General features: G+C 43.7%; 1 protein-coding gene, 2 long non-coding RNA genes and 1 pseudogene across 5 annotated transcripts in view; 2 read left to right on the top strand and 2 right to left on the bottom strand.

Moving 5' to 3' along the window:
• Nucleotides 1-3,284, bottom strand: part of ZNF23 (zinc finger protein 23) — a gene marked incomplete at its 5' end in the record, with an annotated part of 6,734 nt that extends 3,450 nt beyond the window's left edge. Inside the window, 3 exons of the mRNA XM_082677827.1 lie at nt 1,781-1,894; nt 2,531-2,681; nt 3,264-3,284. Coding sequence (XP_082533953.1) covers nt 1,781-1,894; nt 2,531-2,681; nt 3,264-3,284 — 286 coding nt within the window. The remainder of the gene's footprint in view (nt 1-1,780; nt 1,895-2,530; nt 2,682-3,263) is intronic.
• Nucleotides 3,285-19,802: 16,518 nt separating this feature from the next.
• LOC309837196 lies at nt 19,803-69,342 on the top strand. The gene is made up of 3 exons (XR_014298220.1): nt 19,803-19,892; nt 43,619-43,746; nt 68,947-69,342. It is a non-coding gene; the product is annotated as an uncharacterized lncRNA (long non-coding RNA).
• On the bottom strand, nt 35,137-70,968 carry LOC309837197. 2 transcript variants are annotated; one of them, XR_014298221.1, is made up of 6 exons: nt 69,435-70,968; nt 65,922-66,041; nt 60,682-60,824; nt 57,077-57,147; nt 56,168-56,301; nt 35,137-37,455 (listed from the first exon to the last, which is right to left on the bottom strand). It is a non-coding gene; the product is annotated as an uncharacterized lncRNA (long non-coding RNA). The 2 variants fall into 2 exon arrangements; XR_014298222.1 differs by lacking the exon at nt 35,137-37,455 and adding an exon at nt 54,685-55,792.
• On the top strand, nt 47,471-49,725 carry LOC309836610 (protein enabled homolog; annotated as a pseudogene). The gene is made up of 2 exons: nt 47,471-47,542; nt 48,220-49,725. The product of its transcript is annotated as a protein enabled homolog (transcript).
• Nucleotides 70,969-72,089: the final 1,121 nt, after the last annotated feature.

Raw genomic sequence — 72,089 nt, 5'->3', positions numbered from 1 at the left:
TCTTTTCCTGATTATAGAAATAATATTCATCTGTAGTATCAGAAACTTACAAAGAAAAAAATTCAAATTACCTGGAAAATTTTTTTAAAAAATCAACTCTGCTGACATGGGTCTTGTGCCCTGTGATTTCCCCTTCTTCCTGCCTAGAACCCATTTGATTCCTGACCCCAATTAACCTACATACACTGACTAGATGAATGTTTCTATCCTCACCTGACATCACGATGGGTTGTTCAAAGACTTCAGGACTGTCTGTTGCCTACAGAATGAAATCCAGACTTCTTTGACTAAGAAGCTCCACAATATCACTTTCAGCCCCCTCTATATGTCAAGCACTTTAAGCTCTCCATTTCCAAAACATGTCTTCCTTGGTCAGTGAACATCTGGTTGAATGATTACAAGGAACAAAAAGCCACTGAAACCATCTTTTAAAAAAAGAGGATTCATCAAAAGGATGCAAGAGTATCTTATGGACCCCAAAGGCAGGAAGTAAAGCTGGGCCTCATGGGAGATGGGAAATCACCTGGCAGCTACTCTGCATGAGCCAATGAGAACCTCACTATTTCAAGAGTGGTCTGGGAACAAGAATCACTGGCATTACCTGGGAACTTAACAGAAATTCAGAATCTTGGCCCTGCCCCAAACTAACTGAATGACAATCTGCACATCTGCAAGATGCCCAGGTGATGCATTTGTTCATATTTTGAGAAGCACCAAATTGATAGCATTACTTCCTCCCACCTTATTTCCTAGAGCTTATTATATATAGCTTTCTCCCCCCCCAAATAATAATAATAATAGTAATAATAATAATAAAAACAGAATTTAACTGAGCACACACTATAAGCTAGGCACTTGGTACATGTTATCTCATTTTATCATCAAACCTAGCACCATTACCTCATTTTGTAATTATTATTCCATTTTCAAGGGTGAGAACACTAACTCTTAGAGAATGCAGATAACTGACCTGCTCAAAGTCACACAACTAGGAAGTAGCACAGTTGGGATTGGAACTCAGAAAGTCTACTCCAAAGTCTAAGTAAAAAGACTTTTAATTCCGTACCCTTCACATTAAGTGGACAGTGCTTAGAAAGTAGCAAGGACCCAAAAAAAGTACTGAATCCATTCATTTTGTCTGAGAAAGGTAGAATTCCAAAATTAGGATTGAAAATAATTACAATAAAGCATTTGAAAAAAGATCTCTTCTTGGAATTAGAAAGAAATAGCAAACTATGAAAATAGTCAGAAAGGTCTCAACTGTTGCTATCTCTAGAAATCATCAAAAATTATTTAAATGGGGCTTCCCTGGTGGCGCAGTGGTTAAGAATCCACCTGCCAATGTAGGGGATACAGGTTCGAGCCCTGGTCCGGGAGGATCCCACATGCCGAGGAGCAACTAGGCCCGTGTGCCACAGCTACTGAGCCTGAGCTCTGGAGCCTGCAAGCCACAACTACTGAGCCCATGTGCCAAAATTACTGAAGCCCGTGTGCCTAGAGCCTGTGCTCCACAACAAGAGAAGCCACCTTAGTGAGAGGCCTGTGCACCGCAGCCAAGAGTGGACTCCACTCTCTGCGACTAAAAAAAAGAAAGCCTGCGTGCAGCAACGAGGGCCCAATGCAGCCAAAAATTAATTAATTAATTAATTAATTTTAAAAAATTTAAATGTTACTCTGTACGGTTAGCCAATAAATGTGGCACGCTTATATGTTGCTAAAGCTGACTTTCTTCCTAAAGGATTACTTTTTCCAGCATAATGGGCAATGTGTGCCTCCTTACCAGTCCAGAGGCCCTGGGGGCCTGTGCCTGTTCCAGAGGCCAGTGGAGATGGGCCCTCCAGCTCACCTCCTCCCTCCAGCTGTGAGATCACAGTAGGTTTGAGAAGGGGAAATCCTGTTTTGGGGAAAGGAAATAGGAAAGATAGGTGAATGATCTCCCACAGCTGATTTCCTAAACCTCTTCTCAGATTGTGTCAGCAATGGGGAGGGAAGGAAAGAGCCCCAGAGGGTCCCGTGCCTAAGAACTATGGGAAAGTGGCGGCGGGTGGGAGGAAGAGGCTTGAGAAGATGCGGGAGGAGTTGGGGAGGGCCCAGACTGTGAGACCTCATGCAGGGCAAACAGGGAGATTCTGCCTAAAGGGATAGGTACCAGTTTTTGACCAGGGCCTAAAATATTACAAGTACACCGAGATCCTTGGAAACACTCAAGATATCCAGGTAGGGTGAGGGGGAACCTGAAGGTAATGCTGTAGAACAGGAAGTTACTTTTTTTCCATGCTGTGTCCAAAACACAGCCTCTATCGGGTGGATCAAGAGTGCACAACAGTCCCAGTAAAGTCCTATATTGGCCCAAAAAGGGCTTGGGGTTCACCCTTCCCAGCAACCCCGGGTCTAGGGGATTAGGAATCAGCCCCTGAGGTTCCCACTCAGTGAAGGATTACCAGAGGCCCCACCTGCAACCAGTAAGGGGAAAGGAAGCCAGGAAACCCTAATCAGCAGAGTCTGAGTCCCCGGGGGAGAAAGGCCTTACCCAGGGAGGCCACATTCCCATAATTCTCCAGCATCACATCCCTGTACAGAGCCCTCTGTGCAGGGGACAGGCCATCCCACTCCGTCTGGGTGAAGTACACAGCCACGTCCTCAAAGGTCACCGACTTCTGAAACAACAGGTTCCTGCTGCCCTAGGGGCCAATTCCATGGCTCATGCCCTAGGTGAGGGGCAGAGGGCAGTATGAGGGCTTGAGGAGGGGCTTGTGAAGAGCACAACATTAATAACAGGGGGAAAGATTTGAGAAAAACACTTGGAAGGTAAAGCATGGAATATCTGACCTGGCTCCCAGCAGAGAAACCTCATGCCATATTTCACACTTACAAAGGATGACATAAGTTGAGATGAAAGAAAAACACCTCCCATGACCAAGTTCCCCTAACACAACTGCTTTCTTTCAGTCAGGCCGTGCCCTCACTGGCGGAAGTAGCTCTGGGCCCACCCACAGGTTTTCCCACTTCCTCGCCCTCGCCCTCACCCTCAAACCTCAAGCCGCGCCCAAAGAACGGCCATGGCTTCCATCTCACCCAGCCCCACCTGATTTCTATCATGGACCCCCTACAAAAGGCTGCATAGCCTCTGCTCCAGCGCCTTCAGCAGAGGAAGCTCAGTGCTGCCCAGATCGGCTGGGCACCGTGGAGGTGGAGGGAGGGGTGAGAGCAGGCAGCCCATCCTGCTTGCAAATGGCTCTCGCCAAAAACCCATTTTCTGTTACCCTCTCCCAGTCAAGCCTCATCCTGTCCAACTTCACCCAAGACTTCACTGTCTCTCCAAGGAGGTTTGGGAAAGAAGGGAGGTCAGCCATCTTTTCAGCCGCTCCTCTGCATCACTCGGCGCTCGGCACTCAGCAGAGGCTCCACCATCAGGGCTGATGGCCGAGCCGCTCCCAGGCCCACCTCCTCCCCTCCGGGCAGCTGCCACTTCTGGCTGCCCTTGCTCTACCCACCTCGGCCTTCTGTAACAACCTTGGGGACACACTGGCAGCGATTTGCCTCTCAACTGCTCTCTGCCAGGACCTGTCTTGCTTGATTCTACGGGCCTCCACCCATCAACAATTCTAGTCCAACTTGTGGGCACTTCTGTGAGTCATTCATCGTGTGACTTGGATAAGACAAGAAATTCTTGGTACAAAATTAAATGCCTTCGCTCTCGCCCACCATCCCCTTTTAGCCCACGACTGGTGCCTCCTCCTTAATTCAAACCTCAGCTGGTGTCACCCACCACCATCCGCGAAGGAAAGAAACCTGGGGATTCGTTCCTGACTCCTCCCTCCCCCTTACCCCACCCCAATCTTTTGACTCTTCCTCCTAGAGATTTTTATGTTAAGCATTACTTGAATTGGGTCTCCCTCTTTAGCAACTACTTGCCTTAATGAAGCCTATGTCACCTAGACCAATAGGACTCTTTCTGAAGTGGTCACCTTGCTTTTAAACCTCCCCTCAAAATTATTCCCCACACAGGCATCAGAAACCTGACATCGTTAACTTCACTGGCTCCATAGGTGTCATAGGGCTGAACAGTTAAGTCACACAATGACAAGTCACTTCACTCCCCTTTGCCTTTGTTTCTTTTGTGGTAGAATGAACGCAACACAGCGCCTATCTCCCAGGGCATCTGTCAGGACTGAGTGATCCATGTAAAGTGCTTAGTATGGTGCCTGCGGCGTAGTAAGCCTCAAATGGTGTAACTTGAGTTACTGTGACTATGATTATTCCCAAACTGTAGCCCATGGAGGTCCCTGGATGAGCATCAGTGGGGTCCATGAAATCCCTGAAATCGTATGGAAATTTTCGTTTGCATGTTATTCTGGGAAGAGGATCCAGAGCTCTTATCAGAGACCTAAAGCTTGGCCACTGCACCCCAAGCCCTGAAAGCCTCCCCAGGACACAATGAGACACAGGACTTCCTGTCTTTTTTCCCTCCCTTGATCCCACTCTCCTTATGTCCCCTTCCCCTGGAATTAGAGGCACAGCCATTCTTTATGTGGATCTGGTCCTGCTAGTCCTCTTTATCTACACCCCCCTCCCTGGAATCCTAGTCCCCTGCTATCTTCTTCCATTCATGGGCAGCTTCCATGTCTCTCATTCACCAAAGCCCTCTGCTGGGGGAGCAAAGCAAACTGGTGTGCAGAAGACTATATTTCTGCCTTCCAGACACTTCTGTCTTGCCTGTCCTGGTCTCTGGCCCCTATCCCTCCATATCATCGCTCTTCCCAGAAGCTCCAGTCTGGCAGGCCCCTCCAGCTTTCATAGAAAGGCTCACCAGATTCCCTTCTCAGTTTTCTTCAATGTGAAACTGCTCAGAGGAAGAGCTGAAGGACCCACAGCTCACCTGGGGCCAGGCTGTCAGAAGCATGGCTGCCATCACCTGGTCTCCCTCTCAGAGAAGGACTGGAGCTGAGGGAAAACAGGGGGACAGATGTGAGACAAGCCACCCCCACCACGAACAATACAGCCCCTCACAGAAGATCTGAGATGCAGGCAGCCAGCATCCAGACAGAAGTGCAAGCAGGAGCTGCCATGGGAAGAAAGGAGCGATCTGTTCACTGGATCTGTGCCCAGGGCTCCTCCTGGCCATGACACTGACACTGACTGCCACGGACCCTAGGATTTTTACAATTCTGGACACATATCATACACACACACGAGTGTGCATAAAATGCAGGTAGAGTCTAAAGAATAATAAAACAAAGACTCGTGTAGCAACACGATGCTCTAAACGAGCATCCCTCTCTATTATACTGCAAGAGAAGCCAGCTGGACGGGCTGCAGCCCCAGCACATAGGCCTGAGTCAGGCCCCAGGGAGGCACCTCCTGGAGAAAGGGACAGCTGCTCCCTCCCACATGCCCGTTCCCTCACACAGCTGACTGCCCTCAAGAGTCCTGATACCTCTGTAGAGATCTTGGGAGGTTAGGCTCCTGCCCGGCCCAGGTTTACTGTGAGGAAGCTAGGCCACAAGTGAGGTACCGGATGGCTCCTCATACCTTCCAGCCTTTTGATGGCAAAGAAGCCAAGGCTTCAGCTGCCTGAGAGAGGGGGTCACTATAGCATCCCGTCCCTGGTCCCATGACCCAGCACTCCTTGTTCATTGTATTCAAGACCACATGGACTGGTTATTTTCTAATTTTTAGTGCTCCCAAAGTCAGTCTTGAAATTTTATATTTTCCTAAAATATTGTCTATATCTTCCAGAATTTAAACTTGAGTGTAGAATTATGGGAAACAGTGGCTCATGATTTTTTTCATTTCCTCCATACCTTGAGGTATACCTTGCTTTTCCTACTTCTTCTTTGAATATATATGCTCTCTAGACCTTTTAGCCTTAGTTAATGTTATGGACTGAATGTGTCCCCCCAAAATTCGTATGTTGGAGCCCTAATTTCCAATGTGACTGTATTTGGAGACAGGACCCATGAGGAGGTAATAAGGTTAAACAAGGTAATAATCTGATAGGGCGGGTACCCTAGTAAGAAGAGGAAGAGTCTTCCAGAGCTGTCTCTGCTGTGAGGACACAGTGAAGGCAGCCACCTGCAGCCTCACCAAGAACCACATCATCTGGTACCTTGATCTTAGACTTCCAGCCTCCAGAACTGTGAGAAATAAATTTCTGTTGTTTAAGCCAGACAGTGTATGATATTTTGTTATGGCAGCCCAAGCAGACTAATAACATTAGGCTGAACCATGGTTTATCTAGTTTAATGTTGTTTTATTTTCAAAGAACTAGCGTTTCTATTTAGAACACCACTCCCTTTTCTACCTGTTTGTTTGGTTTTATAAAATTAATTAACTTATTTATTTAGTTTTGGCTGCGCTGGGTCTTCGTTGTTGCACTCAAGCTTTCTCTAGTTGCGGTAAGCAGGGGCTACTCTTCGTTGCGGTGCGTGGGCTTCTCCTTGTGGTGGCTTCTCTTGTTGTGAAGCACGGGCCCTAGGCACACGGGTTTCAGTAGTTGTGGCACACAGGCTCAGTAGTTGTGGCTCACAGGCTCTAGAGCACAGGCTCAGTAGTTGTGGCGCACAGGCTTAGTTGCTCCGCGGCATGTGGGATCTTCTCAGACCAGGGCTCGAACCCGTGTCCCCTGCATTGGCAGGCGGATTCTTAACCACTGTGCCACCAGGGAAGCCCCCTCTACTTGTTTTAAATTAAGCTCTGCATTTTAAAATTTGTTTTTTAGCTCTGTAAGAGACACCTTATGTACCTCACCAAATCCTCTTGTCCACTCTTAGTCCAGTTCCAGAGGCTTTGACCAGCTCTGCACAAGTACAACCTACAAATGCCTCCTCAAGGGTCTACACCACACATGCCTGGCTCCTGCCCTAGGGCTTCTCTGTCCTGTGTGGGACATCTGCGGACACCTGCTGGGTCCTGAAGGATAGGGGAGTTAATGCCTGTGATGCTACCACTGACCAACAGGAGACAGAGGTCAGTGGATAAACGTTTCCCCCTTTAGTCCCCCATGTGGGCAGCCATGAGATTCCAAGGCTCCTCAAAGATCCTGCAAGTCAGAGCACCAGTCACCTGTGGAGGGGCCAGCCTGACAGCACATCCTTGTATTGTCTGTCCCTCCTTCTCCATTGCACTCTCCTTGTCTTTCACTCTGCCCCTGGGACTACATTCCCAAATAAACTGCCCGCACACAAATCTCTGTCCTATGTTCTGCTTTCGGGGAAAGCTAGACTACAAAAAGCTTTTTTCTACCTTCTTGAGGCTACATGATTCATTCATTTTCATTCTTGCTGTGTAGCAATCTAAACCTATAAATGTTCCTCTGAATACATTATTCCCTACATTCCAGAGGCTTTTCATATTTCATGTTTTAATTACTATTTTATAACTCGTCAGCAACTGTGTTTTGTCTCTGGACAAAGAACTGTTCAGGATAATTTGTTGTTGTTAATTTATTCTCTGGCTTTACTGCATGGTGTTTAAGTAACCTGATCTATTTACTTCTGCTTTACAGATTTTTAAAGGTTTTCTTTTGTGGCTACAGTGTCCATTTTAAAAATATTCCATGGATGCTTAAAAAGAAAACTTATTCCAACATGGATGGACCTAGAGATTATCACACTAAGTGACGTAAGTCAGAAAGAGAAAGACAAATACCATATTATATCACTTATATGTGGAATCTAAAATATGACACAAATGAATTTATCTGTGAAAGAGAAACACAGACATAGAAAACAGATTTGTGGTTGCCAAGGGGGAGGGCGGTGGGGGAGGGATGGACTGGGAGTTTGGGACTAGGAGATGCAAACTATTATACGTAGAATGGATAAACAACAAGGTCCTACTTTATAGCACAGGGACCTATATTCAATATCCTGTGATAAACCATAATGGAAAAGAATATGAAAAAGAATGTGTGTATATATATGTGCATATACCTATATAAATGAATTACTTTTGTGTACAGTAGAAATTAACACAACATTGTAAATCAACTATACTCCAATAAAATAAATTTAAAAAAAGGAAACTTATCCTGTGATGGAAGAACATAATCTATCTGAATCTAATAAATCAACTCTACCAATTTTATTATATAGATTTTTCTCCATAACCCATGATTACTTTTACCTAATTGTTTAGAGAGGCAGTAAAGAGTGAACTCTCACAAAACACTGAGCCCTTATGTATCATGGGAAAAGCCTTTCAAATCTTTAAGAAATGAATAATTCTAACACTATTTAAACTGTAGCAGAGAACAGCAAAATAAGTTTCCCAGACCTTTTTATGATGCCAGCAAAATATGGATACAAAAACCATAAACTAGTATCATTTATGAATACTGATGCAAAAATCCTAAATATTGAGGACTAGACTCCAGTAGTTCCTTAATGTGACATATCATGACTAAGAGGGATCATCCTATGAATGCAAGTAAAGTTCAATATTAGCACAGATTGTACTTTCCACATTAATAAATCAAAGAAAAACATACTCTCCATCTCAGTGGATGTCAAAGGTGTTGGATAAATTCAATATTCATGCCTAAATTTTAAAACTTATACCCTAGGGAAACTCTCATATGATATACATGATATATGATATACATACAAAATTATATATACCCTATACCCTAGGGAAACTCTCATATGATATACATGATATATGATATACATACAAAATTTTGTATATATACAAAATTATTATCAGCAGTATTTTAATAGCAAAAAATTGGAAACAACTCACATGTCCACTGAGAATACACAAATAAGCTGTCGTGCCATTTTTACAATGGAACATTACCCAGTAGCAAAAACGAATGACTCACAGCTACACACAAAATATGGATGAATTTAGGAACATTAATATTGAGTTATGCCAGTCCCAGAAGACTACAGACACCATGATGCCATCTTCATAAAGCTCAAAAACAAAATTAATCACATTATTTACATACACATGTATATATGATAAAATTATTTTTAAAAATATGATTAACACAAATATGATATGTTATCAAAAATCAAAAATATGATTAACACAAAATTCAAGAGAGCTGTTACCTCTAGGGGTGAGAATGTGGGAACTGGGTTGGGGAGGAGCACACAGATGCAGCCGTATGGGCAGTGCTCTTCTTAATGGTGTGGTGTGTTTAATGCGTGCTCACATTACCACTATGCTCCATAAATGCCATGCTAGATGCATAACATTTAAAATATACATACTTATCTCTATGATATGAAATGATTTTCAGTGTGCAAAAGGTAGTGTGCTATCTTCTGTGTAAGAAAAAAAGGGAGTATAAGAAAATACATGTGTATCTGGTGATTTGTGCAAAAAGAAACAGAAGGAAAAACAAGAAACTAAGGAAAATAGGGGCCTCAGGTGTGGATGGGAAGTAGATGAAAGGAACCTGGGAACTGAAACAGGATGGAAGGAAACAGTGCAGAAGGGATGAGGAGAAAATGATACTTCCCTGTGCCTTTTTGTTCTGACTTTCATAACCACAGTAATGTTTCATATATCTATACCTGTATCTATCTATCTATCTATCTATCTATACATATGTATAAAAATCAACCAACCAGAATGGGATGGGGGGGGTGACGACGTCCAAAAAATACAAACAACAGTAAATAAGCCTAACTATACCACAGCATAACCACAGTGAAGTGATGGGAAAGAAAAGAACTAAGTAACTCTGCAAAACAGTATTTTAACTAAATTCTCTAAGGCTAAAAAGACCTGTAGCCAAAGACTTCTTGAGGTTGCATGATTTTTAAAATCTATTTTCATTCTTTCCTATTTGGCAATTAAAACCTATAAGGCCACAAAATTTCCTCTGAATACACTACTAGCCACACTTCATGTTTTCGTTACTGCTTTATAGCATATTTTTTTGTAAACTTGCTTTCATGAGGGTATGAATGAGTCATTCTGGAACTTTTTGTGTATTCTAGGACTAAGCAAATCAGTATATTCTACATTGTAGAAATCATTCCCAGGTCATTGTCATCCCACCGCCCAAGAGAAGTTGGGCCGGGTTACCGTTTGGAACTGACACGGCTCCTGCAGACAGTGCTCTCAAAAGTCGGGCTTCTTCTGTAGCCTGGAGGGGCTCTGCTTTTTCTGCTCCCGCACTGGCCTCGATTCACTCCCTGAGTTAGGAGGGCGGGGCGCATATAGTTCATACTTGAAATGCATAAAACGTGCAGGTAAAAGCCCCTGCACGACCTCATTATGTCAAAAGACTCATATCACCTCAGGCCGCTTCACCCCTGCAAATATTCTACCCCCTGGCTGCTCCAACACAAGTTCCCAAAAGGCGAGCAGCATCTTCCCCAAAGTGCTAAATGCTCGGGGCTTCGTGGCTGTGGCAGTACCCCGGGCTTCGCCTTCCACGAGACAGAACGTCATCGGCCACCAAGTCCAAAGCGGGAGTCGAGGAGGGGGGAAGAGGACCCCCCCGACAGGAAACCCACCGCCAACGCAGGGGGAAGGAGCGTCCCTGCCGCACCCAGAGCCTCGGAACCAGGCACCGCCCCCGCCTCCCGCAGCCCGTACTCACCTCCAAAGCTGGCTGCTCGGCGGCGGGCGGCCGGAAGTGCGTCACCAGGCCCCGGCCGAGCCTCTCTAGGAGCAGCTTCGCTCCTTCTCGGCGGTGCTCTGGCCCCGCCCCCTGCAACCGAAGCACTGGTACTCCGAAGCCTGGCACCGTTCTCCCCGATGCGGGTCGCAACGAGGAAGCAGTTGCTCCTCGCGGTGAGCTAGGGAAGACAAGAATGCGGCGAGCGCTGGGCCCAAACCAGGGGTGGCGCCGGGGATTTGTATCTTAGTAAAGCTGCCGTGCAACCAGATTTGGGAGTTTCCGGACTGGACGCCTGGATCGCATGCTGTCAAACCCAAGGCCCCCTTTCTGGAACAAATATTTCCTAATGACCAGCATACTCTCCTGTCATGAAACTCATAGGTAATGGCTTAGAAGATCATAGACGGTATAAACAACCTGCATTATAAAAAGTAATGTTAAAAAAAAAAAGTAATGTTATGTGCTAACACTTATGTAATAAAGGAGAAATAAAAGGAAAATTATAATTTAAAATATATATTTCAGAACGTATAGGTTTGGTCGTGACTGGTATAGGAGACCTAATAAGTGGTCAGATCATTTGCTCTACACATAGAACGTGCCTGAATGCCACAGTGCTGTATCTCATATTGGTATTTCAAAAATCACAAGTTGTTATCCAAAATGGTGAGCACAGGAACTTCCCTGGCGGTCCAGTGGTTAGAACTCAGCGCATCCAAGCTGCAGGGGGCACGGCACGGGTTTGATCCCTGGTCCAGGAAGTAAGATCCTGCAAGATGGGCATAAATGGAAAAAAAAAAAAATGGTGATCACAGAATCTTCTCTTGATTATACAGTAGTTATATTTCTGGAGACTCAGTTATGTTAAAACTGTGCAAAGATACACTGCGTTCATCTTGATTTTTTTTAAAAAAAGTTCTAGATTCAGGTAATTTATAAACAGTTTTTACCTATGTGAATGTTCAGCAAGACATATGAAAGTCTGTGAAAACTTTTTCAATAGACAGGTCTGTCTTGTGCATTGCAGGATTTGTGGTACTCCTGGCTCCCATCCAACACCCCCAAATCTTGTGACAAAAATGGCCCCGTAAAATTCCAAAATGAGGCCTGGGGGAGGGGGACAGCACCAAAAGCCACTGGATTGACCACCCTTAAGTTCCCTCCCAACCGTGACCGAGCTGGCCCTTGTTCTTTCAGCTCTGATCCCTCAGTGCTGCTGTACTGGAAGGTGGCCAGCCCTCACTCTCTTCCAGCCTCTTAGCACTCCCATTCTCCTCTCAACTTCAGCCCCACTTGCTGAACATGCTGTTCTCTAAACCTAGAATGTACTTCCCATTCTCACCCTCTGTCTTGACTGTTACTTGAAGTCTCAGCTCATATCCCATTTTCCGTGGGAAGCTAGTCTTCCCTGACCACCCAGAATAAGGCAGGTCCCCAGTCACATGCCAACATCACCCTGTACTTTTCAGTACATGGCACATGTGTAATTATTCAATGGTGACAGTTTATTTAAATCTCTGTTTTCTCTCATCCCTCCAGGGAGCAGGAACTATATCTATCTTGTTCAACACCATTGTCCTCAGCTAGAGCACAAGGCCTGGCACAAAGGAGGTGTACGATAAACGTTGGTTGCTGACATAATCCAAAGGCTTCAGCCCCAACTCCTGGGTAGAAGCTTTCTTTATTTCTGTGCCACTAGAGATAGGATACGTCTTATGCCTGGGATCATGACACTGACCAGGAACTCATCTCTGCTTTGCCCTGACTCTGATCATCACTGTTGCCCAAAATGAGCACTTTACATGGCTCATCTCCTTCAGATGGGAAAGTGGTCTCATGATTGGGCACAGCGATAGCTGGGGATTACATTGCTCTTGGCAAGAACTGCTGTTTCCACTTCTTCCTAGATTCACAAAGCAGACCTTTAGCTAGGAATGAGGACTCGTCTAAAGAAATGAGGAATTAGATCACAGTGTCACAGAAATGATGGCCCCAAGTGTTGGATCATAAACCAGTTGCCTAATTTTACACAGAAAAAATAAGTCCTCCTAAATAATCATGACTCTTCTACTACTAAGAGTGCTAGGACAGGTGCATGCCAAGTTTCTAAGGCTCTACAGAAGGCCTGCAGAGGCAGAGACCACTCCTCGTTTGCCAACCTCTGTTCTTCCCTAACAGAATCTCTAGCAAGGCAAAGACAGTCCAGAAAAAATAACACACTTCCCAGCCCCCTTTATAGCAAAGTGTGGACATGTGAGTAACTTCTGGCAAATGGGCTATAAGAAAAAGCAATGCTTTGGTCTTAAAGAGTAGAGGCATGCTCTCCCTTGCCCCTCAGCCAGGGAATGCTGGCAGGGGTGTGAGCATCTTGGACTATGAATGAGGATGTGGCCCCTGAAGATGACAGAGCAGCCAGAAGGAAGAGTCATGGAGCTGCTATATCAGCCCTAGCAGCCCAAATCCTAGCTAATACCCTTAGAAATAAGGACTGGTGAAAAGAATCACACAATAGTTCAGTGTTCTGCAAGTCCATCTCTATACTGGGCCTATAGCCACTTTTATTCACACTCAGATCTAAGGCTTATTCTCCTGGACCCTCTGTCCTCGAAATCTCAGGGCTTCCCCAGAGCCCTTCCTCCCTGCCTGCTAGGGGAAACTGACGGTCTTCTCACATTAAAAAATCTCTTTTGGTGTTTCCAGTTTTAAGATGACAGAGTAAAGATGGTTCTGCCTGTGTCTGCTCTTGAAAATTGTGGGAAAGAAATAAGAGCCTGGTTGGGGTTCATTCCAAGAGTTCAAGGATGTTTCAATATTATAAAATCTTCCTTTATTTATTGATATTGTGAATTAACTTAGCAGATCATTCAACTTACTATGTGGAGAAATATAGTCACATGCCCGGTTTTATGTCAAGTCCCCTGGCTTTACATCAGGTGCCCCAACTTTATGTCATGTGCCCTGGTTGGTATTTTTTGTTTTTTGTTTTTTTTAATAAAACTATTATTATTTGTGGTTAACCAGAATATGTAGATGAAAAAAATAGTCAAAAGGATCTACATACAAGCTAATAGAATTAGTAAATTATTTTAGCTAGGTAGGTCCCTGGGTAGATCAATAAACAAAAATTGTATTTCCATGTACTTACAACAAAAGAATTTGCAAATGAATTTGCAAATGAATTCCATTGTAAGAGCATGAAAAAATATTAAATACCTAAGCATATAAGTATATCCCCCTTATCTGTGGAGGATATGTTTTAAGACCCCCCAGTGGATGCCTGAAATTAAGGATAGTACTGGACACTATGTATAAAATTTTTCCTATACATACATACCTATGATAAAGTTTAGCTTATAAATTAGCCACAGTAAGAGATTAACAACAATAATTAATAGTAAAATAGAACAATTATAACAATATACTGTAATAAAAGTTATGTGAAAGTGCCCTCTCTAAATATTTTATTATACAAATTTAATGCCTTTTCCATCTTTTAACTAAGCACTTATCACACACTGTGGCCATATCTTTTGCAGCTTGAGGTTCAGCAAAACTAGCACAAATTTCTTTTTCTTTCTTCACAATTTCATAGAACATTTGTTCTTACTAGATGTTAGCAACCTCAGCATAGGAATTTTTTTTTTCCTTTACTAAGTCAAGAGCTTTCACCTTTTCACTTAAAGGAAGAACTTTATGGCTTCTCTTTGACATATCCGAATTGCCAGCATCTCTACTCTTGCACTTTGGGGCCATTATTAAGTAAAATAAGGCTTCCTTGAACACAAGCACTGTGATGCTGTAGTAACCAAGCAGGACCTACGGGGTCTTCCCCGGAAAGACCCCTCCCCCCGAGTCCTCTGCTTTGGGTCCTCTGTGAAGTACCTAGCTAACAGTATCTGACGCACATTTCCCGAGTTGTTTTACAGATGCTAAAACAACAACTAAATGGAAGAATTAACTACTTGGTGACCATGATGAGCACGTAGCCCCCAGACTGACAGGAGCCTCAGTATTGATAATGTTAACCCCTGTGACACCGCCCTCTTACCTCACATCAACCAATCAGAGAATTGTGTCCGAGCTGATCACCTACCCTGGGATTCCCCTTCCTCAACTTGCGTTTTAAAATGCTCCCTGAAACCCACGGAGGAGTTCAGGTGTTTTTGAACATTAGCTGTCCTGGACTCCTTGTCTGATGCCTTACAATAAACACTACACTTTCCTTCACCATAACCCGGTGTCAAGTAGATTGGTTTTACTGTCCGTGGGCAAGTGGACCCAAGTGTGGTTCAGTAACACAGTGACAGTCGATTTGACAACTACGACGGCTGCTAGCTGAATAACGGCTGGGACAGAGCAAGAGGGCGTGAGATTTCATCACGCTACTCAGAAAGGCTCACAATTTTAAATTTATGGATTGTTTATTTCTGGAATTTTCCGTTTAATATTTTCAGACTGCGGTTTGGTGCTCTGGTTTTGCATAAATCTTGCCTGTATTACTTAAAATGGCTCAGCATCCTGAAAATTGACCCTGGTGAATTTTAGGGTTTAACTTGCTAGCCACTTGATCTCAAATCCCTGGATTGACGTTGAGTGTCTCCTAATAGTCTGCAGTCTTGTGTCAGTTTTATATTGAAGCAAACATCAAACCTCACTTAGTTATGGTATTTGGAGCTTGCTTACTCATAGCATTAAAAATAATTTCAGAGAACTTAACTGAAAATAATAAGACACTACCAAATAAAACTAAATCATGACTAGCTTGTTACCGGGGAAATAAAAATATGGGTCTATAAAACTGAGGCTGGGGCTTCCCTGGTGGCGCAGTGGTTGAGAGTCCGCCTGCCGATGCAGGGGACACGGGTTCGTGCCCCGGTCTGGGAAGATCCCACATGCCGCGGAGCGGCTGGGCCTGTGAGCCATGGCCGCTGAGCCTGCACGTCCAGAGCCTGTGCTCTGCAACGGGAGAGGCCACAATAGTGAGAGGCCTCCGTACCGCAAAAAAAAAAAAAAAAAAACTGAGGCTGCCTCCAGGGGACACCTCTACACCACCTGGCTCTGGCCTATGCTTTCAGCCCCACAGCACTGTTTATATTTGCAAGTTTTAAAATCTTCTGCCTGAGGGTCTGGCTTCCAATCAGCCTGAATCTAGGTTCTGACTGAGATTCCCCTGCTTTGGAACACCGACTGGTCTTAGCACACCCTCATCTACTACGAGCTATTAAAAATAAAATAGGCTGCTTGGACAATCACTGAGGTTTGAGAGACAACAAGAGTGAGGCAGGATTGAACGGTCAGGCCCATCTCCTGCAGGAGGCCACTGCTTTAAGTCTGGCTGCTTTATCTAATGCATAGAAACCAACAGAGAGTCAAGCAAAACGAAGAAACAAAAGAATATGTTCCAAACAAAAGAACAAGACAAAACCTCAGAACCAAACCTTAATGAAGGTACTTATTGGACTGAAATAGACCTGTTCAAAACACAAAAAATTATTGAAACACAAGCATTTGTGTGGTTCTGGATTAGATACTAATTTGGATAACCAGCTATAAAACACATAATTGGAACATTTGGAAATTTTATATCATGTTTCAGGTATTAGGTGAGATAAAATTTATTGATGTGTAGAGACCAAGATAGTCAACTGAAAAAACATATTATTGTACAATGTGTATGATCTCTATAGTTAAAAATATAATATTACAGAGGTTTATTAGGGCAGTGAAAATGCTGTCTATGATACTGTCATGGTGGATACATGTCATTATACATTTGTCCAAACCCATAGAATGTACAACACCCAGAACAGACTCTAATGTAAAGTATGGATTTTGGTTGATAATGATGTGTCAATGTAGATTCACTAGCTGTAACAAATGTGCAAAATCTGTTTCTTCTCAATTTTTCTGTGAACCTAAAACTGCTCAAAAAAATCCTTTAAAAATATAGATACATAGACTTCCCTGGTGGTGCAGTGGTTAAGAATCCGCATGCCAATGCACACAGGTTCGATATCTGGTTCGGGAAGATCCCACATGCCACGGAGCAACTAAGCCCATGGGCCACAACTACTGAGCCTGCACTCTAGAGCCCGTGCGCCACAACTACTGAGCCCCTGTGCTGCAACTACTGAAGCCCGTGCACCTAGAGCCCGTGCTCCACAGCAAGAGAAGCCACTGCAATAAGAAGCCTGCGCACCACAACAAAGAGTAGCCCCGGCTCACCGCAACTAGAGAAAGCCCGCACACAGCAATGAAGACCCAATGCAGCCAAAAATAAATAAATAAAATAAATAAATTTATTTAAAAAAAGAAAAAGAAAAGAAAACGGACCAGAAGAACTGTTCCCATGCACAATGGATGGCGTCTGTGAAAAGAAACACCTGTTTATTTGGATGCTATTTCTTTATCAAGGTGCTTATTCACTGATCCTTCTTCTAGGAAGCATGCTAAAGATACTGCCAACATATTACATCAGCACAGGAGCTGAGAAGCCAGTTGAACATTCCTCTGACCAAAAATATCACATTTTCAAGGCAACCATCTCACCTGTGTGTGGGAAGAGGTGGGACTCTGCTTCCAGGCGATACCTATGCATTTTAGTTTGCTCGGGCTGAATTTACAAATACCACAGGCTGGGTGGCTTCGACAAAGAAGTTTTTCTCTCAGGTCTGGAAGCTGGAAGTCTGAGATCAAGGTGTCAGAAGGGTTGGGGAATTCCCTGGCAGTCCAGTGGTTAGGACTCTTCGCTTCCACTGCAGGGGGCACGAATTCGATCCCTGATCAGGAACTACGATCCCACATGCCACGTGGCATGGCCAAAAAAAAAAAGGTGTCAGCAGGGTTGATTTCTTCTGAGGTCCCTCTCCTTGGCTTGAAGATGGCAACCTTCTCCCTGTATCCTAACGTGGTCTTTTCTCTGTACATGCCTGTGTCCTAATTTCTGCTTCTTAATTGAGTTAGGACCCATCCCAATGACCTCATTTTAAGTAAATTACACCTTTTAAAGCCCTATCTCCAAATACAGTCACATTCTGAGGTACTGGGGGTTAAGATTTCAACATGTGAATTTTAGGAGATCTAATTCGGATCATAAGACTGTTTGGATACTCATGCTTCCTCATCTCTCTACCATATTCTGAGCAGACTGGGTATTTTGCAGCCGAGACATCAATCACAGTAGTCCCATTTCTCAGAGGCCACATGAATGACTTACAAAGCTGACGATTTTCTGCTGAAAGCCAGAAGACCTAAGGAGAGAAAGATTTTGACTACAAAATAAAGATCTCAGTTTTCTAAGCTCTTATGTGACATAAATATGAATTGAGAAAATACCCCAAACTAGAATCATAATAACAGGAATAATAGTGACCCTCACAGGGGACCAGAGGATGTCCTGACCGTGATGATGACATCCAGTGGTCAGATAACAGGATGTGATGACATTCTGAGTGTGACCTCGGGGGCTACAGGTTAGAGGACAGGATGTGAGGATGTCCTGGGTGTGACCAAGGTGTATGAATGTCCCCTCCCTCCTGTCACAGCCCAGGTCTGAATGTCCCTCCTCCTGTCACAACCCAGGGTCTGAGTGTCCCTCCTCCTGTCACAACCCAGGGTCTGAGTGTTCCCTCCCTCCCGTCACAGCCCAGGGTCTGCGTGTCCCCTCCCTCCCGTCACAGCCGAGGGACTGAGTGTCCCCTCCCTTCTGTCACAGCCCATTGCCTTTCGACAATATTGAAGGTGACCTAAAGGTCCAGAAATCCCCTCACCCTCTGTGTCTGGGAAATGGCTTCCTGAAAAGACCCCTCCCCACAAAGACTCTGCTGAGACTCAGGAGCCCCCCTTTCCTGACCAGACCACACAGACCCAGTCCCTCCCCGGGCTCATCAGCCAGGAGCTGACCCGCTCCTTCCCAGGATCTGTGAGAACAAGGGCTGGTGACCCACGCGTCTCCCTCCTCCCCGGCCCGAACTGCAGCCGCCGGGTCAGAAGCCCTGCTCAGGGCACCTCCTGAGTCGGGGCCCTTGATCCACGTGCCATCAGGCCACATTTTGTGCCAACCCCTCGCCTGGGTCTTTATACTTGTGTTTATTTACTCCTTTCCACGGAGAAACCGCCTTTGCCTCAACTCTCCAGATGCTTCCAGACCTTGTCTCTTTTCCTCCAGATTATCAGTCTCAGAGTTACCTGTCACCACTCACAGTCCCTGCAGAGCCCAGAGATTTCTCCTTGAAGGAAAGGTTCTGGAGAAATCGGAGGGTTAAATAAGGAGTGCAGCCATTTCCCACCTGGTGCTGATGCCCAAGAGGGTGAAGAGAATGAGTGTTTTGTTAACGCAAGTTATTGTGTCCGACACACGGTGAGGTCAAACAAACTGAAACATTGGAGTTTGGAGCAGAGAAAGGTTTATTTCAAGGCCATGCAAGGAGTCGAGGCGGCTCATGTGCCCCAAAGCCTCAAGCTCCCGGGAGGGTATGGCGAAGCATTTTTAAAGCCCAGGGGGTGGGGTGGGGTGGGGTCGGGTTGCAGGGTGTGTGGTCAGCTTGTGCACAGTTCTCTGATTGGCTGATGGTGGGGTAGCAGGGCGGCGCCACAGGGCTAACATTATCAGTCCTTAGGCTCCAGATGGCCTGGGGCTACGTGCTCTTGGTCATCAAGTAGTTCTTCCACCTGGTGGGGGGGGGGGGGCGGGTTTCACATCTGTGAAACAATTCAGGAAATGTGCATCAAATACTATTATCTAAGGACTTCAGAGAGGAACTAAAGCAGAGGATACGGCGGAAGGCCTGTCCCGGGAAGGCCCCATAGCGTCCTGCTCCGTTACATTTTCTCGCTAGAATTTTAAAATCCTCCAAGTAATAGATCATTTGGGAGCATCCTGTGTCTTCCTGTTCATTCTAAGAGAATGTCCCTCTTGAATTTTAAGGGGGGGAAATTCTTTATCTCATAAATATGCGGAGTGGGAGATCCACTTATAAAATATTATCAAGGTCACTGCAAAGGTTTCCAAAAAACCAGGACACAGCGCCCGGTGCTCAGACACTGGCTAAGAGGTTCCCGCCTGGATCCTCAGGCACGTCGGACGGCGGGGCAGTCACGACCCTCCTCCCACACGTGGGCCTCTTCAAGCGGGCCCAGATTAGCCAATGGCAGGCAGCTGGCTACATTTGCGAACGAGAGAGAACTCCTCAGCAGCCTGGGACCACCCCTGGGCGTGGCCTAAGGAGCCTAGTCCAAGCCAAAAGCTCCTCTGCGGAGCAACGCGCTGCGTCAGGAGCTCCTCTGGTCCGGCGTGTGGCAGGAAACTGTGAGTCGAAAGGAGAAGTGTTTGGGGGGGCTGGGGGGAGCTTTCTGCTGAAAATAATTTCTGCTTCCACTTCTGCCGCCGACTTGGTGTTTGGTCTCCAACAAGCCCCTTTCCCCCTTGGCCTGGGTTTTCTTACCTGTGGAGAAATGCGTTAGATGCCGGCTTATTGAGTTTCCTCTGAGTTTGAGGTGCTCCTGCGAGACCCCCCCCCCAGCCCCACGGCCCCTCCTTCCCACTCAGGCACCTATTGGTTTGGGGTTCTCAGTTGATGCAATTTTAATAGGTTTCCATCATTTCCTGAGGGAAAAATGGGAGGGAGGGTGGTTTGTTGCAGAGACGGATCTCACTGCACCTGGGAAGGCGGGACACTCATTTCCCCTTTAGCTCTAATGATAACCGTCCACTTTCATCAGCAGGTGAGTGAATGTGGCTTCTTCCCAATCATGGTACAAAATGTATAATTTCTCGTAATGAGATTTGATTTTAATGAGAGACTAGATCATAGGAGAGAGTAATTATTTAGATGGTATGCACGTGCCAGGTTAATTTTAAATCAGCTTTTAGATCAGTCTATCTAAGTTATTCAATTAAGTGTTTTCGACTAGCGATTTCAGTAGTTGTATTAGCACAATGCCTGGCAATGTAATTGCTTTTTAGATCCTGATCATTGTGACATCAAAGTCAGTGCCTGGGCTCTTTCTCTGGGCTGGTTTAAGTGTGTGTGTGAGAGTAGAGCGTGTGAGAGTGTGCACACACACGCTGGGGGGAGGCTCTTTCTCCTGATTTTTCCCCCCTACATTAGGGCTTGTTTATTTTATATTTAGTAGTTTGTATCTGCTACTCCCCAACTCCTAATTTATCCTTCCCCTCCCTTTCCCCTTTGGCAACTGTAAGTTTGTTCTCTATGTTTGTGAGTCTGTTTCTTTTTTGTAAGTAAGTTCCTTGTGCCATATTTTAAATTCCACATATAAGTGATATCATATGGTATTTGTTTTTCTCTTTCTGATTTACTTCACTTAGTATGATAATCTTTAGGTCCATCCATGTTGCTGCAAATGGCATTATTTCATTCTTTTTTATGACTGATATTCCATAGCAGATATATACCACATCTTTATCCATTCCTCTGTTGATGGACATTTAGGTTGCTTGCATGACTTGCCTTTTGTAACTAGTGCTGCTATGAACTTTGGGGTACAGGTATCTTTTCAAATTAGAGTTTTCTCCGGATCTATGGGTTGGCAGAACCCCAAGGACGTGCAGAGAGGAGGGGTTCATTACCAGGCTCCTCTGACTCTCTGGCCCAAATTGCCTCGCGTCGTAGAGGGGACATAGGTCTGCCTTCAGCACCTGATGGGGCACTTCTAGCCTGGCCAGGTGGCCCACTGGCCGGACAGCCTAACAGGCTTTCTGCGGTCTGACTGCCCTTTGTTTCTCTAGAGGCAGAACTCTAGACCCAGAAATACCTGGCATGACTCTTGGGCTTGGAGTTTTCAAGCTGCAGGCCTGCGTGGGTTTTGGCATCTGGAAAATGGTGCTGGGGGTCGTGAATACGGAGCATGTAAAAACCGTGGTGTTTTGGTGCGCAGGCTGTGCTCATCCCTGTGCCCGTTCTCTTGAGAGTTCTCCGCAAACTTCCTTCTCCCTTGCCGTCTGAGCCTCTTTCTCCTGTCCCTGTTAGCACAAGTTCATGTGCCTGATGCACAGTGAGGCCAAACAAACCGAAACGGAATTTGGAGCAGAGAAGGGTGTATTGTAGGGCTGTGCAAGGAGACGTGGCTCATGCCCCCCAAAACCCCGAGGTCCCCGAAGAGTTTCAGCAAACCATTTTTTTTGTTTTGTTTTGTTTTTGTTTTTATTGCGGTACGCGGGCCTCTCACCGTTGTGGCCTTTCCCGTTGCGGAGCTACAGGCTCCGGACGCGCAGGCTCAGCGTCCATGGCTCACGGTCCCAGCCGCTCCGCGGCATGTGGGATCTTCCCAGACCGGGGCACGAACCCGCGTCCCCTGCATCGGCAGGCGGACTCTCAACCACTGCGCCACCAGGGAAGCCCTCAGCAAAGCATTTTTAAAAGCCAGGTGAGGGAGGGGTGGATCAAATGGTATGTGATCAGCTTGTGCACAGTTCTCTGGCTGATGGTGAGGTAGCAGGGTGGTGTCACAGGGGTTAACATTATCAAGCTTTAGGTTCCCGGAGGCCTGGGCCTATGTGCTCATGGTCAAGTAGTTCTTCCACCTGGTGGTGGTGGGCGGGGCCGGGGGGGGTTCAGATCTGCAAAACAACTCAGGAAATGTGCATTAAATACTATCATCTAAGGACTTCAGAGAGGAGCTAAAGCAGAGGATACGGGGGAAGGCCTGTCTCAGAAAGGCCCCATAGGGTCCTACATCCCCACACTCCTCCCCTCAGCAGAAGGTTCTCACTTATCCGTCTGTTGAACAATCACTGATAGCCTCTATGCCAAAAGCTATGTTAGGCCCTGGAATCAACAGGAAGTTCCAGTTTTTGAACTCCTCCAGCTTTTGCAGGATTGAGGGGCAGGCGTGGCATAAATCGGGGTTAGGTGACAATAAAGCCTGGGAAATTGATATAAACAAAGCCTGTGATTGTGCCGTAAAGCACGGTCAGGTGCTGTAAAGCAGCGCCAGGTGATGTAAACCAGGGTCGGATGACGCAAAACCCGGGAAATTGATGTAAACAAAGCCTGGGGGTTGTGCCGTAAAGCAGGGTCACCGGCCATAAACGTTGGGTAATTGACGTAAAAGAAGCCCTGGGGAAGTGCCGTAAATCACAGGTGAGGTAATGCCTGGCACCTGACCAAGCTGGGCTCCTGCTGCAAACCCGAACACGTGACGTATGAATTGGGATATATGAATACCCCAATTATAACCCAAATCCAAAACTTTACATAATGTTTAGTGCATAGTTTATGGGGATTAAATACATCATTTATGTCAGACGTTACATTCTAACTTGAGGGATCAGATTTCTTGAATAGATACCTGCACAGGCCTTTTGTCCAAGTCCAGAGACCAGTATTCATTAGGAAGAAGTTCAGTGGCAGAGAAGAAAGGACACTGGGAATTAGGATATTTTTGTCCTGATCTTGGCACTGCCCCTGGGAAATTGGCATCAATCTTGTGTCTCTGTTTCTTAAGCTGTTAAACAAGGCAATTGGACTACATATGTATTACTCAGGGTGCTCTAAAAACCGTCTTTGTAACAGCGCTTCTGGGGTCAGGAAAGTTGTTAAAAAAAAAAAAACCTGCTTACTCCATGGGGTTTTCAAGCTATAATATTAGAATTCCCTGGATGTCCAGTGGTTAGGACTCTGCTCTCACTGCCAAGGGCCCGGGTTCAGTCTCTGGTCAGGGAACTAAATCCCACAAGCCACGATTGGTGGCAAAAAAAACAAACCAACTCCCCCCCCCAAAGTATAATATTAAAGTTTATATAGATAATATCTAAGAGATATATCATAGCATATTATGTACATGACATAAGAATTTTAACATGATAAATATTAAAGTTTATCTATAGTATTTATTATATATTGTAATATGCATTCTATTAATATTGTAAAATGTATAAAACTGCATTTTAGCAACCACGAGGCTCTGAGAAGTCTGTGGGGTCAGAAAAACAACAACGAGCCATAGATAGTGTTGACTACAGACCCTCTCTTCTGAGAAAGCTGTTAGCATCACATAGGCCACCTGGAGGATACTGAATTTGATGAGTGTAATATCCTCTCTACCTCCAACATGCTATGGATATCTTTAGAAAGATCTGGCTTTGGTGAAATGCAACAATGGCTTATCTTTCAGGAGGCTGAGGTGCTTTGTCTTTTTATCTCAAACTGTGCAAACAGTGAGGAGACCTGGAATGTTCAGAGTACACAGTGACGATAGGGAGGCTGGTGAGCCTCCTTTTGTTTTCTTCATAGACAACAGCGGCACCGTCGATAGCATCTTCTTTGGCTGTTAGGAAGGCTGCATCAATTCAGGTGTAATCTGCCCTTTCCAATTTTATTTTGACTCTTTGATTTGACGAGGGTGTTGTAATGCGAAGTTTTGTGTTAAAATAGAGAACACATTTAAGTCTTCGGAGGGAGTAGTGGCTCCCTTTCTCCACTTCTCAGCTCCTGGTCCCTGCGGAGAGGATCCGTGGACCCTCCAGCTGGGCAGTGCTGTCCCCACAATGACGTCCCTTCTTGAGTTGGGGATTTGCTCCCTGTGTTGCGCTTGGGGCAGGTCAGCTCTGGGAGGTGGCTCCTCCCACACCCTCGCAGGAGTGGGAGTTTCACATCCAATCACGGCGCAGGAGTGGTTCGGCAAGTGCCGGGGGACTGGCAGACGGGTGGAGCTGCAGCCGGAAACTCTCCGAAGTCAGCTGTCGTGGTGAGTACCGCCTGCCTGTCTCAGTTCAGAGGCTCGAGATGGGGCGGTGGTGAAGGGTGGTCCGCGCTCCCCTCGGGTCCAGACTCCTCCTTCCTTCCTGGGACCCAGGGGCTGGAGGGGCAGCAGGAGAGCATGGAGGGCGGCGTGGGGGGTGGGGGCCGGGGGGAAGCGTCCGCTCGCAGGCTCCGGTGTTCCCAGCGTAAAGGGTAGGAGACCCGCTGGGTCAGAGCCACTGAGCCGGCAGGAGCCCCTGGACAGTGGCTCACAGGGGACGTTGACAAGCCCGCTGTCTGCTGGGCCGCTAACCTAGTTGGTAGGACAGGTCTGGGTCAGGCAGGAACTTGTTGTCTGAGGCCTCCTTTCCTGTCCTTATGCTGCGGGGACAGGGCCATCCAATCTGGGCAGGTGGGTGTGGGTGAGCATCTGGGGAGCCCGCTGAACGTTCAGGGGGTCTGATGAGTACTTGATTGGCCCAGTGAGCATCTTGGGAGCCCGCTGAGTGTTTGGGGAGACTGGTGAACATTTGGGGGGCCCAGTGAGTGTGCAGGAGGCCTGGTGACCATTCGGGGAGACTGCTGAGTGTTCGAGGGCCCGCAGAGTATTCTGGGGGCCTGGAGATTGGGGAGCCCACTGAGCATTCAGGGGCCTGGTGAGCATTCAGGGGCCTGGTGAGCATTTGGGGGGCCTGGCGAGCATTTGGAGAGCCCGCTGAGCATTCCGGGGTCCTGGTGAGCATTTGGGGAGCCCACTGAGCACTTGGGGAGCCTGGTGAGCATTCATTCAGGGGGCTGGTGAGCATTTGGGGGGGCCTGGCGAGCACTTGGGGAGCCCGCTGAGCATTCCGGGGGGACTGGTGAGCATTTGGGGGGCCTGGCGAGCACTTGGGGAGCCCGCTGAGCATTCCGGGGGGCCTGGTGAGCATTTGGGGAGCCCGCTGAGCGTCCGGGGGCCCAGGTGAGGAGGACGATGGGAACTCCAGTGGGTTTGCCATCAGTGAGCACGCCCATCCGTTCCTTTACCTGAGAGCTATTTCCTGAGTGTCTACTCTGTGCCAGCCACCACCTGCAGGTAAGCGTGGTCACAGAAGGAGCCTTCCTGCCATGGTCACAGGTTGGCGGCTCAGATGTCTCACCTGGCCATCCAGGAGGGTCAGCGGGACTGGGCCCTTAGCTCATCTCGCACCCGCTGCATTTTGTGAAAGTGTCTCTTTGTGCCCACCTGAGTCCCGTGTTGACTGAGGAGGCAAAGGGTGGAGTGGATCCAGCTGAGGAAGTGCTGGGTGGGGAAGGCATCGGGGTGTGCGGGGGGCACCTGGCCTACTCCCAGGGGTGCTGTCCCAGGGCTCGAGGTTGGGGCTGCACCTGGGGAGTGGGGATCGCCTGGCCGGTTCTGGGATTGTGCTGCTGCTGAGCACACCTGAATCTGTACTTGGAAACCAGAGAGCTGGGGTCTGCGGTCGAGGGAGAGGGTGGGTAACTCACACCTGTGCACCTGGGAGGAGGTGAGTGCCTGGCAGGTGCAGGATTGGTGTCCACGGGGATGGGACGATTTTCTTCCCACCGTGGACAAACCCATGACCTTCTCAGGCGGGGGCAAATGGGAGGATGAGGGACTTGTTACAAAGTGACCCAGATTCTGATGAAACTGGGGGATGTGGGACAGGAAGGAACATGACACTCAGTGCTCAAGTGACCTGAATTATGGGGACATGGGGACAGGAGTTGGTAAGACACCCTGAGTGTCGTGTGACTTGTGTTTGGGGAGAGGTCTCCTCTGTGATGGGGATGCAGACACACACCTACAGGTGTCCCCACAGTGGTGACACAGACACACTAACAGGTGCCCTACATTATGGGGGACATACATCCACAGGCGCCTCTGCACCACCCACGCCTGGGGCCTGCAATAAGTGTTTTGCTTTATGTCATCCTTGCAGTCCTTTAGGCCTATAAAATAAAATCAAGTCTGGGTTAGAAAGGAGACTTTCATTTCAAAAGAATTATTGCGAGGAGGAAGGGGGACTATAACAAGGGGATGAGAGTGTGGTAGTAGAGGGAGGGACTATTACAACAGAGGGGGACCATTGTAGAGAGGGCCTATTACAATAGAGGCAGCACTATTTCTGTAGAGAGGGAACTCTTACCATAGAGGGGGGACTATTACAATAGAGGACGACTGTTGCTGTTGAGAGGGAGCTATTATAGTACAGGCGAGACTGTTAAAATAGAGGGAGGTCTATCACTGTAGAGGGGGGACTATTACTGTACAGAGGCTACTATTATAGAGGAGGACTATTACTGCAGAGGGGGGACTATGATAATAGAGCAGCATTGTAACTAGAGGGGGGACTGTTACTAGAGAGTGGAGTCTATAACAATAGAGGAGCACTGTTACTGTAGAGGGGGGATATAACAATAGGGGAGGACTATTGCTGTAGAGGGGGGACTATGACTACAGAGAGAATTCCTGACAAGGTCTGGAAGCATCTGGAGAGTTGGGGCAAAGGCGGTTTCTCCGTGGAGAGGAGTAAATAAACACAAGTATAAAGGCCCAGGCGAGGGGTTGGCACAAAAGGTGGCCTGACGGCACGTGGATCAAGGGCCCCGACTCAGGAGGTGCCCTGAGCAGGGCTTCTGACCCGGCGGCTGCAGTTTGGGCCAGGGAGGAGGGGGACGCGTGGGTCACCAAGATCTGTGAGATCTTGTTCTCACAGATCCTGGGAAGGAGCGGATCAGCTCCTGGCTGATGAGCCCGGGGAGGGACTGGGTCTGTGTGGCCTGGTCAGGAAAGGGGGGCTCCTGAGTCTCAGCAGAGTCTTTGTGGGGAGGGGTCTTTTCAGGAAGCCATTTCCCAGACACAGAGGGTGAGGGCATTTCTGGACCTTTAGGTCACCTTCAACATTGTCGAAAGGCAATGGGCTGTGACAGGAGGAAGGGGACATCCAGACCCTGGGTTGTGACAGGAGGAAGGGGACATTCAGACCCTGGGCTGTGACGGGAGGGGACACTCAGACCCTGGGCTGTGACAGGTGGAGGGACACTCAGACCTGAGCTGTGACAGGAGGGAGGGGACATTCCACAAACCATTTGCTCTGGACCCAGCATGAAACCATAGTGTGATGTGCATCACAGGTGGCGTCGGGGCAGACCCACTGAGAGGCTGCGGAGGCAGAAGAGTCTCACCCTTCGTGCAGCTGTCCCAGATAAACAATCACTGTTGCCTTGATAATGGAGGCGGTTTTGTGTTTGGAGCCAGGCCCCACTGGACTCGGGCCTCTCCTCCCAGGAGCAGGGAGACGGGTTTCCTCCTCCATCACATTTCAGACACACGCCCACGTCTGCAGGAAACATTCTGAGCTGTGGTAGTGTCAGAGGTGTGTTCTGCCTTTAAAAGATGTGCACACGCTTCAAAGAGAGAAGGAATTCCCACACTTTCTAAAGTAAATGTCCTACAAAAGCAGCAGAAGGGAGGCTTCCTTTATTCTCCAGGGAAATTAAGCCCCGTGGTTTGGATTTGGATTTGCTGTACACTGCCTACTGTGCGTCCCGGGTGGGCTGTGTAGGAAGCGAGTCAGCCTTCTTTGCAAGTTCATCTGCACTGTGGCTGGTTGTTTTTTGTTCTGTCTCAATGTAGATGAGGCCCCAGGAATTATTTCACTCGGTTGAGGATTAAAATTGCAAAGCAGTGTGCGAGTACTGTAGTGGAACAATTACCACCACCGTCCCTGTTTCTGGAACAGCTGCCACTAATATTAGTCACAGGCACATCATCAGGTGTGTGTACCTGAGGATGCGGAGCAGGTGGGCGGGCCTAGGGGAGGTACGAGGTAGGTACAGGGAAGGGGTGATCTTTCCGTTTTCAAGGGCACGTTTTTGATGGATTTTCCTGGAGCAACACTGTATCCTATAAATAGAAATGTCTGTGTGCTTCTGTGGTACAGGGGTCATCTTAAAAGGTGGGGGTTCTTGTGACTGTACCTGGGAGTGACATTTGTTCGTTTACTCAACATATTCATGTTTGGGGTCAAGGAGCGTGTGTGAGGGCCTGCAATGCAGGTGTCGGGTGAGCTCCTGTTGGGAGTGACTCTGGAATTTCTCTCGGGGAGGGGCTGGGGTCCCTGTGAACGCCCTGCTGGGTTACCACCAGTTCCTTCCTTCCTTCATTCTTTTCTTCACTCAGGCATGAGTGAGGCTGAGGTCTGCTGGGGTGACCCTTTCTCCTGTGGTGACAGTGCCCGGACGCAGACATCCTGAAGCAACAGCATCCTTGTCTGGTTCTCAAGTGAGGGTGTCTGGCTTCACCACGGCCATAATCACGGACCTGCTGGTCGGACACAATGTTTTCCTCCTCTTCCGTCTCGTAGGAGCTCTGCCCACTGCTCTTGCTGACATCTGAATGTGCAAAGTGGCCGTGTTTATCCAGTTTGGCAAGTTGTGGAATTGAGGTGAAAATCTGGAAAATCCATACCCCTGGACACCTAGGTTTTGGGTGTGAGTCCAGCCAATGTTTCAGGGTCTGAGTTCTGCCAGGGGGTGGTGACAGGGTCATACGCAAGGATGTACTGGCCAATGGTCAGGACCCTGCTCTCCAGGGAAAGAAGAGCCAGCATGCCTGCACAGTTTATGATCTAAGATGATGTGAAGGACAGTGGTACACAGATAACAAAGATGATGCTGTGCTGATATCATGTGATAACAGCACACAAGCCTGATTCTCAAGGGCTCCCCCAAAAGGTGCATATATGGGCCCATACGTTTATTAGCTAAATTGATACCCAGGATGTAGCAAACAATTAACAAAAAATACTAGTGGACAGGACTTTGGTGTAAATTCCGGAGAGACCAGGGCTTCACGGGATGCTTTTGTGGATTTTTGCCTGGCTCCTGTTCCCCCACCACCCGTGCTCCCCTAGTCGACACACGAGAGCAGTTCTGGTATTGCTTGGAATTTTCTTGTAATTAAGGAGTAAGACTACGAAGTCCACGTGTGTAGAACCTCACTCCTTCCTCCATGACGTCAGCAGCCTCTGCTGAATCGCGTCCTGGGTTTCGGATGCAGAAGAGTGTTCTCTCGGTCTTTGCAATGCAACACCACAGACACACCCCTGCACATCCGGTCTGCAGGAGTCACACTTCTCCCATCACTTTCTAAGTCTAGACCATCAACAAAACAATCACCCAAGGCTGGGTGGTGGCATCTGCCGTTTCTGTGGTGTAGATATTCCCACGGTGGCCAGTTTTGAGTTTCCGATGTGATGTTCGTGAACGCGCAGCCGGGAAGAACCCCAGAGAGAGTTTCCACCGCACACACTCTGGGTGGGAGAGGGTAAGAGTGAGCAGAGATGGTAGTAAATGCAGTACGATAACCAGTGAGGTCTACAGTAATGGTAGTGAGTTTTGAGAATTCGCTGCCTTTATTCTGAATATAGTTTTCAGTGTAAGGCTGTAAGTTAACTGCTAACGCTAGCTGTGGTTAACAGTGGCTCACGCCATTTCTGAAGTTTCCAAGATGGCTTTCACGATGGATGGCAGCTCGCTCCAGCGCCCACTCCCCTTCCAGGTTCAGTGCCTGGAACCCAGATGTTAAACTGAGAAAAGGCAGACTAACAAGAGGGGAAAAAAGATGGAATGTGTGGGAGTTTATAAGGCAGTATTCCTCAAGGAGGCAGTGAGAATTGGGGGCTGAAATACCGTCCTGGGCTGGACAGAGGGAAGGGGTTGGTGGGGCAGGGATAAGCCGTGGGAAGTCAGTCCGGAAAGCCCGGTGAACAAGAGGGTTAGTGGGGCTTGTGATGCAGATTCAAGTCGGTGCCTTTTTTTTTTTTTTTTACTGGTGAGAGTTGTTACGCAGCCTCCTCTTCCAGGTGTGGGAGAAGAGGAGGTCCCTACAAGTGGGCATTTCCTTTATAAATGTGAATTTCCTTTATGGAAGGAATGCTTGTGCCCTGTTCTCAGAGCGTTTCCTGAGTCTGCTGGTTCTCAGTGGCCTTCTATTCAGAATAACCCTTATGCCAAACATGCACATTTGGGTTGGTGAGTCCTGGTTCCTTTCATTTGAAACTCAGTGGTTTTCCCTTAAAAGCAAAATGGGGAAGTCCCAGGAGTCACCTGAGCCCCTCGGTCTGGGATCATTGCGACCTGGCCCAACTTGGATAGGATCCACAAGGGCTTGGATTCCAGCCAGTACTCCAGTTGGCTGTGAAGGGGGCCCACTGGGGTGCGTGGTTGGGAGGGGCGCAGACCCACCCTTGTTCTCCTAAGGACAGCAGAGGTGTGTCTCCCTACACTGAGGCTGACCGCACTCCTAATTGGGGTCCCTGTGATGCAGCCATCCCACACTACAGAGCCCTGAGTGTGGGGTTTTGGGGTCTGAGCCCTTGCCCTGATCCGCCAGCATTTCAGAAACCTGCGTGGGCGATGTGCGGGCCATTGTAGCTGGAGGGCACTGGGATGGAATCACCCCAGGGTGTGCTGCATGGCAGAGTCCAGCTCCAGCCACCTGGACACTTGGTGCTGGAATGTCACACCCCCCCCCAGGTGGCCTGGGGTCCCGGGTTCTCACCTCAGGGGACATTTATGAGACAGGGTGTGACTGAGGGAGCCATGGGACAGGCTGCGAGAGAAGATGGAGACCGGGGTGCTAGTTGAGTATCTCATAGGTGGGGAGAGGGTTGGTGTCTGTTGCTGCTGAGGCAGAACAAGAACAAAGGGGGGGTTGGCTGTTGGTGTATTTGACGCGGTATAGGGGATGAAAAATTTTTCCTCTACTCTCTTAGGTTCTGTCCCAGGGACCTGCAAATTAAACTGACAACAGATTAACAGGAGCAAAAGGTTTATTATGTCTGTGTACAGAGCCCTGCACAGAAAAGAAGTGGAGATGCAAAGAGACAGTTAGACTTAAGGACTTATGTGCCATGTTAACACAGGGTGATAAGTTTTTGGAGAAGTGACAAGACAAAGGAAAACAGGTTTCAATTTCTAGGGACAGGAAGTTGTGGGAAGGTAAGTAAGTGGGGGAAGATAAGAGAGGACAGAGCTGACTTAGTGAGGTTTGTTATGCAGACTGAAGTCAGTACCATCTCAGATGATAAGATTGTTTCTTCCCTTCCTGGAACAGGAGAGGGAGGGGGACATCCTCGAAAAGGGATCAGGCAGATGGAGGAGGGCAGAGTTTTTCTTTTTGCAGCTTCTCAATCACCTCAACTCCAAATAACCCTTATGCCAAAGTGACATATTTGGGGTGGCAAATTCTGAACCCCTTCAGCTGTATACCACAGCTGGATGTGGTACCGGTGGATGGGCCTCCTCTAGACTAGAGGGAAAACGTCCCTACCAGAGGAGAGGGTCCAGAATGTTGGGGTGATGGCCAACAAGCTTCATGGTTATTGTGCGCCTCAGTTCTGAGTGCCTCACATGCTTTAGCTCAGAGTCCACCCTGTGACCCCGTGAGATGGGGCACTATAACCAATCCCATTTTACAGGTGAGAAACCGAGGCCCGGATGGTGGGGTAACTGGTCCAAGGGTGGCTCGTTGGTGGTGGAGCTCAGGTGCAAACCCAGCTCTTCACCGCTCTCCATAGAGGATGCTGTCCGTGTTTCCTGGGGCTGCCGTAACAAACACCACAGACCAGGTGGTTAAACAACAGACATTCATTGTCTCCCAGGTTCTGGGGGCTGAAGCTCCGTGTTCAAGGTGTTGGCAGGGTTGGTTTGTCCTGTCGTCTCCCTCTTTGGCGTGTTCTAGAGCTTTCCCTGCATCTGCTGGTTCTTGGTGGCCTTTAGCTCAAAGTAATCCACATGCCAAAGAGGCACATTGTGGAGTGGTGTGTTCTGGTACCCTCGTTTCTGCGCTGACTGAGCAGGATTCTTGCTGAGACCGGGCTGTGCAGGCCCCACAAGGATGGGGCCAAGGTGGAGGTCACGGACAGGGTCTGGGTGAGATATGGTTCAGGAGAGTCTTGGTCACCTCGGGTGGTCCTGGGCATGTGCCTGGTGTCTCTGTGTCCTGATATCCTCTTCCTATAAGGATACCTGTCATATGGGATCTGTTACCTTAGAGTGAAGGGGGATTGTGTCTGCCCACCCCAGCGCCACCCATGGAAAGAGACAGCCACATCCTGACCCCAGGGCCTCAGGACATGACCTTATTTGGAAGTAGGGCCTGGTGCTGTAAGTAGTTAAGACAAGGGCATTGGGGTGGCCCTCGTCCTGTGTGACTGCGTCCTTATAAGATGAGGGGAGATAACAGACACAGAGGAGAAGCCACGTGAAGGTGAAGGCAGAGATGGGAGAGATGCAGCCACAGGTCTGCGGATGCCTGGAGTCCCCAGAAGCTGGAAGAGGCAGGAAGGACCCTCCCCTGCAGCCTCAGCACTTTGCAAGTAGACAGTTGCAGTGGGTGGGCCTGAACTGAAGGCAGTGCTGTGGCCCTTAACTGTTCTGTGTTCCCCACATGGTGCCCTGAGGACAGCTCTCACAGGACACTGACCAGCAAGTTGGTTTCACATGAGACTGCAGGGCCGGTCCTCTAAACATGCAGGCCTGTCTCAGCCTTCCTCCTGGGCTCCGGTCACACAGGATGACTGTGCACCGTTTGGGGCTGGGCTTTCAGCTCCTACACAGGACCCCTGGGTGTCGGTTAAAAATGCAGGTTATGGCCCAAGAATGACAGGAGGTGAATTTCTCATCAGCCCTATACAGTGTGGGCAGGGAGTCACAATAAATTATAGAGTTAAAATTAAGGGGGCGGGGAGTATTAACTCAGCCATGAAAAGGAGTGAAGCGCTGACATCGGCTGCAACATGGATGAACCTTGAAAACATGATGCTCAGAGAAAGAAGCCAGACACACAAAAGGACAATTTATTAATTCCACTAACATGAGACATCCAGAACAGGCAAACCCATAGCGACAGAAAGTGGATTAGTTCTGCGCTCAGATGGCTTCTGTGCTCCAGCCTCTCCGTGTTCGCCCCTCAAATCAGCCCTGGTGCACGAAGCAGCCTGGCCGGGTGCTGTAGGAGCCGTCACCCCCCGGCACATGCTGCCGGGAAGCAGGACCTGTGCGCGGTGCTCTCAGCTGCCCTGAGCGTGCTCCCCCGATTTGGCCCGTGGGATGCACTGTCCTTCCTGGGCTTCCATTGAGGCCGCCTCCTGTTGGGGGCCTGGGATGCTGGAATCAGGCCACTTCTTGGACAGGGCTGCACTGCAAGAAGTTCCAGGGTTAGCCCGGGATCCTGACCATCACGTGGCCAGAGAAATTGGTAACGTTTTTGTTTTGCACATTGAAATGTTTAATGTCAGAAAGATTTTGTTTAGTTTCCTGATGTGGGTAAAGTGTGCGAGCCCAATGTTGATTTATTCTCCCAGAAATGTACATCCTGGTTCCCACACGAGGGTGAGCCCCTGTCCAGAGATGAGAGACCCCACATGTGTGACCTTGTGCCTCCTGGGAGAGCAGCCCTAAGCTAGTTTAAACCTGATCAAGTTCTGTCTGCACGGTAGGGTTAGACAGCTCCATGTCCTGTCTACACTGAGTATGTTTAGACCTGACCATGTGCTGTCTACAATGAGAATATTTAGACCTGACCGTGTTCTTTGTGCGCAAGGACATGGGGACCTGGCCTGGCCTCTGTCCTGGGAGCTTCAGGGGGACATGGAGACCTGGCCTGGCCTCAGTACTGAGAAGCTCCACGCCTCTGTCCGAATGTCAGTGCTCAGACGCCTGGGGTCTGGAGCTGAGGTGGGCTTGTCTGGGTGACAGCGCTCTGCTCTGAGTGTGGTTACATGGCCCTCCCAAAGGAGCCATGGTAAGGGCCTTAGTCCTTACCCCTGCAAGGTTCACCTTCCCTGTGGCTGGTGGAGACTCCTCAGGTGGGCTACCTCATGATTATTCCAATTCACCAGCACACGCAGAGCGAGTAGGAAGGCAGGTTTACCTGGTGAATTGATTGCCGGGCACATGGATCTAGGTGTAAGGCCCATCGGCAGCAGGTGAGATGTGTCTCTGTAATCTCCTTCTGGTCAACCATCTCTGCTCAGCAGAGTCCGGACCTGCCCCTCCTCTTTCAGCCCTGCTGTCCTGTGAGTTTTCTCAACACCCCAGCAAATCAGGAGAGGACCAAGCCTGCCAGACCCAAGGTAGTGTGTTCAACTTCAGCACAAAAAAGTTAAAAACAAAAGTGAAAACAGGAGGGGACTGACTTCTCTGGGGCAAGTGTTAGGAGAGGAGACAGACCCTACACTTCTTTCTCTGGTCCCAGAGACCTGGCTTGTTCCCACGTTGGGGGCTCATGCAGCACAGCCATGGTATCCTGACCAGGGGGATGTGTGACCCTAGTTGCGGTGTCTGGGGATTGTGTCGGGCTCACCCCATCCGTGTGGGTCAGGCTCATGTGCAGACCCCATGTCTGCTCTTTGCCTGCAGTGTGTCTTGTCCCCTCTGAGATTTCCAACATCCGAATTGAGGGTGTTGCCCTGATTAACCTGTGGTCCCTTTTCTTCTCTTAACCTTGTCATGTTCATTTGAGGACAGGCACCTTTGAGCAGGGTGGTCCTCCTGCTGAGTGACAGCCCTTGGTGGTATCATGTTAATATCATAGCAGATCATGTGTCTTATCTATGGGGTCGCTGCTGTCTGGGTTCCCGTGGACAGAGCTCAGGTAACACCGACTGGCCCCCCCCAAGAATGGTCCTCCACATGCCGTGTGCCCGAGGTGGGGGACAGTGCTTTGACCTTGCACATTTGTAACAAAGGGGTCAGATTGGAGTCTCAGTTAACCAGACATTTTAAAATTTTAAATGAAATAAACACACATCACACAGCATTTACCATCATCATCATTTTAAGTGCATGTTTCTGAGGCATCAGGTACATTCACGTTGTGGAGCCATTACCACCATCTCTAGAAAATTCCACGACCATGAAAGTCTCACTTCCATCCCCTCCCGAAGCCCTGCCACCAACGACCACTTAGGTCCATGAGTTGTTGACTCTTGGGCCCCTATTTGAGTGGAATCCTGCAGTGTTTGCCCATCGAAGCTCTGCTTGTTTGCATCTGAATACCCTATATTTAGGGAGAGGGCGTGTGAGGAAGAGGCTGTAGGAGGGACAAGGTGTGCGGGGCACAGATGAGCCAGGACCTGACCAGCCGCCTCTGGGGCCCTCTGCTCCCGTGTCTTGGGCTGTTCGTCATCTGCATCGTTGCTGTCCACGCTGGCAGCCCTGGGGCACTGATGTCTGAGTGAGTGAGACTCCTCTGCTGCCCCGCCTTCCACCTGCTCTTCCTGCTGGTTGGGGAGAGGGCTGCTAGCTGGGTGGTCTCTGCTCCTGCAGCAGGAAGGACCCTGCAGGGGGGACCCACAGAGTGTGGAATGCGATCCCTGGAGCTTGGGGGGCGGGCCACAGCGTGAGGCCGTGACAAATGCTCAGACTGCCACATCACTGACAGAATGTTCCCAAGACCCCGCTCAGGAGGGAGTGGTGGGTGGCCCGGGACCCCAGAGACCCCCTTCCTGTCCTGGAGCTCAGAGAGCGCATCCTCTGTGGGCTCTGGATTCACCCCGTGGCTCACGCCATCTCCCTCTGTCCTGTCTTTGAATGAAGGAAAATGATTTCTCCTGATTAGTGTCCACAATACAGGTCTAGTCCTGTCGATATTATGGTTCTTTAATTTAGGTGTCCTGGAATAGCATCTGTTTTTAGGCCTAAAGAAGAAACAGCTCACGAGTATAAAACATTTTCAGATGAAACTAATATTCAATGATTACGCTACTTCGTTGTTGAATTAGTCATAATTCTCCTGGTTTTAGATCTAATGTGGGGATTATAGAGGAATAAAATTTTAAATCTTCATAATCTGTGTGTTCATAGCTTCAGTGTCATTGATGACCCACAGTTTTTACGTTTAGGGAAGGGGTACTGATTTCATGTATCATGTAAAAGATTTGTAATGAGGATAGGGCAGTTAAGATTCGAATGATGGCCGGTACATGGTCCAAATTGTCTCTACTTGTGCATCTGTTGTGTGTACATGAGTAAGTTTAGTTGTCAATATTAATGAAATAATACAGAGGGCTAGAGAACTTATTTTAAAAGTGATTATTAATGTATGATCATGAAAATGTAAAAGTTTTTCCATAATAGGTGATGTTGCGTCTAGAAAGCCTAGCTGAAATGGATTTGCCATCGTGTTATACAGTATTTTTGTCTATGATTTCAACTTTGACAAAGTTACATAATTTTTTGCTATTATCTCACTTATTAATAAAGACATAATAGTTATGGTGTTGGCTTGAAACTGGTTGAGGATTCAGTTCCTTCCTTTCTTATTTTAAATTTACATAGGTGTGATCTTCAAGTATAGAATATGGTAGAGGGCATTCATGTAACCATTCTGGGTTAGTAGTAGTTAGTTCCTCTTCTGAAACTTCTCATTTAGATGCAAATACATCTCAAAATTTGAAGATTATTAGCATTACTGCTGTTAATGAGATGAATGAGTGAAATATTTCTTGTGTGTGCTTGAGGGTAGCTGGAGTAAAGTCGTGGCATCCCTGAAAAGCCAAGAAAGTGCTGCAGGGGAAAAAAAAATCATATTTTCTACTACAAATAAAATTGTGAAGTGAATTTTTGCTCATGTGAAGTGTATAACCTGAGGTTATTGGAAATCAGTGTACAAAGCCTCCTATAATAGTGAAGACTGCTCCCATTCACATTACCTACTGGAATGTGCTACTGCGTAGTCTGTGTTGTGGAAGACAGTGTCCTGGGATGAACTGGCTAAGATGATTCCTGTTAAACCACCTACTGTAAAAAGAAAAATAAAGCATAAGTCTCATTTTGCTATACTATATCATAATCTCTATGAAGAGTTGTTAATCAGCCACTTTTACTGCTAAAGGAATAGCAATAGCTATGGTAGCTGATGTAAAGCATGCTCATGGGTCAACATCTGTTCCTACGGTAAACATATGATGGGCCCACAAGATAAATCCTAAAAAGCCAGTGCACATGGCTCATACTATTCCCATATATTCCCACATATCTGTCCCAAATAGTATGTCACGATATGTGAGATTATTCTGAACCCTGGTAGGATAAGAATATAGACTTCAGGGTGACCACAGAATCAAAATAGCTGTCGGTGTAGGATTGGGTCTCCTCCTGTAGGGGAAAAGAAAGCAGTGTTTAGATTTTGATCTGTTAACAGTATGGTAATTCCAGCTGCTAGAACTGAGAGTGATATAGTAATATGGCTATAACTAGGGCAGATCGAATAATGGTGTTTAATATTGGGATAATGGCTGGTGGTTTATATTAAAGACGGCAGTAATAAAAGTAACAGCACCAAGAATTGAGGAAACATCTACTAAATGTAAGGAGAAAATGGTGAGGTGGACAGAGGCTCCTGCATGGGCCAGACTGCCAGCTAGGGCTGAATATATGGTTCCACCGATACCAGAACCAGCTTCTATTGATGATATGAGTAGGAGTAAGACTGATGGGGGAAGTAGTCTAAAGTTTATATTATTTATTCGGGGAAATGCTAAATTGAGTGCCCCAGTTATTACGGAGAGAAGCCAGTTTCTGAACCTTCCAATCATAATAGGTATAACTATAAAGAAAATTATGACAAATGCATGTTCCGACGACATTATGGATTTGGTCAGCTCCCAGCAGCACTCTGTTGGCCTAGCTCAGCACGGATTAATGGACTTAAAGTGGTGCCTACTATTTCAGTTCAAGCACCAAATAATAAAGTCCTGATATCTTTGTGATTTGTTGAAAATAATCAGCGGTTTGTGAACATAGGTAAAAAAGGCTGAGCAAGTGTTAGACTGTAAATCTAAAGACAGAGGTTATGCCCTCTTTTTGTCAAGCCCTGGGGTGAATCAACAAATTGAACTGCAGATTCAAAGATGCAGACGTTGAGAATGGATTTGAGGACACGGTGGGGTGGGGAAGGGGAGGCTGGGATGTAGTGAGAGAGTGGCATGGACATATATACTACCAAATGTAAAACAGCTAGCTAGTGGGAAGCAGCCGCATAGCATAGGGAGATCAGCTCGGTGCTTTGTGACCACCTAAAGGGGTGGGAGGGAGGCTCAAGAGGGAGGAGATGGGGACATATGTATATGTATAGCTGATTCGCTTTGTTATACAGCAGAAACTAATACACCATTGTAAAGCAATTATACTCCAATAAAGATGTATAAAAAAAATTTATTTTAGGGGCTTCCCTGGTGGCGCAGTGGTTGAGAGTCCACCTGCTGATGCAGGGGACATGGGTTCGTGCCCCGGTCTGGGAGGATACCACGTGCCGCGGAGCGGCTGGGCCTGTGAGCCGCGGCCGCTGACCTTGCGCGTCCGGAGCCTGTGCTCCGCAACGGTAGAGGCCACAGCAGTGAGAGGCCCACGTACCGCAAAAAAAAAAAAAAAAAATTCAATTAAAAAAAAAAAAGCAGCAGCTTCAGCTCTGCTGGCTCTTCTTCTACCTCTTTTTTTCTTGATGGTGGGAGAAGTAGATTCAAGCCAGCTGACTAGAGAATTTACCTGTTAACTAAAATTTTGTGGGGTGGAAGCCCAGCAATGTAGTAAGGATTTAGCTTGAAGTGTTTGATTTGCATTCAATTGATGTAGGATAGAGTCTTGCAATCCTTATTTTCAGGAATTGAGTAAATTGTACTTGCTTAGGGTTTTGAAAGCTCTTGGTCTATACTAGCCTAAATTCCTAGTCCAGCGCTGATAGAATGGGTATTAAGGGTGGTAATAGTGTGGATATTGAGGATTAGTAATGATAGGAAGGTTATTCGTTTTGTATGTTTGAATTGTCATTTTATTTTTAAGTTATTTATTGAAGGGAGTATAGTTAGTAACATGGAGTATGTTAGCCGAAAGTAGAAATACCTGTTGAGTAGTACTCTGATGGCTGTTAGTGTTGGCAGAATGATGTGATTGTTTTTTGTTTTCTCTTGGATAATTACTCATTTGGGTAAAAACCCTGATGGGGTGGGAGACCTCCCAGTGATAATATGATGGTAATGATAAGGATTGTGTTGAAAGGTGTTTTGTTTAATGTGTGTGATAATGACAGTGTTGCAGTACCTGAGCTGGGCATAAATAGTAAGAAGATAGCGTTATTCTGCACCGATAAAAGAAATTTTCACATATTGAGGTACGGGGAAGTAATTCTGGCTTATACATGATTTAACTCAAATTTTATGCTAACTTAAAAATAGCCAGTTTGTGGGCTATCAAACATACATTGTTCACCTGCTTTAATTTTTAAAGAAAAGGGCACACTGACCAGAAGTAAAGAATGTCCACGTTAAAAATAAAGATTAAATGCTTCCCTTCCTGGGATGCCAATTCTGGTAAGACCCTTCAATGATAAGACTCTTTCCCAGGTGTCAAGGCCATACTGACTTGTGTACATGTGTAGTTTTCTTTTTCGTTTTTATTTATTTATTTTTGAAATCTTGAAGGAATGTATCCCTGGCTTTAATGTTCTTTGTTCTGACAAGATATAAAACTGTACTGAAAACCATGCTTCTCTGAAGCAGTTCCTCAGAGTTACCTGAGATGTTGTCTTCTGGGATCTATAGTCCTCAGTTTGGCTCTTTTATAAAACAAAACTCTTTTCTATTCCTATTGTAGATTGTTTATTGATTATTTTCACTGAAATTACTTATAGTCGGCAGGATATCAGAAAAACCTGCCTGAGGTCACCTGGATCTACTTTGGACCGGTGCTTGGGAGACCAAGCCTGGGCCCTTTGAGCCCCTCTGGCTTCAAAGTACCCTTCAGGTGCTTTGGTGAGTTCTTCCTCATTATCTGGATCTCCTTGTACTAAGTGACAGTTTGACTTTTATTTGAGCTGTTATCTTAAGACTTGGAGTCTTAAGGGGATACTGGTATATTTCCTAGGTGAAGAGGTCCTAGGGGTAAGTTTCCAGGGAGAGGACCTGGGGGAATTTCTAAGCAGGAAAGCCTGGAAGAAATTTTGGAGTGAACTGTGTTGGCTGACTTTTTAAAAAAATGGCTTAAAATTGGACATTTAAATTTAATTTTAGATGTGTACTTTATAATAGAATGAACCTAGAAGAAAGCGGGAAATTGCGCTTCTAAAACCTACCAGCTCCCAGGCAGGCATCCACCCACTGACACTCTAGCTGGCTTCGACAATTGGTATGGAGTTAATACTTAACAAGTACTTACCTAATCCAAAAATGGCCAGGATGGAACTTTTTTGACATTCAAAACTGATTTTTGTGTGCACAATTAAAGAAAGCTGGCTTGATACAACATCTTTTCAAAATTCTGACTCTAAGAATAAAAGTACTCCTAGGAGAAAACTTGTAATTATGACTCTTATCATGTCCTTGAAGTGCTAACGCATACCACATTGTTTGAGACTACAGCCTTGGCTCAATTAGTGGAATGTAAAACTGAAGGGAATAAAAAGGCTTTTTAAACCTCAGGCAGGAAAACTATGAGATATCTGTGTCTATCTGGATGTGTGTATGTCTGTATGTATGTTACAAGTATGTTTCTACTTCCAGATGATATCATCAAAATGAGTTGATAGGGCTTCCCTAGTGGTGCAGTGGTTGAGAGTCCGCCTGCCGATGCAGGGGACATGGGTTCGTGCCCCGGTCTGGGAGGATCCCACATGCCGCGGAGCGGCTAGGCCCGTGAGCCATGGCCGCTGAGCCTGCGCGTCCGGAGCCTGTGCTCCGCAACGGGAGAGGCCACAACAGTGAGAGGCCCGCGTACCGGGGGAAAAAAAAAAAAGAATTCATAAAAGAGCTCTATTTAATTGACTTAAAAATACGCATTTACAAATCAGATATTTCTAATTGTAACAAAAAGCTAACCCAAATTTTTAGAGGAGCATGCGACCTAGGATTAATCTTCAGTACATGAAAATAAGTTTAAGTTGTTGACTTGATTAATACAAAGATGCCTTTAGGGTCGTCAGTGTGAAGTATAATACTTTTATTTGGTACCTAGGTTTCCTAAAAGTCAATAAGCTCATGCTACCTCTGTTACAAAATTTGTCAACAAGAAAATTAACTTAGTATGGTGGTATTTTCATAAGTAATAAAATTGAGATAAATGGGATAAAAGCTTTTAGGTGAACTCTTTAAAAATGATTATGCTTTATGGTATGTATACCTAAAAAGAGTTTCTCCAGATTTTGGGTAACCTGAAACTTTGGAGTTGTGCTAAATTAAATTAAATGATGGGAATTCACTAACTATCCAGATCATTTCCAATTAAGATAAAAATACTAAAACATTAATTGCTCAGCATGTCTAAATTTACCTACTTTGTCTTATCAGAGAAAAACTAAAGATGTTTGGGTTTATTGGACACATGTCTTATACCACATTGAGAAAAGAAATCATGCTATGAGAAAATGTATGTTTCTAAAGGTTGTTGAAATATGTTGATAAGCTTGCCAATCAGGAAACGCTGGTATAACAGTTCACAATGTACTGTTTCTTGGTTTTTGTTAGGGATTAAGGTTTTCAAGGGTTAAATATTGTAATTAAAGTTAGTAGAAATAATAAGGTAAACATTTGAGTATTCAAGGGAAAAAAAGATGTGTGTTTTCAGTAAAAGGAGGATTGAAAATGGATTTAGTTAATGGAAAATGAAGTGATACTGTCCTGAAGTGTCTCAAAGAGGGAGATATTCAACTAATTATGCTTATTTGGTCTATTATATTACATGGGAAGCATTGTCAACATTAAGCCTTCTTTATGTCTATAAGTATATAGTGTAAATGTTCCAGAAATTATATGAAATTCCTGAAAATCTTCCTGACATAGAATGTTTCTTTGTCATCAAAATCGAGGCTCACACTAAAGGGACTGAACCCCCGAGTATTAGGGAGATGCTCTGCTCTTTCATGCAAAGGCAACAACACAGCTGATGGCACTTGTAGGTGAAGTCCATTCTGTGCCTACAAAAAATTAACACCTCATTGTCAGGCTTTTGCCATCCTGATGTCCTTATAACACGACAACAGTCTGCTCCTAAATCAGAGAAATTAAGATGGGTCAACAATAGCTGTGAATTAAACAGTCTGGGATATGGGAAACCAAGACGGCTGCTTGGCTTTTCCTGGCTTCCTGGCAAACCGCATTTCTATTTGATGGGTTAAGGCCTTCCCTGGCTGCAAGGCTGATGCCCTCACAATGACAAAGAAACTGTTGGAAAATGTGTTTCCCACTTGGGGTATACTTTCCACAATCTCCAGCAAACAAGGCACCCACTTCACGTGACAAATCATATAAGCCTTAACAAAAACCTCAAAAACTTTTAAAAAATGTCCTCAATCATCAGGCAAGGTCACCAAAACTAATGGGAAAACTGGACTCAAGCAGAACAAAAATTAATTATATGGGATTGAATGAGCTTGTAAATATGATTATAATTTTTATGATTTTTTGTCTGAAATATTACTGGCTTTTCATCTTTGTTTTCCAGATATAAGGAAACCTTTCCCCTTAAGCAAAGTATGACTTACAGCAATTTGGTAAATTATTCCTTTGTGAGCAGAACTGAAGCATTTATCTTTTCTCTCTACCTGATTCCTCCTGAATGTAGAATCTCTTAGGTTCCTCACAGCCTTTCCAGGTGAAAAAGGAAGTCCACTTCCTGGCAGAAATGAGAACCTCAAGATATTTTGGAACATAGTTAGAGAGGAATCCACCTAAATCTGTAGGTATTGCAGGTAGAATCTAATGGCATGGCTTTCCTGGCTTTGAGAGGCCTTTTAAAAGTTCAATTTGAGATCCCTTATGAAAAGTTGCAATAAAGCCAAATTTCAAAGGGCCTATATGATCAGTTACACTTATGTAAGTAACCAGGGTAAGTGTATAGAAACCAGATTTATTCTTCAAACAAATTAGTCTTAATTTGACTATGTTTGGTCAAAATGAAGATAATTTATATAGAAAAATTAAGTTTCAATGATATCCCTTCGTGGATATTGAGGTTTTATATGTACTGAGGTGTTGTACTTACTGCCTACATCCGAGATGCCACTTTGTTATGTCACATTATTGTAAAGTTTAATTGAATTATTAAAAGGATATCCAAGCTTGCTTCTGAAGCCGATCACAGTGTTCTATCTTTGGATGAAGATCAGATGCTCCATGACCTGCACCTAGGAGATTGGGCATACTGGAAAAGATCATTTAAAGGACTATCTCAAACCTAAAAGGAAGGATCCTTATCAGGTACTCTTAACTGGCTCATGCACAGTAAAACTGAAGGGAATTAACCCTCCAATTTTTATTTCTCACTTAAAAAGGGCCTCTGCATCAGACTGGTCTGTAGAGGGGACTGCTGACCTCAAGCTCACCTTAAAACAACCATCAAGCCAGGACGAGAAGACGATGACAACAGTGGACAGCTGACCCAAGAATCCGGGCCAAGCCTGTAAGACCCATCCTACTAGTTCGATTGAACTGTTATTTGAATGTTTGTCTCCCTATCAAAACTGAAAGTTACTCTTCTACTTCTAGCTGTACTTTTGCCTCAATATTGAAGATGGAAAGAAAATTCTTTAGTAAAGTTGTCACAAAGCATAGCTACTGGGATAGGCCCCTCATAATACCTGTCGCTGACTTTTCAGATGTTGCTAATGTTACCGCTCACCCAGACCAACCTCTCTCTGACCTAATCTTTCAGGTTTAAATTCTTCAACTTATTAATATGGCCATTCCTTGTCTGATACTATCTTCAGTCCCTAGAGACTGAGCAATACTTACCCCAGGACCCCCTCCCTCTGTCCCTTACTTAATTGAAAAATGTCTTAATAGCTGACAAATAGAAGGTATATATTTATTAGAATATTACGTTATCCCATTGTCTATACATCAGGAAATAAATGAATCTCCTTTCTCTCTTCATTAAAGAGTCAAGCAATCTGTGTTAGCAAAATACCAAGATACCAGTGGCAAATCTTTTGGGAATCTTGGTTCCTAATGCAGGAGTGTATGTAAACAAAAAGATCAGAAATTTATCAGCCACCACTAGTCAAACAGCCAAAAAGACTGCACTGCAGCACAACAGATATCCCTATATTCGTTAGCCCAGGTAGTATTAGATAACTGGGTTGCCTTAGATTTTCTACTGGTATTTGTGCTATTGTTCACACTTATGGGTTAAATTTTTTTTTTTTTTAATTAGAATGGGGATAATAGTAACCTGTGTGAGCTTGTTATTTCAATTATAATTCCTGAGATAATGGTTAGTAGAATGATAGTAAACACAAGAGGGTTTATTAGTACTGGAAGGATGTAAACCAACATTTTTGGGGTATGGGCCCAATAGTTAGTTAGCTGACTTTACCATGAAGAACTTAAAATTCTTAAGGGTGGGTTCAATTTCTATGATTCTAGAAATAAGAGGGTTTAAACCTCTATTACTAACTCTATCAAAATAACTCTTTGTCAGACATATTTCTTATGTTTGTGGTGGGATGCCTGATGTGATGACAGGTAGTGAAACTTCTCATACACATAAGACTAATGTTAGTGGTAAAAATTTTTTCATAAGAGATATATAAGCTGATCTTATCAAAATTGTGGGCAGGATGCTTGAATTCATATAAAGGAGATTGTTAGGAGGAGTGTTTTAATGATGACATTGGCTGTATAGAATTCTAGCATGTAGGGGTTGTTAAATGCTCCTAAAAATAGGATTGTTGTGAAAATATTTATTATAATGATATTGACATACTCTGCTAGGAAGAACAGGGTGAATAAGCCTGCTACATTTTCTACACTGAAGCCAAATATAGGTTAAATCAAATGGGACTCTGTTGGTTTCTGCTAGAGTAGAGATAAATCACATTCTGGCTAGGGGTCAGGATGGGAAAATTAGTCACAGGTATTCTTGTGTAATAATTACTGCTGAAAGTGTAAATGATCATTTATCACTAGAACTGATAAGAGAATAATTGCTACTGTTACATCATATGAGATTGTCTGTGCTACTGCATGGAGACCTCTGATGACTGTGTATTTTGAATCCAAAACGCATACAGATCAGAGGATGGAAAAAATGGCTAGGCTTGATAGCTAGTATAAATAGTACACCTAGGTTTATGTTAACTAGTGGAAAGGGTAGGGGGAGAGGAATTCATCTTGCGAGAGCCAGGCTTGAGGCTAGACTTGATGCGATAATACAGAAATTGATGAGATTGATGGTCATAGTGTTTCTTTAATAAATAATCTGACTGTATCAGCAATGGGTTATAATAATCCATAAGGGCTGACGATGTGTGGCCCTTTCTGGATTTGTATATAGCCTAGGAATTTCCGTTCCATTAATGTGAGGAATGCTACAGCTAGTAAAAGTAGAATTAGTGAAAGAATGCAGATTATAAATATTTCCGTAGGAAAAGGACTTGAACCTCTGCGGATAAAGGTTTTAGTTTTACACAATTACGGGGCTCTACCACCCTAACAAACCCTGTTCTATAGTGGGGTATGTATAAATTAATTGAATTGAGATTATATCATCAATTAGTTTGAAGACATTTTGTAAAATAGGCCTTATTTCTCTTGTTCTTTCATACTGCAAGAAATATAGAATAGAAACCTAATGGGATTACTCCAGTCTGAACTCAGATCAAACAGGACTTTACTAATCACTGAACAGACCGTTAATAGCAGTTATACTATTGGGATGTACTGATCCAGCATCAAGGTCATAAACCTTATCGTCAGTATGAACTCTACAATTGTGCTGCTACCCCTAGGGTAACTTATTCCACTTATCAATATTTTGGATCATTAATGATAAAGCATTTTGACTAGCTGGTCTAAATCTTAATCACTTCGATGTTTTATTCTCCAAGGTTACCCCAACCAAAATTGTTAATCCATTAAAAGCTATGTTGGGGCTTCCCTGGTAGCGCAGTTGTTGAGAGTCCGCCTGCCGATGTGGGGGACACGGGTTCGTGCCCTGGTCCGGGAAGATCCCACATGCCGTGGAGCGGCTGAGCCTGCGTGCCTGGAGCCTATGCTCCGCAACGGGAGAGGCCACAACAGTGAGAGGCCCGCATACTGCAAAAAAAAAAGCTATGTTGGAGGCTTTCAAGACGGCATAGTGGAAGGACCTTGAGCTTACCTCCTTCTCATGAATATACCAATATCACAACTGACTGCTGAACAACCATTGATTACAAAAAAGACTGGAACCTACCAAAAAACATCATCTACATCTAAAGGCATAAAGAAGAGACCACAATGAGATGGTAGGAGGGGTGTACTCGCAATATAATCAAATCCCCCCACCCCCGCCCGTGGGTGACCCACACACTGGAGAATAATTACACTGCAGAGACTTTCCCACAGGAGTGAGAGTTCTGAGGCCCCCATCAGGCTTCCCAGCCTGGGGGTCTGGTGTTGGGAAGAAGAGCCCCTCAGAGCATCTGGATTTGAAGACCAGAGGGGCTTAACTTAATGCAGAGCTCCACAGGAGTGGGGGACATAGAGACTTAACTCCTGAAGGTATTGCACAAAATCTCATGCACCGGGACCAAGGGCAAAAGCAGTAACCTCATAGGAGCCTGGGCGAGACCTACCTGCTGGTCTTGGAGGGTCTCCTGGGCAGGTGGGGGGTGGCTGTAGCTCATGCTGGGGTCATAAAAGCTGGTGGCAGAAGGGGATTGTTCATCTGCATGAACTCTCGTTGAGGCAGACATCATTAGCAACAAGACCCAGCCCCACCCAACAGCCTGTAGGCTTCAGTGCCAGACGCCTCAGGCCAAACAACTAACGGGGTGGGAACACAGCCCCACCCATTAGCAGACGGGCTGCCTAGAGACTTCCTGATCCCACAGCCGCCTCTAGACATGCCCCTAGCCCTGCCCACCAGAGGGCCAGGACCCAGCTCCACCCACCAGTGGGCAGGTATCTGCCCTTCCCGCCAGGAAGCCTACCCAAGCTTCTAGACCAGCCTCACCCATGGCGGGCAGAAACCAGAAGGAAGAAAACTATGATCCAGCAGCCTGTTGTCTCAAACACAGGCCGGACATTACCCTGCGGCCCCTGGCCCTTGGGTGACGAGAGAGGAGTGCACTGCTGGGACACACAGGACGTCTCCTACAGAGGGCTACTTCTCCAAAGTCGAGAAAGGTAATTAACCCAAAATGAGGTGGCAGAGGAATGTGTTTCAGATGAAGGACCAAGATAAAACCCCAGAAGAACTAAGTGATGTGGAGGTAAGCAATCTACCTGAGAAAGAGTTCAGAGTAATGATTGTAAAGGTGATCCAAGAGCTTGGGAGAAAAATGGATGCACAGATAAGTTACAAGTGTTTTTTAACAAAGAGTTAGAAAATATAAAGAACAACCGAACAGTTGAACAGTACAATAACTGAAATGAAAAACACACTAGAAGGAATCAATCAATAGTAGAGTAAATGAAGCAGAATGGATCAGTGAGCTGGAAGACAGAGTAGGGGAGGTCACTACTGTGGAGCAGAAAAAAGAATGAAGAGAAATGAGGACAGTTCAGGAGACCTCTGGAACAACATAAAGCACACTAACATTCACATTATAGGGGTCCTAGAAGGAGAAGAGAGAGAGAAAGGCCCGAGAAAATATTTGAAGAGATAATAGCTGAAAACTTCCCTAACCTGGGAAAGAAAACAATCACCCAAGTCCAGGAAGCACGGAGAGTTCCATACAGGATAAACCCACAGAGGAATACACCACGCTGCACTGTGATCAGGATGACAACAATTAAAGAGAAAATATTAAAAGCAGCAAGGGAAAAGCAACAAATAACACACAAGGGAACTCCTATAAGGTTATCAGCTGATTTTTCAGCAGCGACTCTGCAGACCAGAACGGAATGGCATGATACTCTGTTCACTTATTTTAAGTGTGTCTGTCAGGCAAGAGCTGCTGTGATGGTTTACAATGATGCCAATAAAAAGTGGGTACCAGCTGGTGGTTCAGCTGGGTTCAGCACAGTTCATATATATCGTCATACATGGAACAACACATTGAGTGGTGGGCAGGAAGATTCAGGACCATCAGGTCGTGGTAAATTGTGCCATTCCTAAAGGGCTGAAGTACAATCAAGCAACACAGACGTTCCACCAATGGGGGGACACTAACTAGACAGGTGTACGGTCTCAACTTTGGCAGCAAAGAAGATGCCAGTGTCTTCGCGAGTGCCATGATGCATGCCTTAGAAGTGTTGAATTCACAGGAAACGGCCAACGTTGCCTAGACAAAATTCACAGAGCTACCTGCCCAAGTTCAGAATGGCCCATCATGAGAAGAATTGGAAAGTCAAAGAAGGCAACTACAAGAACAGCAACAAAAGGAGCTGGAGTGGGACAGGCTAGAGGGAGAGATTGGAGAGGGAGAGGTTAGAAAGGGAAAGGCTGGAGAGGGAAAGACAAGAGCTGGAGGGGCTGGAGAGACGGGCCTGGGAAAGGCCAGAACAAGAGCGGCGAGAGCAGCTAGAAAGGGAGCAGCTGGAATGGGAGCGAGAGCCAAGAATGGCAAATGCCGCTGCCCCTGCCTCTGTGGAGATGACTCCTCTGCTTCTGAGCCAGACTTGCAGGCAACCTCTCTGCCGGCCAAGACTCCAGCCCAGCAGGACATTGTCTTGGGACCACCTGCACCCCCACCCCCTCCTCCACTCCCACCAGGTCCTGCCCAGGTATCAGCTGCGCTCCCTCCTCCCCCAGGACCCTTCTGCCTCCTCCACTTCCAACCTCAGGGCCCCCGCCTCTGCCTCCTCCACCACCTCTTAATCATATACCCCCTCCTTCTCCACCACCTGCTTCTCCCCTCCCTGCATCTGGATTCTTTTCGGGATCCCTGTCTGAAGACAATCGCCCTTTAACTGGACTTGCAGCTGCAATTATTAGAGCAAAACTTAGGAAACTGTTGCGCATGGAGGATGCCTCCTTCCCAAGCGGAGGGACTACCATTGGTGTGAATTCAGCGTCATCTAAAACAGATACGGGTCGTGGAAATGGACCCCTTCCTTTAGGGGTAGTGGTTTAATGGAAGAAGTGAGTGCCCTGCTGGCCAGGAGGAGGAGAATTGCTGAAAAGGGATCAATACAAAAAGAACAAAAACAGGACAAAAATGAAAATTCAGAGTCTGTAACTTCTAAGGCCTCTTCAACAAGTACACCTGAACCGACAAGAAAACCTTGGGAAAGAACAAATACAATGAATGGCAGCAAGTCACCTGTTATTTCCAGACCAAAATCTGCGCCCTCGTCACAGCCCAGTGCCAACGGAGTCCAGACAGAGGGACTGGACTATGACAGGCTAAAGCAGGACATTCTAGATGAAATGAGAAAAGAATTAACTAAGCTAAAAGAAGAGCTCATTGATGCAATCAGGCAGGAACTGAGCAAGTCAAACACCGCGTAGAGAAACAAACTAAGGAGAGATAGGACTTCAATCTGGAGTGGAAAAAAAAAAAAACCCTACAAACAGCAACTGTTAATAACAACAAACCTCTACATTTTGTGAGCTGTAAGAAGAAAATGGAAATAAACAGAAGGAGGGAAAAACCAACATACTCTGAAAGTCTTCAGACATTACTACTCTGGCGATAAGCCATTTCCCTCCCAGTTTGTTGCTTTTTTCTGACCTTTACAACAGGATGGAAGAGAGTCGCATAGGAGTTCCTGTATCAGTTTTGCAGAAAATACTAAACGCATCAGGCAAGATGACTGCAATGAAATATTTTCATGTCAAGAGAAAACCGCACATTTTCCACAATCCATTGCTAAAATAAAAAGGAGAAAGGCTTGAGAAGTTTTTTTCAGAGAATGCTGATGAAGAATTTAGCAAGTTATGCTATTGTATAGTAAACGCTTCTCTCAGGTTTGTCTTCCTATCATATTTAATATTCCATGAATAATTGAGATCAGCCCTATGTAGTTAAGATCATAAAGTGTGGAACCAAAGGAATTGTATTTGCTTTCAAAGGGTGATATTTATAAGAAAGAGTCCTAGAAATGATTTGTCCAGAGTGAGGAATTTTAGAATGATAGGAAGTCTCTCGAGTTAGCCTTCATGCAATTTTGTAGATTCAAACATAAAATTCATCCAGAATTTAAAGATTTAGATGCCTTCCTGAATTGTTACAGTGCTTTACCAAATCTACGACTTCTACGTAACACAAACCAGTGGTCAAATGTAAAACAATATATTGTAGATTTACTGTAGGTTTTTGACCTTTTTTAGATTAATGCCTGCAGACGTTTTTGTAATGTAATTACAACCTCCACAAAATTAGTTTTTTAAATTGCAGACAGTAATGCATGTCAAACTAATATACAGTGGCCTTTTCAAGGCTTAGTCCAGGGAAAACATTTTGTAGAGTATAGGGGAGTGGGAGGAAGGGAAGGAATAATTTTTTATTTAAAGTTAACTTCCGTACTATCTTTTTTCTCAATTATCTGCATGAATAATAATGAGGAATATTTTGTGACTTTGATAAATATGTTAACAGAACCAAGTACTTAATCTTCTACATCATGTCTCCGGCTATTTGTATTTTAACTTCAGTAAGTTCAGTGGTCTGAAACATGATTCTGAGCTTCACATGCATTGTATCTTACTGTGGAACTCAAAAGTTCGATCCCTGAATTTGGCTATTATTATTACCTAGGGGCCCTGCAGTTTTACAGGTGTTCAGGTGCACGTTCCTGACTACAAAGCTGCTTTTGAATTTTTGTTAGGTTGAAATACTAAAAAAGTAACAACGATGGCAGCAATTAATGTTACAGAAATCATTAAAGGGAAAACGACGGGTCCTGCATAATTTTCTTTTAATAGACTTAGGTGGTGGGAGGAAGGAACTAGATACTCTACTTACCGCCGTGTGCATGTGTGTGTGTGCGTGCGTGTTTGTGTGGGCACTCGTGTGTGTGTATGTTATCCACTCCCTTTTCTTTGAGACTTCTAAGATTAAAATAGGGGAGATATCCTGTATGTTGCAATGAGAGAATTTTTTGAAAATTCAGGAAATCAGAAATTCTCCAGGCTCTCCATCCTGATTTATGCTTGAGTTGTTATGTGCCATATTTGCTTTGAAATCTTTGGTTATCAGTAGTTGTACTAAAATTTTGAAGAAATAATCCACTTTCATCTGCTTTCTAGATTTATTAATCTAAATTCATAAGACAGATCTTGTTGATAGCAGAGTTTTCTAAATGCTGCAGGTTTGCAGCCATTACCACTTCAAAGAGGTTTGAAGGAATTTTTTTTCCTTGTTAAGATAGTTCCTGTTTCTGTAGAAACTTCATTTTTAGATTAATTTGTGATGGATAAGCTATCATAATTCAAGTATACATTCCTTTTTTTCTACCAACTATTCATTATCATCCAATAGTAAAGACATTAAAGATGCAGCAAGCTTATGAAGTATTACTTTCTAAAAGAAATAGGCATTTTCATCTTTATTATTGTACTTTTGGTTATGCAAACACTTTGATATGAATTTTTTAAATTAAAGATTTATTTATTTATTTTTATTTTTGGCTGCATCAGGTCTTAGTTGCAGCATGCAGGATCTTTCATTGTGGCGCGCAGGCTTCTCTCTAGTTGTGGTGGGAGGTTCCAGGGTGCGTGGGCTCTGTAGTTTGCGGCACACAGGCCCTAGTTGAGGCGCGCGAGCTCAGTAGTTGGGGCGCGTGGGCTTAGTTGCCTTTCGGCATGTGGGATCTTAGTTCCCAAACCAGGGATTGAACCCACGTCCCCTGTATTGTAAGGTGCATTCTTTACCACTGGACCACCAAGGAAGTCCCAATGATATAAATGTTTATGTCCCCCATAAATCTAGTCAGAAATCACTTTGGATTTTGTTGATTAAGTTAAACAGTCTATAGTAGGATAGAGTATTGGGTACAAGTGGTCCAAAGTAAGAGAAAAGACTACGATAAGAATGCTAGATATTAAAAAAGAAACTGGTTTATGCACTAAACGTTTTGTGCCTTGGTCTAATAGTAACATGATGTCTGTGTAAAAACGACAGAAAGAACCAGTGTTGAATCACGTTTTATTTCCTGTCATTCTGCTTTATCTCAGATTGCTAAATGTGTTCTTTCCAAGAAGTTTTATCGAATTACTGTATAGTTACTGTCCTGTGACAGTTTTGTCATTGTTAGAGATTTCAGTAATTAAAATGGGAAACAGAAGCTTATTTTCCTTATCAAAACTGTTACTTGGACCCACATTATTATGATGGTTTTCATGCCCTTGTACATTGGATGTCTTAAGCTGAGTGCAGTTTAGGGGATCCTTTCTAATTACAGGAAGGTGATCTGACCTGTGAGAAGTCTGTACTATACACTATGTAAATAGCTAACAACTCAATTGCAAACCAACTGAATGTCCAAATCTTAGTGCTTGTACTGAAATCTCTTCAGAAGAGTCATTATGATCTCAAAGTTTGTTTCAAAATTTGCAAGCATTAAGTGTCAAACAAAACTGAAGATGAAACACTAAACACTAATTCTTGTGCTTTAGGTGTACTTCCTTTTTAGAGTTTTTGGTTCTCTGCTATTTTTACTGTACTGTTTCATTTATATTTCCTACACATGAACTTCGTTTGTGCAATTGAAATAAAACTGCAGTATACACATGTTAAAAAAAAAGGCTATGTTTTTCCTTAAAGTACAGTTATTATTTTTTTGGATTAATTAATTAAACCTCCATAGGGTCTTCTCATATTATTCCTGCCTCTTCACAGGAAGGTCCATTTCACTGATTAAAGGAGACAGTAATACTCTCGTGTGATCAGTTATACAGGTCCTTATTTAGAGAAAAAATGACTATGCTGCCTTTCCACACTCAGGATACCATGACCATTAAACAGATGTCACTGGGCAGGCAGTGCCTCTAATACTAGAAGTGCCAGAGGTAATGTTTTTTATAAAGGAGCAGGGTTTGTGATTGCTGAGTTCCTTTTACTTTTTAAAATCTTTCCTTAAATGCATGCCTGTGTTGGGTTTAACAATTGTTTTAATAAATAACTAGGTATTGGTTTAGGTTTATTTTACTGTTAACTCTCAGTAGGTTAATGTTCTGATATAAGCATATGCAAGGAGCAATACTACTTGTTACTCATACTGACAGTATTGCTTCTATTAATAGATAAGTCCAGTATTAAATTAGGGTTGGTTTATTTACTATTGGTATTTAAGATGAATGTGTGGTCGACCTTGAACACTTCTGCAATTGGTGGCTGCTTTTAAGCCAAGTATTGTTTATGCTTACTCTCTGGGGAACTGTGTATCCTGATACTAAAAGCTGTACCTTTTTCGAATAACATTTAAAGTTATAATAAAAGTTATGTTTCTTAAGTAATATTTAAAGTTGAACTAAAATTCTTTTCTAGACAACCAGCTATCATCAGGCTTGTTAGGCTTGTCACCTTTACCCGAAAATCTTCTATTTTGCCATATAGGTGAGTTTGTTCTTGTAAACTGTTCATAAGTAGCTCACCTGCTTTCAGGTTATCTAACTTAAGTTCTCTATGTTAAAGTTTTCTAGTTAAATCATTACGCAAGAGGTAAAAGAGGCAAGCTTTGCTTTTTGGTATTTTGAGTACTTCTTTCATCATTCCCGTAGCATACTTTATAACACCAGATTTAAATTTCTGTCTCCTATACTTTAGATGTTGAATGAATGTTTAATTCACTTATGGTAGTTGAATTCGGTGGGAAGTTTGGGCTAGTTTCAGTACAAAGTGTTCATGCAGTATGAAATCTCCTGGGTGTAAACCAGGTACTTTTCTGTAAGCTACACTTTGATTCATCCAAGCATACTTTCTAGTATGCTCACTTATCTCCTCTTGTATGTTTGGAACTTATTACTGGGATATGAAGTTATCACTTTGAGGGGTGAGTCAGAGAGAGAGAGAGAGAGAGAGAGAGAGAGAGATACAGAATTTTATATATTTTATGTTCCTGAGGTACAAAATATAGCCCATTTCTTCCCCTCCCAGAGGTTACAATTTGATCTAACGTTTTGATGTCTGATAATTTTGCTTACTATTGTTTACCAAAGTTTCCTGAGGATGACAATACTTAGGGCTGGTGAGGTTTATCAGAGTTTATCAATTACAGAATAGGTTCCTCTAGAGGAGTATGAATCACTGCCAAGTCTTTTGACTTTTAGGTTGATGCGGGTAGTATTCTAGCAAATCATTTTATTGTTATAATTATTTGAATTTACGGCTAAGCATAGTGGGATATCTAATCCCAGTTTAGATCTTAGCTGTCATGTAATCAGAAATGTGAAAGTCACTTTCATAGTTTATTTTTGTTTTAGCTATGGCTTTTTACAGCTTAGCTAGGACTTCATTTTATTTTGGGGTAATCTTTAACACGCTTTTCACTGGATTTCTATTAACATGGGTTAATCTTATGACCAAGGTGGCTGACATGAAATTTATCAACCCTAATTAGTTAATATAACTTACTCAAAAACTTTTGTTTGGGGCTTAATTTTTATCACTGCCATTTCCCATAAGGGCGTAGTTAAGTAAGTTGTTTTGAGCTGCTTTTTAGTGTGCTTGATGCCTCCTCCTTTTAATCTTTTTTGATTTAAAGGATATTCTCACTGGGATGCAGATACTTTCATGTGTAATTTTATTTGAAATTAATAGAAAGGGTAGGACCAAATCTATGGGTTTATGGCGTTAGTAAACTCAACTAGGTATTTACAGTGCCTCGCTTTAATTATTAAGCTTCATCATTAGGTTGAGTAGGATTTTGTATGTATCAATTTATGTAATTAATTGACAATGTGTTAAAATATTGAAATAATTTTTTTCTTGAGGAGATTATTAAAATGTAATTTTAATTTTGTTTGAGGTAAATGACAGATCGAGGGGGATGGCTGTCTATATAAGCCTTATATATGTACATAATTCAATGGTATAGTTAAGAGGCAAGTTTGGATTTACACTTACTTTGGGTTGGTGAAGTGACAGCAGTATGTTTGTTAGGTGAGTTAGTTGAATCTTATATACTTTGACTTGTTTTGGGGGTTTGGCAGGGTGATAATGGTATATAAAGTATGAGAATTAGTGGGGTAGGGGTTTGATTAAGCAAGCTGTTTACCAGATATGAGTGTGCCTGTGTGGTACGTGTGTAACTGCTCTATATCCTGTGACCACTGACGCAATAACATATTATGGTAGATGATGTTGGAAAATAATACTCAATTCAAGCTCAGCTACAAGTTTCTCGGCTGTGTTAAGACCTCTGATGGCCAAAGCTGAGTCACAGCATGCCCCCCAATTTAAAAATACCAAAAGCATGAAACCAGTTATGTGTGAACATGGCTGATTAGCCATTAGTCCATCGAGGTATATTATTGAAGAGGAAAGAGTAGGCAATTTTAGGTGAGATGGTCCTGAAGTAATAAGAGCCAGATGCCAGATACAGTTCATTTATAGAAATCCTCATGGTTCATTGGCCTAGAACGAGGAGAGAGACATATTTGTGGATGGGTTGATTGTGGCTTGATTATTAAGCTCTGGTTATCGGTTATGATAAGCATGATGACTGGAAATGATCTGACTTTATGTGATATGTATGATTAATAAACATATGTCCTGTATAATATCAATCACTTCAATTACCCCTGGAATCTAATGTGAGTTGAACTGTTTAATGTGTATGTAATATCAATAGGCTGATGTACTTGCTTATATATATGGGATAATTAATTTATGATTATATATCATGTATTATGCATAAGAAGGTATATATACTTACACATGTGGAAGGGCACAAAATGCACAAAGTACACAGTAATGTTAGTTTTCAAGATGTCACTTTTAAATACTTACACAGTACTTAAAGACAGTGTTAATGTCCCATAAGCAAGTTGTTCAGGGAATCGTTGAAGTGGAATTTCAGCTTCGGGTGTTGATGGTGGGGCTGGAGCTTCTTCCTCGAGTCTTAGGAAAAATGTTTTCCTTTTCTGGTTTAGAAGAACAAAGTAATAAATATACTACAAAGACTCTTCATTTTAGGAGGTTATTTTCAATATGCTTGTTAGTGGTATAAGGACTATAATTATGAGAAAGTATAAAATAGATGCTGTTTGTCCGATGATAATAAATGGGTGATCAATGGTTTGTCTTCCAATTCATGTTACTGTTAATAGGTCCCCTACAAGTACTCAGAATAAACGTTGGCTAAGAGGTCATAATGTTATACTTCATTGTTTCACTGTATGAAGTACTGGGACAATCAATCAAATTAGGAATGAGATGGTTAATACTAGTACACTTCCTATTTGTTGTGAATAGATCACAGAATTGCATATGAAAATGAGAAGTATCATTCTCGTTTGATGTGAGGGAGAGTGCTGAGGAGGTTAGGTGGAGTATAACTTTCTCTACCTAGAAGGTCAGGTGAGACTAGTACTAGTATTAGTAAGATTACAAATAGGAACAAGGCACCCAAGATATCCTTAATTGTGTAGTATGGATAAAATGGGATTTTGTCCATATAGGATGAGATCCCTGTTGGATTATTAGAGCCTGTTTCATGAAGGAATAATAGGTGAAGAACTGCTAAAGCTGCAATAATGAATAGGAGGATAAAGTGGAACGTGAAGAATAGGGGAAGGGTGGCTTTATCAACTGAGACTCCTCCTAAGAGTCATTTGACTAGGTTAATGCCAATGTATGGAATTACTGAAAGGAGACTTGTCATGACTGATGTTCTTCAAAAGGATGCTGGACTATTACCTTAAATAGTAGGATGATTCCGTTGTTTCATATTTCTAGGAAGGTGTAAGATCCATAACACAGGCCTTGCCCTACATGGATAAATAAGCAAACAAAGAATAAGAATAGGAAAGGTCCGTCTGCATATACATATCAGATAATTCATCCACAGTTTGTTTCGGTAGATATGAGTTATAGATGAGAAGGCAGTTACTGTATCTGATGTATTAATGTATTGTGAAGAATAACCCTGTTGGGCTTCCCTGGTGGTGCAGTGGTTAAGAATCCGCCTGCCAATGCAGGAGACCAGGGTTCAAGCCCTGGTCTGAGAAGATTCCACATGCAGAGCAACTAAGTCTGTGCACCACAACTACTGAGCCTGCGCTCTAGAGCCTGCGAGCCACAACTACTGAGCCCAATTACTGACGCCTGTGTGCCCTAGAGCCTGTGCTCTGCAACAAGAGAAGCCACTGCAATGAGAAGCCTGCGCACCGCAACGAAGAGTAGCCCCTGCTCACCACAACTAGAGAAATCCCGCACACAGCAACAAAGACCCAACAGAGCCAAAAAATTCAAAAAATAACCCTGTCAAGATTTGCAAAATTAAATATAAAGCAGGGATGAAATTTTCATCATGAGCTATTTGATGGGGCTGGTAGATCATTATATGCATTATTAACAATTCTGATTAATGGGTGGGATTTTAAAATGTTAGTCATTAGTGTTTCTATAGCTGAAATACAACGATGATTTTTCAGATCATTGGCCATGATTACATTGCATTTAAGAATAATGATGACACACATTGTATTTGTTTTAAGTACTATTTTGGTAGTTTTGTAGGTCTTTCTTCAAAACTTTCACAAATTTATGGTGGGCCTGGGTTAACTGGGTTAATTGAGTGGTTGTGATATTGTAATGAATTTTGGTGGATCGTTTTTGTGCTTAATGGTTTTTAAAATTTGTTTAAAGAGAAAGTGAATAGTTTTTGGTTATACAACAGCTATGTCTACTAAGCAGTGTCCTGAGGTTTGAGAGTCTAATAAAACCCTCTTAGGTGTATTTCTTTAATGTTATGATGGACATGCAAATTAAAACCACAAAGTGACATCTATTCACATATAATAAATGATTATAATCAAGAACAAACAAAAATGCTGGCAACAATGTAGAGAAATTGGAACCCTTACACATTGCTTGTAGAAATGTATAGTTTGGCATTTCCTCCAAAAAGGTAAAATACAATTAGAGTCTGGTTCAAGAACTCAATGCCTAGATATGTGCCACAAAGAATTGAAAACAGGAGTTCAAACAAAAACTTGTACATGAATATTCATAGCAGCATTGCTTACATTGGCCCAATGGTAGAAAAAATTCAAATATCCATCAGTGGATGAATGGAGAAGCAAAAGAGGGTAGATCTAGAAAAAGTTCCATATTATTCTGCCATACATAGAAATATAGCAAAATGGTGCCATCTGCTGTGGAAAAACAGTATGGCAGTTCGTCAAAAACAAAGTATGATTCAGCACTTCCACTTCAGGGTATATACCCAAGAGGTTTGAAAGGAGGGAGTTAAACAGATATTTGTACACCCATATTCACAGCAGCATTACACTGGCCAAAAGGCACAAGCAACCCAAGTGTCCATGGATAGATGAATGGATAAGCAAAATGTGATAATATACACAAAGGTACATTATTCAGCCTTAAAAACTAAGGAAATTCAGACACATACTACAACATGTATGAGTCTTAAAGTCATTATGCTAAGTGAAATAACCCAGTCACAAAAGGACGAATATTATATGATCCCACTTCTATGAGGTATCCAGAGAAGTGAAATTCAGAGACAGAAAGTAGAATGTGGTTGACAAGGGTTGAAGGGAGTTAGTGTTTAATGGATGCAGTTTCACTTGGAATAAAACAAGTACAGGAGATGGATGGTGAGGATGTTTGTACAATAATATAAATATGAATGTCATAGAACTATATATTTTAAATGGTTTAAGTGGTAAACGTTATGTTCGATATTTAATCACAATGGAAAATGTGAATGAAGTACTGATACAAGTTACAACATGTATGAACATTGAAAACATCCTAAGAGAAAAGCTATGCAGAAAAGGCCACCCAGATCATACTCATCTTGTGTGCTTTAAATCCATCAAGGCTGTGAAAATGAGGGGAAGTCTCAAGATTGCTTCCAGAAAAAGAAAACTGGAATATTTTCTTTTTGGAAACACTGGAAAAATGTTTGGAAACATTGGGAAAAAATGGAAAAAGACATTTTCATGCTTTGGGGCAGGTGATGTAAGTGGAAGTGGAGCCAGTGGATTGGATTAGAAGGTGAAAACCGTAATGATTTCTCATATGGGGGTTATAGGGGTGTTCCCTGGGAGAGTGTCCCTTTTTGGGGTGGAAACACAATGGAAACAGTCATTGAAATTGGCATATGTGGTAAAACAGTGATGACTGGGGAATCTGAACTTACAGATAAAGACTACATTGTACTGCTACTGCAAGTTTTCTGTATGTTTGAAGTTAGCAGAAAGTAAATAACTTTGCAAAACATGTCAACACCATGCCAGAAGAATAGACAAGACATCAAACTTCATGATGAGGCCAAACCCTACCCAGATTCATTTCACCCAAAATGGTTAAGCTAACTGTTCTTGTAGGAATCATATATTATTAAGAGGTGCTATGGGAAGATTATATTATTAGCAGTCACTGTGTCTTGGGGGTTGTGGATGACCTGGGATGTGGTAGAAACAAAGGGATTTTTGAATTACAATTTTCCACATCAAACCGCCAAAAGTTACAAGTAATACATGAATTTACTAAAGTTGCATGATACAAAAGCAATACACAAAAATCATTTGAGTTTCTATACACTAATAAAGTATCAGAAAGAAAAATTAAGAAAACGACCCCATTTGCAGCTGCATCAAAAAGAACAAAATACCTAGGTATAGATTTAACCAATGATGTGAAAGACTTGCACAATGAAAACTGTAAGACACAATAAAGAAACTGAAGAAGACACAAAAATATTCGTGATCAGGCACTGGAAGAATATTCTTAAAACGTTCATCCTTCCAAAGCAGTGTACACATTCAATTCAATCTCTAACATAATTAAAGTGGCATTTTTCACAGAAACAGAACAAACAATTCTATATATCCTGTGTGGAACCAAAAAGGACCCCAAATAGCCAAAGCAATCCTAAGGAAGAGAACACAGCTGGAGTCAACTTGCCCCCTGACTTCTAACTACACTGTGAAGCTACAGGAACCAAAACCAAAACTTGGCATAAAAACAGGCACATGTACCAGAGGAACAGAACAGAGAACCCAGAAATACACCCACATGTATGTGGTCACTTAATTTATGACAAAGCTGCCAAGGACATACACTGGGGTAAGTCCCCTCAATAAACTGATGCCAAAGAAACTAGATACCACACACCAAAGAAAGACACAGGAAACTGTCTACACTACACACAAAATGACCTGAAATCCACAGTTTTCCACATCAAGCCCATTGTCTGCTGGCTTCTTTGAAAACAGACCCCCTTCAGCAGTCAGCCGCATACAGGAAGCTTCTCCCCACTTTTTCTTTACCTTTTACTCCTGCGGCGGTGCCTCCCAGCAGGTCCTGAAGACACTGGCTCCTGTCTGCATGGACTAGTATGTCGGAGGAGACCAACCTCCTGTCTATGTTGACTCAGCCAGTCATTGTCCGGAAGCCAAAGCCCTGGAGAATCCTGAAAAGACCAAGCCCCGGTCAGCTGCATGGAATCAAGTCCTCCGGCTGAACACGCACTAGCCTCGAAAGTCAGAGAGGTGGGCTTGGCTCCACCTGCTGGCCAGTTTGGAAGTGCAAGCCTCAGCCACTTACCTTCCACTGGAGGCCCTGCTCTCAGCTGGCAGGTCTGATGAATCCACTAAATTTGAAAATTCAGACTCAAATGGAGCCCCAAATCCCATGATAAGCCACAAACGGAAAGAAAAAGATTTGCAAAACACTTATCTGATAAAGGATTTGTACTCATTATATCAAGAACTATAGAACAAACAACCCCATTAGAAATGGGTAAAATCTGAATGGAGACCTGGCCAAAGTAGATAGTAAGTAAGCATACAGAAATATACTCAACATCATATATCATTAGGGACTTACAAATTAAAACAATGAGATAGCACTGCACAACTATTAAAACTGCTGAACTCAAAAAAAAAAAGACACTACCAATTGATGGAGTGTGAGGAACAATGGGAACTATACATCACTGCCAGTAAAACAAATATACAGCTACTCTGTAAGACATTTTTCCAAAGCTAAACAAATCTCACCTAAAGAGCCAACATCCTGCCTCCAGTATTTAGACAACTGCTCTGCAGAACTAGGTCCAAACAAAAACGAGGATGCAATTAAGCACAGCATCTCTATTCAGAATGGCTAAAAACTTAAAGAAATCAGTATGCCCTTCAACAGATGAACATATAAGAAAACTAGGGTACATCCATGTTGGGGGAACAGAATATGCTACCCCAAAATATGCCTGTTTGGTGTAAGGATTGTTTTGGCTTGATTGTTTTTAAAAAAGACAATTTCTGAAAACCAGTCAAGATTACACTTTTGTGAAGGAAATTTACATTTATAAGGGAAATCTCCATTTAAAAAGTTGTCTCCCTCTCTGTACCAGGAATAGACAGATGACTAAATCTCATGAAACACTTATCAGTAGAGAAGGCCGGGACTTAAATCTGCGTTTTCTTTTTTTTAATTTTTAAATTTTAATTTAATTTATTTTTGGCTGCATTGGGTCTTCATTGCTGCGCGCGGGCTTTCTCTAGTTGCAGCCAGCAGGGGCTACTCTTCGTCGTGGTGCATGGGCTTCTCATTGTGGTGGCTTCTCTTGTTGCAGAGCACGGGCTCTAGGCTCACGGACTTCAGTAGTTGTGGCGTGCGGGCTCAGTAGTTGTGGCTCACAGGCTCTAGAGCGCAGGCTCAGTAGTTGTGGCTCACGGGCTCTAGAGCGCAGGCTCAGTAGTTGTGGCTCATGGGCTTAGTTGTTCTGCAGCATGTGGGATTTTCCCGGACCAGGGCTCAAACCCGTGTCCCCTGCATTGGCAGTCGGATTCTTAACCACTGTGCCACCAGGGAAGCCCCTCTTTTGTTTTTAGGTGAAGATGGTATTTAAGGTGATGACTTAGGCCATTTCAGGGACTAATTTTTCCTGGGCATCGCCCATGCATATAGGAAGTACAAATGTTATTAAACTTCTCTTTGTTTTTCTGATGGTAATCTTTTATTATGGGGGGCATTTCTCAACCAAGAACCTAGGAGGGTAGAGGGAAAATTATTTTTCCTCTCATACACATGCAATGGAATACTATTCAGACATAGAAAGGAATAAACCATCAACCTTTGCAAAAAACATGGATTAATCTTACACGTATACAGTATTGCTAAGTGAAAAAATCCAGGAGGAGGTACACACTGTATGACCCCACTTATATGACATTCGGGAATAGGCAAAACAAAGATGGTAGGGCTTCCCACTGGTGGCGCAGTGGTTAAGAATCCGCCCGCCAATGCAGAGGTCACGGGTTCAAGCCCTGGTCCAGGAATATCCCACATGCCACAGAGCAACTAAGCCTGTGTGCCACAACTACTGAGCCTGCGCTCTAGAGCCTGTGAGCCACAACTACTGAAGCCTGTGCACCTAGAGCCCGTGCTCCGCAACAAGAGAAGCCACTGCAATGAGAAACCCGTGCACTGCAATGAAGAGTAGCCCCTGCTCACTGCAACTAAAGAAAGCCTGCGCACAGCAATGAAGACCCAAAAATAAAATAAATAAATTTATTTTTTTTAAAAAAGATGGTAAGCAAGTTATGGTGTGGGGTTTGAAATGTTCTATGTAGTACTTTGATGGATACTTGCCACTATGCATTAATCTAAACCCATGGGTTTTTACAACCCAGCAAGTAAATCATAATCAAATTTATTTAGGATATGGGAGTGTCACAGGATGGAATACAGATGTGACAAAAAATCTAACTGATTTAGAAATGTACGAAAAAAACTCACTGTTGGTAGGGCAAAAGGTGCTGACTTAAGTAACTATGGAAATAAATGGACTCTGTAGAGCAAAGGCAAAATGTGCTATACATAAATACTGGACTCTGTAAGTTCTTTCCCATGGTGGTAATACCTAACAATAGTAATACTACTATATCTGTAATCTAAAGGGAGCAAGCAATGAATTCAATGTAGGACAGGTGGTAGGCTGGCATCTTACATTTGGAATCGATAGTTACAGATAAGCAAAGGCAGAAGGTTACAATAACCATGCAATAATGGATAGATTATATTTCCTCAATTTTAAAAACTTTTGTGCATCAAAAGATGATATCCAAAAAGTGAAAACACAGCCGGCAGAAAGGAAGAAAATATTTGCACATTGTATTATATCAGACAAGAATCTGTTCTTCAGAATATATCAAGAACGTTTACAAAACATCAACAAAAAGACAACACAAATTTTAAAATGGAAAATGACTTGAATAGACCTGTCCCCAGACAAGAAAAGCAAATAATCAACAAGCACGTGAAAAGGTGTAAAACATCAGTTGTGCTGGAAATGCAAAGTAATACCATAATTCAGTACTCCTTCACACATACTAAAATGGTTATAATCAAAAAACAGAAATTAACAAATGTTAACACTGTAGAGAAAATGAAACCCAACATTGCTTGTGGAAATGGAAAATGGTGCAGCTTATGTGCATAATAGTTTGGCATTTCCAATAAAAGATAAAAATACAATTATCATATGGTACAACATCACTCCTATAGACCCAAAAAATTGAAAACAGGTATTCAAAATGTTGGAGAGGATGTGGAGAAAAGGGAACCCTCCTACACTGTTGGTGGGAATGTAAGTTGGTGCAGCCACTATGGAGAACAGTATGGAGGTTCCTCAGAAAACTAAAAATAGAACTACCATATGATCCAGCAAGCCCATTCCTGGGCATATATCCAGACAAAACTCTAATCCAAAAAGATACATGCACCCCTATGTTCAAAGCAGCACTATTCACAACAGCCAAGACATGGAAACCACCTTACTGTCCATCGACAGATGAATGGATAAAGAAGATGGGATACATATATACAATGGAATACTACTGAGCCATAAAAAAGAATGAAATAATGCCATTTACTGCAACATGGATGCAACTAGAGATTACCATACTAAGTGAAGTAAGTCAGAAAGACAAATACCATATGATATCACTTATATGTGGAATCTAAAATATGACCCAAATGAACCTATTTATGAAACAGACAGACATGGAGAACAGACTTGTGGTTGCCAAGGGGGAGGGGGGTGGGGGAAGGATTGGAGTGGGAGGTTGGGGTGAGCAGATGTAAGCTATTATATATAGAATGGATAAACAAGGTTCTACTGTATAGCACAGAGAACTATATTCAGTATCCTATGATAAACAGTAATGGAAAAGAATATTAAAAAATATATATATATGTATAACTGAATCACTGCTGTATAGCAGAAATTAACACATTGTAAATCAACTATACTTCAATAAAAAATAAATTAAAAAATAAAAACAGGTGTGCAAACAAAAACTTGTACACAAATATTCATAGCAGTGCAGTTCACAATAGCCAAAAGGTAGAAACAAGTAAAATGTCCTTCAAAGGGTGAATGGATAAATAAAATGGATAAATCCATAAACTAACCTATACCATATAAAGGAATAAAGTAAAATGGTGGTGCCACTCTGGAAAACAATATGGTAGTTCCTCAAAAACTTAAACAGACAATTAATATATGATCTGTCAATTCTACAGTATATATACTCAAAATATTTGAAAGCAGAAACTGAAACAGATATTTGTACAACCATATTCATAGCAGCATTATTCATAGTAGCCAAAAGGTGGCAGAAACCCAAGTACCCATCAACAGATGAATGAGTAAACAAAATATGGTATGAACGAATAAACACAATAGGACATGATTCAGCCTTTAAAACTAAAGTAATTCTCATACATGCCACAACATGGATGAACCTTGAAGTCACCATGCTGAGTGAAATAAGTCAGTCCAGAGAAGTCAAATTCAGAGACAAAAAGAATGTGCTTTCCAGGGGCTGAGGGCTGTGAGTGAATGGATACAGAGTTTCACTTGAGAAAAATTTTTAAAGTTCTAGACATGGATGGTGAGGTTATTTGTACAACAGTATGAAGGTAGCTAATGCCACAGAACTGTACACTTAAAATGTTTAAATGGTAAATGTCATGTCATGTATTTTTAATAACAGTGGGGAAAAATGAATTAAGTACTGATAAGTGTTACAACATGGATGAACACTGAAAACATTCGTACTGAAAAAAGCCATACAGAAAAGGCCACCCTGATCACATACTTGTCTTGTGTGACTTAAATCCATTAAGGTTATAAAAATAAGGGAAAATCTAAGTAATCATTCCAAAAAAAAGAAAACCGGATCAGAATGGAAAAAGATACTTTCAAACATTTGGACAGCTGGTGAAAGTTAAACTGGGCTTGTGGATTAAATTATAATGTGGGTACCATATAATTTCTTGATTTGGGGCTTATGTGCTGGTTCTCAGGGAGAGTATCCCTGTTTTGAGTAAAACACACTGGAGTATTTTGTGTGAAGTGGCAAATGTGAATACTTTTTACTTTTGTGGAAAATTTTCTGTATGTGTGAAATTACTAGAAATTACTTTTCAAAACAACCATGTCAGTACCATGCCAGAAAAACAGAACACATCGAACTTCATTATAAATGCCAAGACTTACCCAGATCCAGTTCAACGAAAGCTGTGATGTTAATTGGCCTTGTAGGAGTCCACATGTTATTAAGAGACACCGTAAGAAGATTACACTAGGAGCCACCATGTCTTGGGTGTTATGGATGACCTGGGATACAGTAGAAACAGTGGGATTTTAGAATTACAACTTTCCACATCACTCCACAAAAAAAACTGTTGGAATAAAATTTAGTGAAGTTGCAGACTATAAAATCAATATACAAAAATCAGTTAAGTTTCTATGCACTAATAATGAACCACTAGAAAGAGACATTACGAAAATCCCATTTATAACTTCATCAGAAAGAACAAAATACCTAGGAATAAATTAACCAAGGACATGAGAGACCTGTACTCAGAAAACTATCAAGCACTGATTTTAAAAATGGAAGACACAAATAAATAGAAAAATATTCTGTGCTCATGGATTGGAAGAATTACTATTACTAAAATGTCCATTCTACCCAAAGCCATCTACAGATTCAATGCAATCTTGATTAAATTTCCAATGGCATTTTTCATAAAACCAGAAATAATAATATTTGTATGGAACCACAAAGGATCCTGAATGGCCAAAGGGATTCTGAGAAAAAAGAAAACAGTTGGAGGCATCTCCCCCTCTGACTTCAAACTGTATCACAGAACTAAGGTAACCAAAACAGTGTGGAACTGTCACAAACACAGATACACGGAATAAAGGAACAGAATAGAGAGCCCAGCAATAAACCCACATATGTGTGGTTAGTTAATTCATGACAGTAGGGCCAAGAACATACAACAGGGAAAGGACAGTCCCCTGAAAAAATGGTATTGGGAAAACTGGACACTACTCTCCAAGTAATTAATTAGAAAACATGGAATGAAATGAATATAGACATAAACTTTACAACTTATACCCAAACTCACCCAAAACTGTCCACAAACTTAAATTAAAAAACTATAAAAATTCTAGAAGAAAACGGAAGAAAAATCTACATGACCTTGGGTGTGGAGATGACTTAACACACACCACCAAAAGCCTATCAACAACAAGAAAAAAGTTAATAATGTGCATTTTATAAAATTAGAAAAAACACAAATTGAGAGAAAAATATTTGCCAAGCACATAGCTAATAAAGGATTTATAATCAAATTTTCCCAAGAACCCTAGAACAAAACCTCATTAAAAATGGGCAAAGATCGGAACAGACTCCTGGCCAAAGAAGATATACAGAGTGTAAACAGGCATACAAGAATATACTCAACTTCATATACCATTAGGGAAATACAAATTAAAACAACAATGAGCTAGCACTGCACACCTATTTGAACTGCTAACTCCAAAAAATGACAATATCAACTGGGGGAAGAACAACCGGAACTTTCCTGCTCTGCTGGTGGAGTGCAGGTACAATCACTCTGGAAGACAGTTTGGCAGTTTTTTCCAAAACTAAAAAAGTCTTAGCATAGAATAGAAAAATCAGACCTCTAGTATTTAGACAATTGCTTTGAAAAACTGTGTTCAAACAAAAACTACCATAAAATTATACACAAGTTCTATTCATAATGGCTAAAAGCTTAAAGATATTAGGATGTTCTTCTGTAGATGAACGCGTAAGATTATTGGGGCACCTACATGTCAAGGGTAAGAGCACATGGACCCCCAAATATGCCTGTTTGACATAAGAATTATTTTAGGCTGATTAATTTTTTTTCAAAACTGCGAACATGGAACAATATAAACGCATTAGAAGTTGCTTTTTATGAGGTCGTTACAGGGTGGGATCTGAACCAAGAACAAAGAAGGGTGGAGGAAAATTTATTTTTCCTCTCCTATATATGCAATGGAATACAATTTAACAATAGAAAGAAATGAGCCACAAGCCCAAGCAAAGACAAAGATGACTCTGTATATATTGCTAAGTGTGTCAACCAGAAACAAAATAACATAATGCAGGAGACAACAAACAGGAAAAGAATTTATTTGGGGTCTTTAAGAATTGCTGTTTGGGAGACACAGATTCAGGTAACCCTGAAAGTGAAAGGTTCTTGCCTCGTCCCAGGCAGAATTCAGAGATGAGACAGGGAGGTCAAGAAAGTAAAGTGAGGATTTATTTAAGCTATAGTACGCTCTTGGGGAGAGCGGGCAGGCTCAGGTGAGTAAGCTGCCCTGAGTTCTTTTGGCAAGCCGGTTACGTGGGGTATAATGTTCACTGGGGAGGGAGGGATTTGGGGGTGATATTCCCTGATTTTCACCCCAGCGCCACCTTCCCGGGGGGAGGAGGAATTTTTGTCCTTATTTAGCCTTGATCAGAAGTGTCATGGCTTCTGTGCATGATGGGTACTTCTTATCTGCAAGGCTAATTTTATTGTAATGAGAGCATAATGGGCAAAAGGTTACATTCGGACACCAGATTCCCACCTTTTCCTACCTTTCTTTGCCTCCAGGACACTTATCCCAAAATGTATGGTTTCCTGCCAGTTTGGAGGTTCCAAGGACCCCATCCCACCCCCGCCTTTTACAAGACGCATGGTTTCCTGCCATCTGGCCCATGCCCCCCCCCCCTTTCTCTGCTCACATCTAGCTACCTTCCTGCTTTAACAAAAGAATTTCTGGGGAAGAGAAAGAGGGGCTTTTAAAAACAAAAAAGCAATGAGGCTGATAAAAGTTGTCTGCCAATAAATGCAACTGACTGTTGGAAGTCTGAAGATATTTGTCCTTAAGGAATTGCCAGTTGTTACAGGTAAAATAAGTTGATAGATTTTCATGGATTATTTTAGTGTAGGAGTCCAATAAGTATATAGACTGTCAGGAGTTCCTGGCAGATGTTCTGGATGATTCCAACAGGTGAAAAACACCCCATTTAATATGGAAAATACAAGCAGACCAATTAACCATCCTCTGACCCTTTCTCCTTGCTAGTTCTCTCCGTGTTCTGGGATTTCCCCCTCCTGGGACACAGAGGAAACAGGGACAGAGTTGTTTGGCAGCTCCCCTTAAATCTGACCCCACCCACTGTCTTTATCTTCCCCAGACATGCCCCGCCCAATGAGGACACCATGCCAGAGGGAGTCTCAGGAATCAATGATCCTGATGTGGGCTTCCCTGGTAGCGCAGTGGTTATGAATCTGCCTGCCAATGCAGGAGACACGGGTTCGAGCCCTGGTCTGGGAAGATCCCACATGCTGTGGAGCAACTAAGCCCATGTGCCACAACTACTGAGCCTGCAAGCCACAACTATTGAAGCCCGAGTGCCACAACTACTGAAGCCCGCATGCCTAGAGCCTGTGCTCCACAATGAGAAGCCATTGCAATAAGTTCATGCACCACAATGAAGAGCAGCCCTCACTCACCACAACTAAAGAAAGCCTGCATGTAACAATGAAGACCTAATGCAGCCAAAAGTAAATAAATAAAATTTTAAAAATGATCCTGATGTGTCAGAACTTATTTGATTACAAGGGACTAGACATGCTTACTCAAGTAAAATAAATATTTTAAATGACAGAAATTAATCCTTACAAGAGACAAGTTGAAAACTGGGTTCAGAGGTGTCAGGTCCAAGGGCTCACATGCTTGTAGTGTGACCTGGTCCCTCTCCGACCATCAGCCTGCTGAGTGCCTTGTGGTCCCATTCACAGGCACAGTTTCTCTCATTGCATCCAGCAACTCCAAAATGACACAAGCTTAAAGTCCATACCAGGAATGCTTTCTCCTTCAGTAGGCTTCCTTGAAAACTCATGGCTTAGAATGCCTTTGGCCTGGCTTGGATAACATTCTCATCCTTGCACTGATCACAGCAATCAGAGGATGGAAGATGGGATCGGCCAGGTGGGTGGAATGTGGGGTCAGCCCTCTGAAACTATTTGGACTGGAAGCACGCAAGATGTAGCTCCCAAAGGAAAGCTGAGGTGCTGCACTTGGACATGAGGACAGATGCTGGCTCGGTGAAAGCAGCAGATTCCCTATCACTGACCACCCACTGCACAGCACAGAATCTGAAGCACAAGGTAGAAAGGGATTCACTTAGGGTTAGGGGCTGCAGCCACCCATCTAATGTTCTTGCTATCCTTTCACGACAGCAAGCAGCTTTTCCATTTGCTGAAAAGCAAGGTTGATGATGATGGTAAACTCGAGGCTCCTGCCTTGGGCATCAGGTCCTTACATAGCTCATGTGCCCTAGGAAGGCACACAGACCTCACTCTTGTTCCTGGGGCGGGGGGGTGGTAGCCCAGAACTCATGCCTGCCCCCCAGCCACATTAATCAACCACTCCCAAAGAACAAACATTGCTCATTTTTCCAGTCTCCTCTCTCCACGACAAAGAGCAGACACCAAATGCTAAGGGTGGCAGAAAATTCTTGTTCAGTGAAGTACTGGGAGGTTCGAGGATTATTCAGTACCATGGAATTCATAATTGGCAGGCTTTCCAAAGTCCACATGGGTGCACGTGGCTCTCCAACACCATTCAGCCACTGTGAAACTGCCCATTAGGAGGCCCAGCTGCTTAACGAGTATGAGTGATTAAGATCTTAATGAGTAGGAATGTCAAGTTTGTTAACAACTGGAAGGCGAAAGGATTGCCTGGCCACAGTCTGCCATCTGGTTGTTGTGCCAGGGCCACACTCACCATTTACAAGGTTATTAACTCTTGCCAAGTCTGGGATTCTAACTGGACTATCTTGGGTTATCTACTGACATCTGAACCAACAGCTGTAGCTTGAGGGAAGGAACCTGCAGCTGAGCTGGGGCTGTGTCACAAATTCTACCCCGAGTGGAAGACAGAATCCAAAAGGAAATTTAGTGTACTATTACCAGTAAAAGGGGGTAAAAAATTCTGGGAGGCCAAAACATCCAACATCCAGCACTGGCTTCTCTCCAGGGTGGATATGATCTAGCTGGGAAGAAGTCCTAAAGGTTTTTTCATACTTGACATATTCACAGGTTTTCTCTCTAGTATGGACTCTTTGATGCTGAAGCAGATTTCTTTTGCTAGTTAAGACTATTCCACACTCATCACACACATAGGAAGTCTCCTGAATATGGATTCTTAGATGCCTTTTTAATTGATCCTGAGCACTAAAGGCTTTTCCACAATCTACACAGTCAAAAGGTTTCACCTCACTGTGGACTCGCTGGTGCCGATTTAGTTTTGTATGAAAATTGAAGGCTTGCCCACATATTTTACAAGAATAAGGCTTTTCCCCTGTGTGAATACGCTGATGCTGACTAAGATGAGAAGTCCGTCCGAAGCTTTTGCCACACTCATTACACTCATAAGGTTTCTCTCCAGTGTGGATTTTCTGATGTCGCAGCAGTGGTGAATTACCAACAAAAGCTTTTCCACACTCATTACACTCATAGGGTTTCTCCCCAGTGTGAATTCTCTGGTGTATGACAAACTCAGAACTACTGGTGAAACCATTTCCACACTCCGTGCAGAGATAGGGTCTGTCCCCACTGTGGATTCTCTGATGCCTGATCAGATTTGCGTTATCATTAAAGGCTCTCCCACACTCTTCACACTGATAGGGTTTCTCTCCAGTGTGGATTCTCTGATGTCGAATTAATGAAGAATTGCCATTAAAGGCTTTTCCACACTCATTACACTCAAAGGGTTTCTCCCCAGTGTGGATTCTCTGGTGTCTAACATAGTAAGAAAAATAGCTGAAGCATTTGCCACATTCCTCACATCTGAAGGGTTTCCTATTATAGTGGATTCTTGGAACCTTTCCTCTAACGTTTTTCACTGTGGGGATTTCCTGGTGCTTCTCCAGTTCACATGTTTCTAGGAAGCTGTTTCTCTTAAGAACATTCTTCTGTGGCCCATGTAACATCATCATATCTCTTTCTTCAGAAACTCCCCATGTTGGTGTTAACTCATTGTCAGTGTTGGTCCCAGCATCTGACATAACAAACAGAAAACAAAAATGCCACCTGAGGATTATACTAGAAAACAAAAGAACACTGAAAATTATTGTCATCCCCCCTTATCTGCAGTTTCCCTTTCTGTAGTTTCTGTTTCCTTGTCAACCATGGTCTGAAAATATTAAAGGGAAAATTCCAGAAATAATGATTCTTCAGTTTTAAATTGTGCACTGTTCTGAGTAGCATGATGAAAACTAGAGCCATCCCGCTGTGATCAGATGTAAATCATCCCTCTGTATATGCTACCTGC

Source organism: Grampus griseus, assembly GCF_964374135.1.
Source record: "Grampus griseus genome assembly, chromosome: 19".
Lineage (NCBI taxonomy): Eukaryota > Metazoa > Chordata > Mammalia > Artiodactyla > Delphinidae > Grampus > Grampus griseus.
Note: the sequence above shows the minus strand (reverse complement) of the source record. Positions and strands in the feature narration are given on the sequence as shown.